The sequence below is a fragment of the Elephas maximus genome, chromosome 8, assembly GCF_024166365.1.
Source record: "Elephas maximus indicus isolate mEleMax1 chromosome 8, mEleMax1 primary haplotype, whole genome shotgun sequence".
Lineage (NCBI taxonomy): Eukaryota > Metazoa > Chordata > Mammalia > Proboscidea > Elephantidae > Elephas > Elephas maximus.
This window is the reverse complement of record NC_064826.1, coordinates 96,773,898-96,845,986: the sequence shown is the minus strand read 5'-3', so window position 1 is coordinate 96,845,986 and position 72,089 is coordinate 96,773,898. Positions and strand designations below refer to the sequence as shown.

The 72,089-nt window shown below is 40.6% G+C and overlaps 1 protein-coding gene across 1 annotated transcript; it reads left to right on the top strand.

Moving 5' to 3' along the window:
* The first annotated feature begins 21,648 nt into the window (after positions 1-21,648).
* TBX20 (T-box transcription factor 20) lies at positions 21,649-71,838 on the top strand. Its single transcript, XM_049893897.1, has 8 exons — positions 21,649-22,088; positions 25,423-25,681; positions 26,738-26,902; positions 30,700-30,808; positions 34,756-34,914; positions 44,684-44,760; positions 69,805-69,917; positions 71,168-71,838. Exons 1-8 carry the CDS (start codon positions 21,962-21,964, stop codon positions 71,506-71,508), a joined length of 1,350 nt encoding a protein of 449 aa, XP_049749854.1. The 5' UTR covers positions 21,649-21,961; the 3' UTR covers positions 71,509-71,838.
* The last annotated feature ends 251 nt before the right edge of the window (positions 71,839-72,089 follow it).

Genomic DNA, 72,089 nt, shown 5'->3' with positions numbered 1-72,089 from the left:
CCCGGAGATCTTGTTAAAAGGTAGATTCTGGTTTGGTATATCTGCAGTGGAAATACAAATTCTCACCAGGGGCTTGAACTGGAACGAACCAGTTCAAAGACCTGTTTTGACATTACATATATAATATTTACCTCAAGAAAAGAGGCTAGAGGGCAGAACCAACATGGCACCCTAGAAAGACACAGCATGCTGACTCTCTGCAGCAAATATCTGAAACCTAAACATCAAATGAAAGGATAAAGACTCAATAACAAAACAAATCTAAATGACTTAAAACAAGGAAATAGAAACATCAATCTGTAAATGAAAACAATGTCAAAAAAACAAAAGGGGAATAAATGATGTAGGTATAGAACTTCAAATGGAGAGGAAGTCAAGGAAGTATCAAGTAATAAAAGTATGGTGCAGTCTTATGAAGATAAAGGTATATTTCAAGGTAACCACAAAGAAAGTTAACAAACCTACTCATCAGAAGAAAAATATACTCAGTAAATACAAAATATATAATAATGAAAGAGAAGAAAAGAAAGTCCACAAACAAAAGGAACTTAGCACAGGAAAGCAAAAGGAACAAAGACAACACCAGCACAACAACAAAACACACACACACACACAAACTATATGATAGCAATAAACTCATCTAAAAAAAAAAAATTTTTTTTTATCAATAATTACACTGAACGTAAATGGCTTAAAAGCACCCATAAGAGACAGAGAGGGATGGAATGGATTAAAAAAAAAAAAAAAAAGACCCATCAATATGCTGTCTACAAAAGGCATACTTGAGACCCAAAGACATAAATATATTAAAAATCAAAGGATGGAAAAAAAATACATTAAGCAAATGGTAACCAAAAAAAAGGCAGGAATGTCAATACTAATCTCAGATGAAATAGGCTTTAAGGCAAAATCAGCCATAAAAGACAAGGAAGGACATTATATAATGATTAAATGGACAATCCACCAAGAAGACATAACCCTAATAAATATCTACACACCCAACAACAGGGCTCCAAAATACATAAAACAAACTCTAACAGCACTGAAAAGAGAAATTGACAGTTCCACAATAATGGTAGGAGACTTCAATGCACCACTCTTGGTAAAGGGCAGAACTTCTAGAAAGGAACTCAACAAAGATACAGAAGATCTAAAGGCCAAAATCAATCAACTTGATCTCACAGACATATTTATAACACTCCACCCAAAAGCAGCAAAATATACTTTCTTTTCCAATGCACATGGAACATTCTCCAGGATAGATCATACTTTAGGCCACAAAACAACCTTCAATAAAATCCAAAACAACAAAATAATACAAAGCATTCTCTCTGATCACTACATCATAAAAGCAGAAATCAATAACAGGAAGATCAAGGAAGAAAATACAAATACATAGAAACTGAGTAGCACTTTGCTTAAAAACAATTGGGTAATAGAAGAAATCAGAGATGGAATAAAAAATTCCTAGAATCAAATGAGAAGGAAACACATTATACCAAAACCCTTGGAACACAGCAAAGGCAGCACTCAGAGGTCAATTTATAGCAATAAACACACACATCAAAAAAGAAGAATGGGTCAAAATCAAAACATTAACTATACAACTCAAACAAAGAAAGAATAGCAAAAGGAGCCCAGAGACACCAGAAGATAGGAAATAATAAAGATTACAGCAAAAAGAAACAAAATAGAGAACAGAAAAACAATAGAAAGAATCAACAAGACCAAAAGTTGGTTCTTTGAAAAGACTGACAAAATCAACAAGCCACTGGACAAATAGACAAAACAAAAACAGGAGAGAAAGCAAAAAACCAACATAAGAAGTGAGATGGGAGACATTACAACAGACCCAACTGAAAATAAAAAGGTTCATAACACAACACTGTGAAAGATTCTACTCCAACAAATTTGAGAACCTAGAGGAAACAGACAAATGTCTAGAAACACACTATCTACCTCAACTAGTACAAACTGAGATAGAAAATTTGAACACACCCATACCCGTGACAAGAGATTGAAGAGGTAATTAAAAAAAAAAAACTAAAAACTCCCAACAAAAAAGAAGGTCTGGCCTGGATGGCTTCACTGGAGAATTCCATCAAACATTCCAAGAAGAGCTTACACTAGTACTACTCATACTATTTCAGAACTTAGAAAAGGAAGGGATATTCCAGAATTCACTCTATGAAGCAAGCATAACCCCGATACCAAAGCCAGGCAAAGACATCACACACACAAAAAAATTATAGGCCTATATATCTCATGAATATAGATTCAGAATCTCTCAGCAAAATTCTAGCCAACAGAATTCAGCAATATATCAAAAAAAAAAAAAAAACAGCACAACTAAGTAGGATTCACAACAGGTTCAACATTAGAAAATCAATCAAGTATTCCACTATATAAATAGAACAGAAGAAAAGAATCACATGATCATCTCAGTTGATGCAAAAAAGACATTTGATAAGTCCAACATCCATTCCTGATAAAAACTCTCAATAAAACAGGAGTAGAAGGGAAATTCTTCAACATAATAAAGGGAATCGATACAAAATTAATACCCAACATTATTCTCTACAGAGAGAGGCTGAAAGCATTCCCCCTGAGAATGGGAACAAGACAAGGATGTCCTTTATCACTGCTCCTATTTAACATTGTGCTGTAAGTCCTAGCTAGAGCAATAAGGCAAGAAAAAGAAATAAAAGGCATCCAAATTGGAAAGGAAGATATGATCCTATACATAGATAACCCCAAAGATTCCACAAGAAAACTACTGGAACTTGAGGAAGAATTCAGCAGTACAACAGGATACAAGATGAACACACAACAATCATTTGGATTCCTATACATCAACAAAAAGAAATTCAAAAAGGAAATTAGGAAAACGATACCATTTATAATAGCCCCTAAAAAGATAAAATACTTAGGAATAAATGTAACCAGCGATGTAAAAGGCCTATACAAAGAAAACTACAAAATACTACTGCAAGAAACCAAAAAAGACCTACATAAACGGAAAAATATACCGTATTCGTAGATAGGAAGACTCAACATAGTGAAAATATCAATTCTACCCAAAACGATCTACAGATATAATGCAACCATGATCCAAATACCAACAGTATTTTTTAATGAGATGGAAAAACTAATCACCAACTTTATATGGAAAGGAAAGGGGCCCTAGATTAGCAAAGCATTATTGAGAAGAAAGAACAAAGTAGGAGACCTCACATTACCTTATCTCAGAACCTACTATACAGCCATGGTAGTCAAAACAGCCTGTTACTGGTACAATGACAGACACACAGACCAATGGAACACTATCAAGAACCCAGAAGTAAATCCATCTACCTATGGTCAGCTGAAATTTGATAAAGTATCAAAGTCCATTAAATGGGGAAAAGACAGTCTTTTTAACAAACAGTACTAGCAAAACTGAATGTCCATCTGTAATAAAATGAAACAGGACCCATACCTCAAACCATACACAAAAACTGACTCAAAATGGATCAAAGACCTAAATACAAAACTTGTAACAATAAAGATCATAGAAGAAAAACTAGGGACAATGCCAGGGGCCCTAATAGATGGCATGAATAGAATACAAACCATAACTAACAAGGCACAAACTCCAGACGATAAACTAGATAACTGGGAGCTCCCCAAAATTAAACACTTGTGCTCATCAAAAGACTTCACCAAAAGAATAAAGAGAGAATCTACAGACTTGGAAAAAAATTTTGGCTAGGACATATCCAACAAGATTCTAAAATTTATAGAATACTTCAATACTTCAACAACAAAAAGACAAATAATCCAATTAAAAATTGGGCAAAGGATATGAACAGACACTTCACCGAAGAAGACATTCAGGCAGCTAACAGACACATAAGGAAATACTTTCAATCATTAGCCATTAGAGAAATGCAAAACAAAATTACAATGAGGTACCATCTCACCCTGACATTACTGACAAGAATTAAAAAACAAAACAAACTTTGGAGAGGTTGCAGGGAGAGTGGAACTCTTATGCACTGCTGGTGGGAATGTAAAATGGTACAACCACTAAGGAAAATGATATGGCGCCTCCTTAAAAATCTAGAAATAGAAATACCATATGATTTAGGAATCCCACTTTTAGGAATATATCCTAGAGAAATAAGAGCCGTCACACAAATAGACATAAGCACACCCATGTTCACTGCAGCATTATTCATAATATCAAAAAGATGGAAACAACCTAAGTGCCCATGAACAGAAAAATGGATAAACAAACTATGCAGTTGTTGTTAGGTGCCATGGAGTCAGTCCTGACTCATAGCAACCCCATGTACGATGGTCCTGCACCATCCTCACAATCGTTGTTATGCTTGACCCCACTGTTGCAGCCATTGTGTCAACATATATGTGTATATGTGGCACATATACACAGTGGAATACTATGTAATGATAAAGAACAATGAGGATAATCTGTGAAACATCTCACAACATTGATGAATCTGGAGGGCATTTTGCTGAATGAAATAAGTCAATCGCAAATGGACAAATATTATATGAGACAAATATTATAAAAACCCAAGGAAAGGTTTACACACAGAAAAAAACAATCTTTGATTGTTGTGAGAGGAGAGGTGAAGAGGGGAAATCGCTAACTAGAGAGTAGAGAAGTATTAACTTTAATGAAGGGAAAGACAATACACAACATAGGAGAAGTCAGTACAGCTTGACCAAAGTAAAGTCATAGAAGATTCCCAGACACATCCAAACACCTTGAATCACTGAGTTACTGGGGCTCAGGGCTGGGGACCATGGTCTAGGGAGACAACTAGGTCAAGTGGCGTGACATAGTTCATAAAAAAAAATTCTACGTCTTACCTTGGTGAGTAGCATCTGGGGTCTTAAAAGCCTAGGGGCAGCCATCTAAGATACATCTATTGGTCCTATACCATCCAGAGCAAAGGAGAACAAAGAAAATCAAAGACACAAGGAATTAGCTCAAATGACCTAACGGAACACTTGAATCACAGTCTCCTGAAGCCTGAGCTCAGAAGAACTAGATGGTGCCCGGCTACCACCACCAAATGTTCTGACAGAGATCACAACAGAGAGTCCTGGACAGAGCAGGAAAAAACTGTTGAACAAAATTCAAATTTACAAAAAAAGGACCAGACTCACTGATCTGACAGAGACTGGAGGAACCCCTGAGACTATGGTCCCCGGACACATGTTAACTCAGAACTGAGGCCACTCCTGAAGTCCACGTCTCAGCCAAAGATTAGACAGGCCTATAAAATAACACATGTGAGGAACTTGCTTCTTAGTTCAATCAAGTATAAGAGAACAAATGGGCAACACCTGTCCAAAGACAAAGAGGAAAGGACAGGGAAGGAACAGGAACCTGGGGTGTAAAGGAAAAGGGAGAGAATGTTGACACATTGTGGGGATCGCAACCAATGTCACAAAACGATTTGAGTATAAATTTTTGAATGAGAAACAAATTTGCACTGTAAACTTTCACCTAAAGCACAATAAAATTTAAAAGAAAGCAAACTCAGGCTAGAAAGAGGAAAAGTAGAACATAATTGGATATTAGTCAGTTGAATGTTCATTCAAGTTTCAATAAGCCTATCTCAAGCCTTAAAAATATCTTTTGTTGCAATCTTCAAAGGGGAATTTCGTATCTATTATTTTATTTGTGCCTAAAAAAATACAATTGGACAGACATATCTCTCTACCTTTCACAAATGAAAAAGGCCAAGGCTTGCTCCCACACTCTCTTGAATACACTTTGCTACTTTATCTTTGAAATGTAAACAGATTCCAAAGTCGTTTGGGTTTTGTTTTAAAACAATACCCTGTGAAGGACCCAAGGTGGTTATTTTTACTGGTGTAAAATAAGACCTCCCTAATTGGCCTCATGGATTCTTTTTCCAAAGCAATAGTTAAAGTGGTTATCTCCCTTTTAAGATGGCCGGTTTGTGTACTTAGCAAATCCACATAATTTATTCTAAGAGGTCTAAGGGGATTTTCATTTTCAGGTTTCTTTTACTCTGCGGCCTTTTAAGCTAGGAGGCTAATCATTCTGCATTATGGTAAGTATCCAGTCAAGAATGGGAGGCACTCTGTACCCACACTCCCCAGCCCCCACAAGCCTGTGGTTTTCTTGAGAAGAGTGTTTCTTTGCCCTATCACCGTGTGACTTGGTTAAATACAAGTTTAGCTATTTGAGGACATTCAAGACACCCCTCCCTTTCAAAACAGAAAACTAATATTATTAACTTTCACCTACATGATTTTCACTTTTCCTAAGAAATTCTGCTAAGTTAAATGAAAATTTTAAAAAATATATCCATCAAGGGTCCAATATGAAACAAGTAGAACCTAGTTTAAGCATTAACAGTTCCTCAAGATGCCCTAGAACTCTACCCAGTCTTTGAATTGAATGTTCTCTTTTACCCATGTCTTTATTCTTCTGTGTTCCATCCCTGACCCAACAAGAAGTCAACAGCAATGACAGTCCTGGTTTATATGAGCGAGTGTATAGATTGAATTAAAAGGCTGGCCTTGAGTCATAATCAAGTACGAAAAAGAAAACAGGCAGTGCTTTTCTACACATGTGATCGTCAGTGTTGTGAACGCTGTTTGAACAATGTGCCCGGCATATCACATTCAATTCCCTACTCAATTAGGGACAAAAGTGTTCTGTTTCCACAGTTGCTAAATTCCCGCCCTGTCAGGGTTCTCAGGTTGTCTGGTTCTTGTTGTGTCTGGACCCAGAGTTTCGATTTACATTCTGTAAGCCTCAAATCCTTTCCTCTTTTCCTTCTTTTGCTCTAATATAAAGGTTGCATCTTGGGAAAGGTTAATTCTTTAGTGTATGCATTGGTGGTTCAGTAGTAGAATTCTCACCTTCCATACGGGAGACCCGGGTTCAATTCCCAGCCAATGCGCCTCATGTACGGCCACCAAACGTCTGTCAGTGGAGGCTTGCATGTTGCTATGATGCTGAACGAGTGCCAGCAAAGCTCCCGGACTAAGGACTAGGGGGAAAAGCCTGGCAATCCACTTTCCAAAACCAGCCAATAAAAATCCTATGGATCACAATGGTCCGAGCCCCACTCGATCATGAGGAACATCCTTCCGCTGTGCATGGAATCACCACGAGTAGGGAGCTGACTCAATGGCAGCTAACAATAATTCTTTAGAAATTTACTAAGGTTGGGAATAAAGACAAAAATTCAAGATGGATGGCCAGCAAGGAAAGGAAGGACTGGAGAGAGGGAGGGATAACGGAAAGAAGAAGAAAAGAACGAAAGGGTTCAATGGGGGATTAGAAAGCGTTGGCTTTGCTACTACATGAAGAAAAGATACAACCCAATTCCAGCTCTTTAAACCAATCTGTACATTAATAGATCTGGCCAGTCATAAACACGTAACTGTTATGGGAAAGATGGATGAGGTACCGGTGTAGAGATCAATATGCCTAGCTCACTGCCTTCATGTGAAATCAAGCTACTATAAGCAGCATTCACTCCCCGGAGATTTACTAACAAATAAATAACCTTCTGCCATAAGGTTAAAGCAACTGACTTCTAACCAAAATGTGTTCATATGAGATTTCTGAATAAGCTATCTTGATGGGTAAAGGCATTCCTTCCTGACTACTCCACCTTCCTGCACATGCTGGTGAACATTTTCCCCATGACTATTGCCCTCTCTCTTGCCAGTACTATCCTATTTCCTCTCAAGGAATTCATCCTTTGCTGGGTTTAGCCACTTGGTTAAGAGGACTTCTTTCATCCCCAAATTCCAGGCGTGGCACCCTGATTTGATTAAACCAATCATTATAACCCAATCTTCTGATCACCGTTCTTAGTTCAAGGTGGTTGTTGTTGTTAGGTGCCATCCAGTCAGTTCCAACTCATAGCAACTGTATGTACAACAGAATGAAACACTGCCCAGGCTTGCGCCATGCTTAGATCATTGCTGTGTTTGAGCCCATTGTTGCAGCCATTATATCAATCCATGTCATTGAGGGCCTTCCTCTTTTTCACTGACCCTCTACTTTACCAAGCATAATGTCCTTCTCCAGGGACTGATCACACCTGATAACATGTCCAAACTTTGGACTTCAAAGTCCGTGAGACTAAGTCCTACCATCCTTGCTTCTATGGAGCATTCTGGCTGTACTTCTTCCAAGATAGATTTGTTCATTGTTCTGGAAGTCCATAGTACATTCAATATTCTTCATCAACACCATAATTCAAAGGCATCAGTTCTTCTTCAGTCTTCCTGATTCATTGTTCAGCTTTTGCATGCATATGAGGAAACTGAAAATATCATGGCTTGGGTCAGGCTCACCTTTGTGCTCAAAGTGACATCTGCTTTTTTTTTTTTTTTAACACTTTAAAGAGGTCTTTTGCAGTTTTGCCCAATGCAATAATACATCATTTGATTTCCAGACTGCTGCTTCCATGGGCATTGATTATGAATCCAAGTAAAATGAAATCCTTGACAACATCAATCTTTTCTCTGTTTATCATGATGTTGCTCATTGGTCCAGTTGTGAGGATTTTTTTTTTATGTTGAGGTGTAATCCATACTGATGGCTATAGTGTTTAATTTTCATCAGTAAGTGCTTCAAGTCCTCTTCACTTTCAACAAGCAAGGTTGTGTCATATGCATATGGAAGGTTGTTAATGAGTCTTCCTCCAATCCTGATGCTGTGTTCTTCATTTAGTTCAGCTTCCTGAACTATTTGCTCAGCATACAGACTTAATAAGTATGGTGAAAGGACACAGCCCTGACACACACCTTTCCTGATTTTAAACCATGCAGAATCCTCTTATTCTGTTCAAATAACTGCCCCTTTGTCTATGTACAGTTTCTGCATGAGCACAATTAAGTGTTCTAGAATTCCCATTCTTCAAAATGTTATCCATAATTTGTTACAATCCACATACCCAAATGCCTTTGCATAGTCAATAAAACACAGGTAAACATATTTCTAGTATTCTCTGCTTTCAGCCAAGATCTGTGATATCAGCAGTGCTATCCCTAGTTCCAAGTCGTCTTCTGAATCCAACTTGAATTTCTGGCAGTTCCTTTTCGATGTACTGCTGCAACTGTGTTTGTATATGACCCCAAATGAGGGGCAATGAGTCGTAAAGAGATACTTTCCAGCCTCCTTTCTCGAAAGGTGCTACTGAAGGAGAGAATCTATTTCCTAAAGGGTGCAAACAAACAAGAATGTGTTCATGAGACCTACTGATACCCATCTTGTGACCACAGGAGAAAGCCTGCCAAAAAACAGCACCAACACAAAGAAGGCAGAGATGAGAAATGGAAAGGGTTTCCTTTGTGCCTTGGATCACCGTTACGGATTTAATTGTGTCCCCCCTTCCTCCCCCTGCCCCCCACATATATGTTAGAATCCTAACCCCTATACCTGTGGAAGTAATCCTGTTTGGAAATAGGATTTTCTGTTATGTTAATTAGATCGTGCCCAGTAGGGTGAGTTCTTAATCTAATCATTTGAGTTATAAAAAAAGCAGATTAGACAAAGGCATACCCACATATGGGGGAAGACAGACGCCATGTAAGGATCAACTCAAGCCAAGGAATTACCTACAAGAAAAAACTACCTACAAGGAAGGTAGAGAACTACCTTGCAGCAACTACCTGTAAGGAAAGAGTCAATGTGACTAAGACCCTGACTTGGACTTTTAGCCTCCAAAACTGTGAGAAAGTGACTTCCTGTCTTTAAAGCCCCCCTGCTTGTGGTATTTGTGTTAACAGCAGCACTAGGAAAGTCAGACTTCATCTGAAGCTATCCCTAAACTATTTAAATGGGGGAGCTAACAAAGTCCCTTGTTTAAACCAGATTGAAAAGACTTCCCCATTATTCACAACATAGAATTCTAATGGTCCCTGACCTCTAGTGATCCAAGCTAGGGGCCCTGATACCAGCAGCACCCCAGATGTCATGTGTGGGGTATTATACTTTTCTTTTCTCCAGTTGCAAGGTCAGCCACATGCTCTTCCGGTATTCACCCTTTATGGGAACCACAGACATACCCAAGTCAGAAGTCACCCTTTGTGTTAAGCGCAATCCTGAGAGTTACAGGTTTCAAGTGTGGGACTTTTCAATTAACCACAGAAGGCTTCTCAGCGGAGGTGGGAAGTTCTTGTTTCCCTCTTTCTCTGGTCAAAAGCAAGCTAGCTGGGGCCAGTAGAGAAGACTGTAGATTGATGGGGAGGGCTATGAGTTAGAGAGCCTCCTGAAACAGTGCTTCTCAAACTCAAATGTGCTTGGGGTGTTTGGTTCAAATGCAGCTCCCCTGGTCCTGCCCCAGGGGCACTGAATCAGCACCTCTGGGCCCTCAGTAGAACCAGGAAATACACAAAATATTTCAGGTGCTTTGAATTCAGGTGGACCTTGAACCATATATTAAAAATCATAGTCCTAAGAAATATTTTTGCAAAAATTTTAAAATTTAAACAAATTTATTTTAATAAAGTATTACTTTTTAAATACTTCCAAACAGTGTGGCTCATTGGATTACCACAAAAATCCTTTGAAGTTGACAATATTATTAAATAAAATGGAATTTATTTTAAAATGAAATGATACGTGTAAAAGCACCTACCACTGACTTGGACATCCATCAGGTCTCACCAAGTGTCAGTCATGCAATATAACCAACATTTATACAATGCAAGGAGTATACAGTCATTTTGCTGAAGAGTAAACTGCTATTCAAACGTGAAATGACTGAAAAGAAGTTATCCTAACTAGTAAAGACCTTCAGGCCCTAAGGGGTATTATAGTCACCACAGTTGTCGTTGATAGTTGTCTTAGAGTCGATTCCGACTTACAACAACCCCATGTGTGTCACAGTAGAACTGTGCTCCATGGAGTTTTTATGTCTATGACCTTTCAGAAGTAGATCGCCAGGTCTGTTCCTGGAGGTGCCTCTGGGTGGATTTGAACTGCCAACCTTTCAGCTAGTGGTTGAGTGTTTAATTATCTGTGCCACCCAGGGACCCTTTGGTGCCTCGTTAGAAGTACAGAAACCTTCTGGGGATTTTTATTTGTTTTTCCTCGTGACTCATTGAGCTGCCATCAATTTCACAGTGTTTTTAAAGCTGCAGAAGAGCAGGTGTTAAACATGCTAGGGACTAGGGGAATAGGAGCCTTGAAGAAAGGCCGTCCTGGGCTCAAATTCATGTACCACCACCTACTAGATGTGCAGTTGATAGCAGGTTACACAGCCTCTCTGTGCTGTAGATTCTGCATCTGCAAAATGGGGAGTATTAAATGAGGTATCATAGGTGGTTCGGATATTCCCGGGCATGGCCCAAGCACTTGAAATATGTTAACCACTGTTATGGCCATTTGCTTTACATGCCGAAGGGAGAGAGTCAGTCCAGAGGCAGGACTACACTCTTGGGGAAGCTGGAGAACTGGGGCCAATTCTGGCTGAAGCTGAGCTCAGAAAGAAAGAATCCCCATGCCGCCCACAAGGGTTGGGCTGTGTGCCCAGCACATCCCACTTAAGGACCATTCACAAATATTCACTACTTAGAAAGCCATCTTAATAATTAGCCCTGCTTCTCTAATTACACTTTAATGACTAGAAACTATGCTGGCAATACCGGGGTTGGTTTCTGTGAGTGGTAGTTTTTTTTAGCAGCATCTGAAAATAGAGATGACTGATTTTAACATCAGACTTTTATCTCCAAATGGAGCCTCAACGGGACATTGTGCTGGGAATCCAAAGGGGAAACTCCGGATGCCAGGAGATACTCTTGGGTGGCTCAAACCCCTTTTCCAGTTGGGTCCAGGCCTGTCAGCCCCAAATCTAAACCCCACCCACATCCCTTAGGATCAGGAGACAGCTGCCTGCTTCTAGGGAGATTAAAAAGTCTAAAACCCGTGGCTGTAAAAACATTTTGCTAACAGCAAATAACCTATGCTTAAGGGGGGCCTGGAAACCCTGGTGGCTTAGTGGTTAAGTGCTACGGCTGCTAACCAAGAGGTCGGCAGTTCAGATCCACCTAGGCGCTCCTTGGAAACTTTATGGGGTAGTTCTACTCTGTCCTGTAGGGTCACTATGAGTCGGAACCGACTCGATGGCTTTGGGTTTTTGGGTTTGGAAGGAGGGCCTACTCTGTGCTCAGCATTCTGAATGCATCATCTCATTTAATGCGCACAACAGTCCAATGTACAGGGCTAGTATTCTATCCATTTCAAAGCCAAGGCAAATGAGGCACAGAGGTGAAGTGAATTCACCAAAGTCACACAGGTCACAAGTGACAGAGGTGAAACTCGAACCCAGGCAGTCCTGAATAAAACCAGCAAGTTTCTGGCTGTTCTCAATCATTGTTTAAACACACACTTCTTTGCAACACTCAATCTCGGTCCTTCTCTTCCCTTTTTAATTAAAAACGGGGGCCTTAAAAAAAAAGTCAAGGAAATTCTAGTGTAATAATAGTAGCAACGCCATTTGCTAGGCACATTGTGCGTCCCAGGTTCTCTGTTTAACACTTAGGATCCACTGTGTTTTTTAATCTTCTCAACAACCTTAAGTATCTATCCAGACCCATTTTTCAGATGAGAAAACTGAGACTCAAGAGTTCAGTGATTTGTCCCAATGCCACAGCACTAATAAGGTATAGGTCAGGAGCTAGGAAATAAAGGTCTAATGAAATGTTGGAAACCCTGGTGGTGTAGTGGTTAAGTGCTACGGCTGCTAACCAAGAGGTCGGCAGTTCAAATCCGCCTAGGCGCTCCTTGGAAACTCTATGGGGCAGTTCTACTCTGTTCTGCAGGGTCGCTATGAGTCGGAATTGACTCGACGGTAGTAGGTTAATGAAATGTCAGCCTAAGAAGGGCTGGGTTGAGATCCGCGAATAGCTACCAGAGTACCCGCATCGGCCTTCCTTTTACCGCCGCGAGAAGCGCTGCAGCTGAGGCGGGGAAAGGCGGCGGGCTCCCTCCCAGCCCCCTCCCCTGCCCTGAGCTAATGGGGGTAAAGCTCCGCCGGCGCCATCCTGCAAACCGAGTCTGATAATAGCCCTGATTAAATGGCGGGGAAGCCAGGGAAGGCCCCCGCCGCCGCCATCGCCACTGTCACCGCGCCGACTAAACAGGGACCGGCAGTGGCTGAGTCTCCAACCCCGGCGTCTGCGTCCCAACCCCAGGGGACTGCGGCGGTCGGATCCCGGGGCACCATCTCCAGTCCCCGGTCCCAAGTGAGATGCCGCGCGGGTCCGAGACTCGTCCCAACGACGCGAGGGTATAAGGGAGTTTGCGTCTGCCTTTCCGTTAGATCGTTCGCCAGTGATCCCGACAGCGAGGGCCTGGAAGGGATCTTTAGCAGTCAGAGTCCACCTTGAGGGACACTGGGTGGCAGACGCTAGTGGAGCATGGAGTGCGGCGCCGTCCTCCGCAGTGCCTGGCGGGTCTCCCTCCGAGCAGCCTCGACTTCTCCAAGATAAGGGACGACTGTCCCTAAGGACGGTGGAGAGGAGAAGGGAGAACCGGCGGGGCCCAGAGAGCGAGAACGTGCCTAGCAAGCGTCCGTGCCTCTCGGTTGTCAAAGGCATGTCTCCCGCCATCGCGTCGTCCTAACTGGGATCGCCCTCACGGAGCGCTCTGCGCCCGGCACTGTGCGAGATACGTCCCGCATTTCACACACTCCGCACAGCCTTTCGGTGAGGCCACTCCCTCCGCCTTCACAGCTAGAGAAAACTAAGGCACAAAGCAGTCCACACCGCCCAGGGGTCACATGGCCAGTAAAGAACGAAACTAACCTAGACCTCTGGAAGCCTGCCTCCAATCTTAAGAGTACGCGGAGACTGCAACAAGAAAGCCTGCACCGCGTGCCGTGTACCCGCACAGATCCGCGTGGCCTGACCCGGCCTCCATGCCCGCGCTCCCTCCTACGCGGCTGAAACCCCCAGTCCGCTAAGCCTGAGTATTTCCTAGTAATTAATCCCCAAAAGAAAAAAGTTGCAAAGGCCTCCTGGGCTCGCGATCCACGTGCCGCAGCAAAAGGCCTTTATTTGGCCCACCTGCGCTGCCGCGCTCGGTTTCTTCGCTTTGCCCGCGGGTTGGGTGGCCAGGAGATTCCCATCTGCCCACGCTTTGCCAAGCAAAGTCCTCAGGCCCTGTGGGCAGACAACAAAGACATGCTCGTGTTTCCGGGCTGTGGAGCTGCTATTTACAAACAGACCAGAAAAATTCAGCCCCTTCCCCCCAGGCACCTCTTTTTCCAGATCAGGAAACAGACCAAGTTAGTGATAGAAATCGACAAGGGGAGATTAAGAGAAAGGAACGAACAGACTTTAGTCACCAAACCAGGGTAGCTTCCTGCTGCACTCGGAAGCTATCCATGTGCCCTTGAGCAAGTGAGTTATTTAGCCTACCGAGATTCATTTTTTAAAACTTTAAAATGCTTGATAATAATGCTACCTGCCTTATATTGTTATCAACGTTAACTGTTTCATGGCAAGCTCCTAGTAGAGCTCCTGGCGCGTATTAAGTGCACCACAGATACTATTTGTAATGCATTTGAAAACCTAGCATCCAGTACTTGCAGAGTACGCAAAGCCCCTCCAAGCACAAAATTTAATGGCAGGAAATGGAGCGGTAAAAGCAGATTGTGGGCCTTCTGCCATTCTAGTGGGCGTTCGCCGCCGAGGCCGCAGGTCTGCGCATCTGCAGCTAGCCTCTCTGTTTCATGTGGCGGCACGCGCGTTTCTACCCCACTAAGGAGCCCCAGAGTGGAACCTAGAGCCTCTGCAGATTCCAGAGGAAAGGCTGTTTTGCAAACTCTTAGAGGGCAGGGTTGAAAGTGGAGCTGTTGAACACACCTTCTATCATCCCTAAATCGAAAAGGAGGGTTTTTCCAAGTTCTAGCGTTAGTCAATAGTTTTGCAACTCACAGTCTAGTGAAGTTTTTTGCCTTTACACAGACATCGCTTTGTTTACTCCTCACAATAACCTCCTTGATGTGGGATTATCATAAATAACTACATTTTATAGATGAGGAAACTAGGCAGCACCGCCAGCCCCAAACCACTGTGTCTGGTGAGAACAACAAGGCCACCCTCTGCAAGGACTTTTTATTAAAGTTGCTTGTTATGTCTTATTTGCATCTCACATTAAGTCAATAAGCCCTACATCCTAAGAGTTCTATTAGCTAAATGTTGGGGGGGTGGGGTGGGGTATAAGGGATGTAAGATGCAGCCAAGTATATGTTTTTCAAATTGATTTTTTTTTTTTTTATGTAATCTCCCCGGCTAGACTTCGAACTCTTGAAGGGCAGGGACCATATCCAAATCCTCCAAGCCACTCCCACCCACAACAAACCAGTGACTGGCTCAGAATGAATGAAGTCCACGTATAAGCTGAACTCTCTATTTCTGCACCTTCTTTCCTAAAATCTTTATCACGATTTCTGTTTCTTGTATTTATGTGTTTATTATTTGTGTCTTTCACCAGACTGTTATTTGTAAGAGGTAGGAATTTTACAGTTCTATTTTTATAATCACTATTCTACTCCCACAGCCTAACACAATACCTAGCCCAGAGTAAGTAATATTTGACGAATGAACAAATGCACTCCATTTTTTGTCTTTTATTACAGTCATACATTCTGTTCTCTTCCATAATACATGCTTCAAGTCGCCTGGAGCACTTACATTTGGGAATAGACATCTAAGCCCTTCGGGGGATGTATTTTCCCATTGCAGAGACTAAGAAGGTCTTCAATCAACAGCTTCTGGGGTGACTTGCAATAGAAGCTAGCGGCAGCGATGTGGATGGCTACTTCCTGCCTGAGTTGTTCCCACCTTGATTCCCCAAACCTCCTGACAGGAACGTGGATAGGTTGTCAACAAGAACAGCTGGCTCTGGGTCCTGAAGAGCGGAAGGCGGGAAGTGGCTGGAGTTATGTGTGGCGAGTCTCCAGCAATCACCAGAGGAGGACTGAGTGCGAAGGTGGTTGGTGGGAGGCTGGATCGTCTTCCAAAATGCCTCAATTGCTATTAGTTTAATTGGGTGGCATTCCCCCAATTTTACTTTGTAAGAGGAAGGGCGCTAGCAAGACAACTGTGGTTGCTCCTCTACAGAAATAGCCTAATTTCCTTTTGTGTCGGTCGGGGGAGGGGGGTGCGCGCACGCGCCTGGGCCACCTGTCTGGCGGCGGCGTGCGTCATTTCCACAGGCACCCACACGTCCACCCCAGCGTGCCTGGGCACACGCCCACAGAACCTTCATCCAGAAGCAAGGAGCATGACCTCTGCCCACTTTCCTCCGCATCCTGGGGGGTTCCCGCTTCGTTAGTCCGGTGATCCCCTCAAGGCCCAGCAGGAGCCACGCTTTTGAAGCCAGAGAGTTGCGTTGGAATCCCGCTTTGCATTTATCATCAGCGTGATTTCGAAGCAAATAGTTAACATTCCTGGCAGGGCCTGGGCTAGCTAGGGTGAGAGCCCAAAGTTTAAGGAACGCCTTAAATTTTTTAATTATGAAAATAATATTTTAATGTAGCAATTTTAAAAAATAAAAATTCATGCAAAAAAAATCCATGATGTGCCAAAATATGTAAATTAGAAATAAAGACAGGATCCTTCTGAGGACGGGCGATTGGGAGAGGGTCGTGGGGAAGCAGCTGTAAAGCAGGGTTGGAGCGGAAAGGCACACACGAAGGAGGAAGGGGAAGAGAAGGAAAAGGAAGCGAGGAAGAAGAGAGAGTACAGGGGTGGGGGAATAGTAGTTTTGGGTTCTGTGCCATTCTTGGGATGAATCTGCGAATTTTGTACTCTACTGTAGTGAGCGGGTTCTTCGCCTGTCACAAGGAGGCCTGACCCGGTCCTGCAGTCTCCAGCTCGTGGAGGATGAACCGGGAAACGAGTGGCCGATGGGAGGAACGGGAGGGTCGCCGACATGAGAGCCGTACTGTGAGAAGTCTCTGAGGCCCCGCGACGCGCCTGACCTCTGCCCTGAGGCGAGAGGAGAAGCGTCTACGAGGACAGGCGGGTGCGGTTCAGTGAGTATGGGAGGAGGAGAAGGCCCGGGGGCCGCACACAGGGCGACCGCAGGGTTCCGCGCGGGCACCCGTAGGCGGGCCACGGAGCGGGAGCGCGCCCCGGCTGCCCGCAGCTAGGGGCCTAAGCCCTGGCTGGTTAAGTGGCGTTCACCGGGGGCTCCTGCCTGAGGGTCCTTTCCCTAAGCCCAGAAGACATTCTTTCCTTGGTCCCACAGCTGGGCGCGGGTGTAAAAGCCCAGGCCGCACGCGCAGACACGCCACCGCGGCACGTCAGATGAAGACCTCCGCCCGCGCCCTCCAGCACCTGGATCTTTGCCCTTAGAGCGGGAACTGGGCGAGGGCGCGTCGAACGGCCCGGACCCGACGCCTCCCGGGGCGGCCCAAGGCCTGGACTCCCAGGACGTTCTTGGGGCTGGCCTGGGAGGGGTCGCTTCTCTGGGATCACCTGGATTGGAAAAAACTTAACCCCGTCAGGATGTACTTCGCAGGGAGGCCTAGACTTCTCGGAGCAAAGACTCGGACCCGCCCTCTAGCCGCTTGGTGATCCGTGGCCGCGCCGCGCGCTCCCCTGCCCGGCGCAGGACCGCGCGCTGCTCTCGATGCGCCCCAGGGACGCGCCGCAGCGGCCTCCCAGGGGCTTTCGCCGCCCTCCCCACAGGGCTTTGGGCGCCTTTCTTGTTCGGTGAACAGAATTTAGGAATCTGAAGACACCGAGGCCCGTTGCTGTTGCTTTTAAAACGTCTACCAAAAAGGGCGAAAGAGAGGATCGGGACGGAATTTTGAGCCGGGATTAGCAAGTACCCCAGGAAGTCTGGGGAGCCGTCCGTTGTGCTGAGAGGCTTGTCTTCTTTTTCCTCTTTGGTTGCCACCTCCTGTCGTCCGCGGACAGTGCGGGGCTGAAGGAAACGGATCCCGAGCCCCTGGTGTCTACAGAGGGGAACAGGTCCGGCTGCCCATAGCTTAAGGGTTCTGCGTTACCGTTCGTTAAGCAAGGGACCATTGACCAAAAGCAGGAAACCAATTGTTTCCCGGACAATTGTCAGGATCGACTAACTTTTAGGGAGACAAGATCTTCCAGTCCTCCGTATAATCAAACTCCGTATAACCAAATTTGGGCGTATAATCAAAATGTACATTTCTAAAGTCCACATTTTAACGGGATGGAAATAATGGTCCAATACCACCATGTGACCCCAATCCTTTGGTACGTTCCCAAATTATCTACGCAGTTAATTTTGCTTGAGCACCTGAGAGATATGTCTTTGCAATCCTGACACTACACTTCCATAATTAAATATAATAAAATTCTGTACTTGTTTGTACCTATGATGGAATAATAACTACTATGTGCCAGGCCTTTAAGAACATCGCCTTAATCCACAGAGCCACCTTTCAGGTAGGAATGAATTATTGGCCCCATTTTAGTAGATGATGAAATTGAGGCTTTGAGAGGTTAGGCGATTTACACAAAATCTCCGGGCTGATGCGTGCTAAAGTCAGGATTCAAAGCCTTCTCCAAGTCCAATGCTCTATCCAGTACCCGAAAGCAGCCCCGCCCGCCGGCCGTGAGCCTGAGAAAGGCCTGGAGGGACGTGATCTCTTTGTTTCAACTACTCTGGTGCCTTTTCTTGCTAACCCGTGCTAACATTAGGGTTTTGAAGGGGCCTCAGAACTTGGCTCTCTCCGCATTGGGAGGCCTCTGGTTCGCGCTTTGACAACACCTCTCCGCGAAAACACCCGTTCCCCGTTTTTATAGTACCATATTGATTTGCAAAGGCAATAAATCTAAGAGGAGGGACAGTGTGCCCCTGATAATGATGTTTTACTGCCGCGGTTTCAACACCAACAAGATGCATAGCTTGTTAGGGATTCCCAAACGGCTCACCTTTTGCGCCCGGCTTTGCTTAAAAGGGCCTTTCAGTTCCCCTGGTTTGCCGCTTGCCTCCGCCCGCGCTCGCTCAGATTTTCTGGCTTCCTATTTCACCCTTATTTCACCCTTAACAGGATGAATAGGTCTCCCTGCCCACAACAGACCCAGAGCTGGGCTAAGGACGCTTGGACACTTGGAAAAGAGGATGGAAACTGATTTGGGGCAATTCAGCCTTTCTCTTGCTTCCTCCAGTCGGCTTCCGCGAAGATTTACGGCCTTGGAAACCCTATGGGGCACTTCTACTCTGTCCTCTAGGGTAGCTCTGAGTCGGAATGGACTCCGAGGCAGTAGGTTTGGTTCTTGCTTTCTCACTTTTTCTGAAGATGTCCCTCTCATGGAATTATTCAAAATTTCAGTCTGAACCATTAAGATAATTAAGACAACATCTTTTACTGTGTGGAAATGTCATGGCAAGGTTTTGTATTTTGTTTCTTAATTAAAGTATAATTCCATGGCAAATGTTAGAAAACTAAATCAGGAGAACAAGACCCGCAATACATTGCTGGACCATCTATCAAGGTGGAGCCTAACCAGGACTCCTGCCCTCCCCATAGCTCCCCGCCCGCCCAAAAACAAACAAAAAAAAAAACCTCTTGACAGAAATCTTGCTTCAGGTCGAACCCTAACCATTTGAGACAGGAAAGAAACCAGTGTGTGCCATGCATTCAAGATAAGGAAATGTCGTAGTTAAATTGACAAGGTGTGTTCCTATGTATGTTAGAGTGGAGGACTTTAAAAACTGAAGGACCTGGGTTGGCCAAAAACAACAGAGGATCAAAGATTCAAGAATAGAAGCTGATCCTGGAAGCATCTCTGTTCTTCCTGAGGTTTAATCTGGATGCCTTCTGCTCGAAGCCAGCATTACCTCTACTATCACTCTCGCATGAACAGTCGGAGCTGCAGGGCCAGGGTGTGACCAAGGACGTGGCCGGGAGTGCTTCTTCCAAGTTCCCTTTTGCCTCTTCCCGGCACTGTGGGTTGGAGGGAGGAGTGCCCCGCTTGGCCGTGAAGGACCCGGTTTTCTCTCTTCATAGCAAACGGAGATGAGTTGGGTGACAGCCTAAACTCCTTTCAGCACCAAAAAGTCTGTTTTACGAATTTTCCAAAACATTTACGCATGTGCACTTCTAGACTACGCACTTTGCACGTCGAGACTGATATCAAAATCTTCTTAGTCACCTCCACGCACCACCTTGTTAAAACTATTGACACACGATGACAAGACAGGCTTAAAGTCATGACTTTCCCAGACGTCAACATTTTGCTTACATAATCATTCTCTGCAGCGATTTTGACTTTTAGTTTTTTCCTATACGTTTATTTCAGGAATTGAGGGGAGAAAAGGGCTGGTGGGATATGGGGACTTTTTTTTTTTTTTTTAAAGACCCACCAAGAGGCTTCTAATCGCCAGACCGACTGGCTGGAAAGGAGGGCAAATATTTACACGTACAGCTTGAGTGTGTGTGTCAGCCTGAGTTTACATGGCTCCAAGTGAAGTGGATTACCCTGCGAATTCAGAGAATTTGAGTTATTCAGGCTCATCCAGGCCAACGGGACGCCCCCCACAAAGTCTTGGGAAGTCCTGGTCCCAGCCGAGTTTGTGAAGGCAGAAGGGTTAAGCATCTGTGCGGGCACTGCGAGGCGCACACTCGCCTACTGCGCGTCGCGCGGTCACCTCCGAGTGCCGCGTCCCGGCACCGCGCCTCCTCCCTCTCCTTCCCTTATGCCACAGTCCCACTTTCCAGAGTCCCTCTCGGGAATAGGGACTTCAGATGAAAGTCTCTCTGGTGCGGAGCAGAAGCCATGGTTCCTGAGAGCAGCACCCTTGCCAAATGCTCGCAGCATTCCCTGTGCGTATCTTTTGCAGGGTGAGCCTTACCAGCCCCATACACAGTCAGATGGCTAGACAAATAGACTTTGGGGCCCAGAGAGCGCGGGGACCCAGTCCTAGGGGCGCCCCGAGTGTGAGACCAATCTGGAAGTTCAGGATCGGGAACGTTAGCGCCGGCTACGCGGCGCGGGATTCTGCTCTACCTAGCGCATCCCAACTTTCTTTTGGAACTTTGAGCAAGGGTAAGAAAAAGAATGGAGGAAGCATGAAATCCCGAGGCTTCCTCTGGCATAGCTTCCCTGACTGGGCCCACGCCCGGGATCCTGGGTCTTGGGCGGTGCCAAAGACGCCCTCTCCCGACAGCGCGCACCGCCCTGCGCCCCGGGACTACGACGCCAGGCAAGCGGCTTCTGCGACAGCTGTGCCCGTCCGGCGTGTGGCACCCCTTTCCCCGAACGGGTTCCAGGATGCCACACAGTCGCGGCGCGAGGCCACGCGGGCGCCTCGCCTCCTGCTCGCCCTCGCGGGCCGGACACGCGGCCCCGCCCCCGGCAGTGGAATCAGGAAGCGGTGACGTGGGACTGCTGTGACTGGCTGCGGTCCGCCGGCATTGCTGCGGCCAGCGAATTAAGGCTCAGGGCTGCGAGCGCCCCGGCACAGTGTCCTGAGCGCCGCGCCCCGCTCAGCACGGCCACTTGGAGGGGCGCTAGGCCGGCAACTACCTCCCTAAAGCTTAGGTGGCTCCGGCTGTCCCCAGCGAGGAAGGGTAGAAACACGCGGGAGGGGTGCTGCGGGATCCCTGGGCTTTGCGCTGCTGATGCTGGTCTCCGGCTTCGAGTGGTTCAGCCTCTCGTCTTGCGGAGCGCCCCAGTATTTGCGCGTCTGGTTGAGTCCCAGTTGTTTCTCTCACTTGTTCTCTGGCTAACTCCGAAGTCTCCGCGGCTCTGGGGCCTTGCGGTCGGGGAAAGGAGAGACCAGTGTGGAGCTTTGGGAGGTTGGAACTGACACGTCCGGAGTCCCTGGCTCCGCTGTGATCGCACTCAGGAACTTTGCGCTGTGTTTCGGGTCTTTGTCTCCCTTGGGAATCTGGAAGGCAACTCGGCAGGCCCAGTCCCTGGCCAGGACCCCACGCTGGGGGCCATGGAATTCACTGCGTCGCCCAAGCCTCAGCTCTCCTCCCGGGCCAACGCCTTCTCCATCGCCGCGCTTATGTCGAGCGGCGGCTCCAAGGAGAAGGAGGTCACGGAGAACACCATCAAACCGCTGGGTAAGTCGGACTGCCTGGCATGGGCGGTGTGTGTGTGTCTGTCGCCTGGCCACGGGAGGCACACGAGGGTGGTGGCTCGGGTGGCCACCTTCCCCCGCGCGGGGCAGCGACGGATCCTCGGGCCATAGGCCACAGGTCCAGGAGTGGGAGATTTTTCTCTTTTTGGCCCAAGTTTTCTTTGGGGTCCACTGTTTTTTCACAGCCTCTTATATATTACCAGTATTGCATCTCCTTTTGGGGGCTTTCCTTATCGATTTGTTCAGAATCCTCATAACAAGTCGGACATATGATATGTATGTATATGGAGCACTATTTACTTAGTCTAGGGATAAATAATAATGAAAACACCTTTTCAAACTCAACGAGATATACGGGACGTGTAACATCAGCATTTGAAACTAAGAAGATTCTAAGAGACTTCACACACACACACACAAAAATCAGTTTAAATTTATTTTCCCCTGGACTTCGATTCAACAGTCAACTCCTTCAAACCACTGTGAAGTGCCGTAGAATAAGCCAGTTTTTTCCCCTCTGAACCGTTTTCCTCGCAGGAGCTCCAGGCTTACCAGTAAGACATCATTTTACAACTGCAATCATTTTCAGTGAAGGTTGGCAAAAACATTAACCAGTAACCATTTTCCAAATTCCTCAACTTTTAGTTACACTGTTTATTTAGCAACTTTTACCATTTATAGAAGAGTAAAAGGAGAATAGAGATTATGTTCCCCTCAGCACTAGTGAATTGTGTGGGAAAGAAACTGCCTAAGTGTCTTTAAAAAAAAAATCCCTTTACAAATGAAAGAGAAAGAAGAATCTTTTAGAAAGAAATGTTTTCATCATTGCCTTTTGGGGCCCCAGGAAATTAGGACTACACATCCTGGTCATCTGGTAAACCTAAACCTCTGAAAAACAGCAACTTATAAACTCGGGGTATTTTTTTTTCTTTTTTAACCCTCACCAATTTTTTTCCTTCCTTCTCTCTATTCTACCCAACACATTAAAGACCTCAATAATAATAAGAAGCAGCAGCAGCAAATAAGGGGTCTGAGCAGAAAGGAAACAGAATTAAAATCTATGTAGCAAATTGAAACCAGGGAAAAGGAATCCGGAACATCTACTGGAAGCCTAATGGCAAAAAGATTCTCCAAGCTTGCCAGGTTTCCATTCCCTTTGCCTGGTTCTTCCCACCTACCCCGTCTAAATCTAAACCTGCCAAAAAATTGAAATAATTAATAAAATTAACCTCAATTGTTTGGAAATAAATGAACTACCAATTTCAGAATTAAATTTGAGAGATTTCTCAACATTATCTATTCCTTCTTAGGAGCCCCTGAATTCTTTATAAACACCCCCATTTCAGTTTGGTACCTAACAGGAAAGGAATATCCTGGGTTAAAATTTGTGACAGAAATACAGACAGCAGACTGGAAAACAGTCCAGCTTCACTGTCATTTCAACATTGTTTCCTTCTCTGTTTATTTTCCTGAGAAACGTCACTTTCTATTAAATTCTAAACCGTAAAGCAGTTGCCAGCTCACAGCAGACTTCCTCTACCCCCCATCATAGTTTGTAAAATGAGGGTCTCAGCCCTGGGCTTTTGGGAGGGGTTCTAGAAGAATAAGCAGGCATTCTTGTCCCTGACACTGTTCAACAGAGCACCATTAGTAACTGGCAACCAGACTCCAGCAAAAGAAGCACCTAAAGATCCCGATAAGAGAGAATGTAGTACCGAAAACGCGAGGGAGATGTTAAAGCGAACTGTAGGGTGAGGTCCACAGTGCCCCAGGAGTGCCCATTTAAGCATACTAATTCTTTTAAAAAAAGAATTGCCTCAGACGCCTAGATCATTTCTAATCATTTTCTTCCTCCTCTGCTTCCCAACCCTGAGACCCTTAGGGAGCTTGCTTTTTCCAACAGCTGGAAAATAAGAAATCTTTTTAACACCACTTGATAATTCCCTATAAAGATATCATGCAAATATCTTTCTGAAACTATTACTAGAAAATAAGATGTTACCATGACCTGTTTCCCTTTTGATCAAAAAAAGAAGAAACTTAATTCAATTTATTTTTAAAACATGTCTGTGAGCTGGATTATCACTGTAAGAGAAGAAAAGGTAAAAATTCAACAGTTTCTCTATTTCTTGCTTGCCTGCCCCATGTCGAGGAGAAGTGTGGGATATAACAAAACATTTTATATGATATATACACGTTAGTTACATGTGTCTGTATACATCATACATATTATACGGACACACATACATGCAGAACTTTGAAGGTACTTAGAATTGTTTGGAGATCAGCTCCTCCTTGCAGATTCAAGTAGTTTCTTTTTTAAGGGATGGAAGATAATTGGGACAATTACAAAAGTTCCCCTGTATTCCATCAAAGTGACTGGTGTAGTCCCAGGTGCTTATCAGCTGTGGAGGAGAATGTGTGGTTCACAGGCAGCAGTGTTCCAGCTTGAGGGTGGAGGGTAAAGCAACCTTCCCATGTTATTAATGCTGTGGTAGCCTGGGGTTGGGGCTGTTTTCCTCACTTACAGGAACTTTTTATGGGGGGAAAAATACACACATCACCCCCGAAGGAATTGTTCCAAGTCTATTCCAAAAAAATGGCCCAGAGAGCTTGTTCCTGTGATTCAGCAAGCTGAATATGCCATGGTCTTTCAGAGGATCTCAGGGTGGGAGGAATATTGTAAAAATAATCTAATCTAACTCTCTCCTCTAAATGCCTTGGAAACTAAGGGCCAGCCAGAGAGGTGATGTGACTGATGTTTTACTGCACCCCAGTTTCTTCCATTTCCCTGCCGCCCCCCTTCATTCTATCTTATGGAGAGAGGGCTTGAGGGAGGAAGGGAAAGTTCTTCTCAAAGTGAGGAAGGTGGTGCTCTATTCATTCCCTTGATCTCCGTGGAGAAAAGTCTCTGCTAGTTGTCAGAAAGGCAGAACTTCCTGTGAGCTGTGGAATCTAGAATCTGGGAGGGATAACAGAAGGGGGATCCTTACTCTTAATCCTTCCCCAATCGCCGTCTTTCTCTTTCTCCACCCCTCACATTTTGATTCCCCAAAGTGGGTTTCAGTACTGGCGGTAACAAGCCCAGGCTCCAGAATGCACTCCCTTGGTTCAGCAAGCATGCCTTGGGCGTGTCACTCCATGGAAATTGCAGGCAAGTTCTGTATAATAATGGATCATCCCTGGTGCCCTTGAGTTTCTGACCTTAACTTTCTAAAGTCAAATCCAGCTGCCTGTTTTAGTTGTGCTGTTCTCCTTCCCAAATATTTCCTTGCTTGACAGTGTCAGCTGTCATTCTCCATTCTTCTTGCCACCAGAGCAATTTGTGGAGAAGTCATCCTGCGCCCAGCCCCTGGGTGAGCTGACCAGCCTGGACGCCCATGGGGAGTTTGGTGTCGGTGGCAGCGGTGGCAGCAGTAGCCCATCCTCCTCTCTGTGTACGGAGCCGCTGATCCCTACCACCCCCATCATGCCCAGCGAGGAAATGGCCAAAATTGCCTGCAGCCTGGAGACCAAGGAGCTTTGGGACAAATTCCACGAGCTGGGCACGGAGATGATCATCACCAAGTCGGGCAGGTAGCTGGGCAGGTCAGGAGTGGGGGACAGGGGTGGCGCCCTGGGTGGCTTAGTGCACCTCCAGAAACTGATGAAACTCAGTGATCCTGGAGCATAGAGAGGAAGTCTCGCCCTACGGACGGCTTCTTTCCTCCTACTTGCCTTTGGAAGGAGCTGCTGAGAGGGATGTCATCAGCATTCTCCGAGTCTGGCCCGGAGAGCCTACCCGGCTTTGAAGAGCAAGGCACTGGGTTAACACTCACAGCTGGGGTGGAGGGTGGGGACAGCCTCCGCTCCCTGTAGTCCGGAGGGTTTGGGGATGCCGGGTCTAAATCCGTAGGGAGGAGGGAACTGGAGCCGGTGGTACAGGGAAGGCCTTGAAGGCTGGGCGGGGTGCATCAAGGGGGTGTAGTTTCTCGTTTTATTTGCCTCAATTTTCAGAAGCCGACAGCTCCTATTGAATAGTAAAATAAAACGCTGGGCAGAAGAATGAAATTTGAAACGAGACTCCCCGTAGGAAGGGGCGCTTTCCCGGTGGGTTCCAGGGCGAGTGGATGGGGTGGGGCTGGCAGGAAGTCCCTGGGGGTGCAGGCGGCTCCCCTGGGCTGGGACAAGGCTCAGGAAGTCCGTGGCCGTAGACCCTTGTCCTCTCCAGCTGGGGACCCTGGGAAATACCCCGAGGGTCTTCTGAAATCCAACTGGTGAGCCTGGCTTCTGGGCCAAGAACTCTAGCTGGGGCGCTGGTGGGTTGCAGGACTCCGTCAACTACGCAGACCAATGGGCCTCAGGAGCCTGACCGGCTTGCTAATGAAAACGCGTAGGATTTTCTCTAAGCACAGACTTTAGGGTGTTTACAAAAACTTTTCACCGAGCAAAGAGGACTGGCACTTAAAATGACCTAGGCTAGGGAGAAAGTCGGCTCTTTCTGTACTCATAGCTTTGTGGCTTTAGAGCAACAAAGGGGGCTGGAAGGCTGGGGAGGGAGGAGAGTGGGACGCTTTTCACTCCCCCCCCCCGCCAGTTCTGCTCACTAGACAGCCTGAGCTTGGGCCAATTCTTTTTGTTTCCCTGTGTTAGGAGGATGTTTCCAACCATCCGGGTGTCGTTTTCGGGAGTGGATCCTGAGGCCAAGTACATAGTCCTGATGGACATCGTCCCCGTGGACAACAAGAGGTACCGCTACGCCTACCACCGGTCCTCCTGGCTGGTGGCCGGCAAGGCCGACCCTCCGCTGCCCGCCAGGTTCGTGCGGTTGGGTCGGGTTTTTGTCCCTAGCCGAAAAGTTAACCCTGTTGGCAGGATGTCTCCGCCCAGGCTGTTTGAGTTTTAAGTAGGTCTGTTTTTAAAGCCGCCGGCTCTGGTAAGAGAGCTTTACAAGCCTGAGCGCCCCAGGACTGACTGTATAAAATAAGCATTTATCTCTGAGAAAGGCAGTTTGCTCCCAGATGAAACACTGCCTTTATTTTTATCTTTTGTCATAATTTGTTTCAAAGTTTTCCTTAAATTGTAATGTAAATATCTGTTAGACATCAGGAGCCAGTTCACATGACTACCATCATTTCCAGTTGGCGACTTAAACCAGATTGAACAAACCCACTTACAGCCTGCTTCCCCCCAAATGGGTGGGTTATAAGTGGTTGCTTATACCAAGTATTTGCTAATAATGTGGGCTATATCTATACATAATAAACATCATTTTGAGTAAAGCTTGGTTGTTTTTGATTAGTAAAGGGTTCAGAGATTTTTAAAGAAAAGTAAACTCTTTTTTTCCCTCCTTAATAATAACTTTAGTGAATAACTGTAATTCAACTTCAGGTTAATATTCTTTTATGTGAAATATTACTTATTAAATGTATTAGGGATCATATATGTTTGTTTTTGTGGTATTCATGCCAGTGTTTTTCCAGGGGCACCCGTTTTAAAAAAACCCCGGCAAACCTTCACTGTTGCCGCTTTCTCCAAGTCAGCATTCTGAGGGGTGGAGTTGGGGAAGACCCTGTCTTTGCCTATCTGAAGGCCCCTATCTAAAGGCTACAGGACTCTAACTTCATACTTGAACACAAAACAAAGAATATTAGCTGACTTTAACTCTGGGTTTCTAAGACCAAGTCTCACAGATTTTAAGTTGTTTTATGACTACCTAATTTTTGCAACTGAAGGAAAGTTTATATCAGAGCTGAAAATTAAATGTGCAGATTTAGGAACTTGGAAGTTATGGCTGGTTCTTTTTAAGAGTCTCCTCTGGGGTCTTTGTCAAGGCACAGAGTCAACACAGACAACTAGACAGTTCAGGTGGGATATTAAGTTTAATTAGTAGTTGATCATATTATTGAGCTTACAGAATGCTAAGTGCTCTAGTGAAGAGATTAAAAGCAGGCGCTCAGCCTTTGCACCCTCACAGGAGACTAAGGTGAACATCTTCCGGTCCCCCCAAGCCAGTATGTTAACTGTCAGGAAAAAAAAATTTTTTTTTTTAAATCGCTGCTTATTAAAAAAAAAAAGAACAAGATTCATCAGTGTACACTAGACATTAAATTGAATAGAATTTAGTGTTCTCTACTTCTTACTTTAAAACAGCCGATTTTTAAATTATTTTTGAGTTTCCTTGGCTGAGTGGATGTTTGCAATATTGTTTTAAACCAGAAAGAGAGAAAGAGAATTTGAGCAGATTCCTAATCATTCTTACAAGCACCTTCCCCTCCCTCCCCGTTTTTTTTCCTTTACCAAGTCTCTCCTCAAAGAAGTTAATCCCTCTTATTTAACATACGTTTTCTTCCTATCTGAAGGTATGGGGAACTGGTGCAGGCCAGCAGGACTTTGGAATATGACATGCCTTGTTTATGTTACTAATCTGTTCTGGTTGGAGAAGTAGACCTTGTACTAATACACTATCTCAACTGAAGCATGTTTAAGCTATTGCTGGAATTTTAAGTCCCGCAGACTTGAGACAGGAGGGGCTTCCCTTATGCTTTTTCATTCATCCTAGGTCAATTTATTTATATTGATATTAGATAGAAATGTTAGTACATTGTGGGATAGAAATAATGTAGATAATTTAAGCAACCACTCTTTTTATTATCATTAAAAGAAATAGTTTGCCATATTTTCTGGCTGCATAAGGGAAAGATGAGGAACTTGGGAGGTGATAATTTTTTGTTCTGATGGTGGAAATTCCTTGGGGTGCTAGGTCTTTGAAGTATTTTTATTTCAGACTAAAGTTCATTGGTCAGTTGGTACTAATCGAAAGAAATAATGCTTGACAACATCTTTTGATTGTAAAAATGGACAAGATATGCCTGATCTAAAATAATGGTGTATTTTCGTATGGGGCATTTGCTTTTAAGTAATAAATAATCTTTCTATTAATGTGACTAAATATGGTAAAGATCATATTTAAAGAGGGAATATTTCATCAACTTCTAGGACTTTTCAATATTTTGGGACCTTTTTGGGGGAAGTGGGGATGCAGTGCCAGTTAATAAAACAATTGCATCTATAAAGTTATAGCCTTGGAGGGATGACACTTGAAAAGCTATTATGATTGTGTTATCAAAGAATAATTGAAAGACGATTGCTCACACTTCTCCTAAAAACAGTCAAACAGACAGCCAAACTCTTAAGCCTGTAAAGTTCTTTCGTGGGTCTGTTAAAAATTTTTAGCGCTGTCAGCCCTTTTTGTTCTTTGCTTCTGGTGGGCTTTGTGAATTCCAGCATATGCGTCCAGTTCTTCTGTTCTTAGGACACTGTGACAAACCACAGCACAGAGTTTTTGTTCTTTACATGAATATTGCAAAGAAAACATTTGAGATTTTTTTTTTCTTGGTTTTTCCGGTTCCTCATAACTCGAACTAAAATATTTTGTCTAATTATCATTATAAGTATCTTATACAAAATTTAGATGTAAATAGCCTGTTACATAAAAAAAAAGACAAAAGAATTTTGTTTTCCCTCTCATTAGTTCCGTAATCGCTCACTGGCTTCGGAAAGGCTTATGTAGAGAGGATACCAGCATTGAACGCATTGTGCTTAGTGCGATGGTGGCCGGTAGAATAAATCTCCTGCATCTAACACTGAGTGAGGAAAAGATTGCCTTACACCTAGCAGCTGCTCAATAAATGATGAATAGATTTTTCCCATCAGAGCTTTTCTCTCTCTCTCTTTTTGCTTCATTTCTTTACAAATAAATAAAATTAACTTGGAGGTTATCCAGCTGGTTTTCACTCTCATTCCATGAACACTTGAATAGATGATGATGAAAGAGGAGCATTTAAGGTACCAGGAGGAGCAACAGGCTCTGAACTTTGATCTGTAGACTATAAGCAGTTCCTATGTCACTGTATGAAAATTATTCTGTCTTGTATTTATAAAGAACACAAACTTTAAACTAGTCACCTTTAAGTTTAAATAAATGGATTCTCTAAAATTGTTTCCTCTTTTATACTCTTTATGTCTTCATTGCTTTTTAGCAACACTCAATAAGAAAAAAACAAAAAGCCAAACCCGTTGCCATCTAGTCGATTCTGACTCAGAGTGACCCTTATAAGACAGAGTAGAACTGCCCCATATGGTTTCTAAGGAGTGACCGGTGGATTTAAACTGCCAGCCTTTTGGTTAGCAGCCATAGCTCTTAACCATTATGCCACCAGGGTTTCCACACTTACTAACAGAAACTTATTAAGTAAGCAGTGTAACATAGTCTACAACAGTAAGCTTTTATATTTGACTAAAGTGGACCAGTAGCTGACTAGATAGATGGAAACAAAAACAAAGCTACTTTAAAAAAATGACAAAATGGCTTGCTCAGCAGATAATTCGAAAATTTATTTTAGACCATTTATTTATAGATCATTGTTACACAAAAAAATGCATTTAGAGTTATTTTAGCATTGCTGTAATTAATAAATTTGAAATATGTGGGGCAAATAAAATTAACCACTTACGGGAGGTTTGTGGGTCCCTCAAGAACCAGAATATTTTACATCCCCAGAGAACGGAGTTTTTACAAATGTCCTGATAAAATTCTCTCATGATTTTCTTAGGCTATATGTGCACCCAGATTCTCCTTTTACGGGTGAGCAGCTACTCAAGCAGATGGTATCTTTTGAAAAAGTGAAGCTCACCAACAATGAACTGGATCAACATGGCCACGTAAGTACAGTATTCTTGGACTACGCAAGTTCCCTTGAGTGGAATGGACAGGTTCCACAAAATCCTCTCCCATGATTCCTTTCTTCCTTTCTCTCTCCATCCCCATGTGTTTGTCATTCTGTGAGAATGTTCATGTGTTTCTCAGGGGATCTTGACTGCTGTTGTCAGGAGGTGAGTTACAGGGATGCCTTGTACCATTGCTATGTGAGAGGTTTCTGGACCTTCAGTACCGTGGATTTCCTCAGAATTCTACCACTACCTTACCATCTACACCAACTAAATAAAGGGAGTTTGTATTTTGGAGGCTACTGCAGTCTGTTCTTGGGTTAAACATCTAATTTCTGTCAGTGGTATATCTGATAATACAACACAAAGGGAATGGGGCTAAGACCTTCTATGGGGGTTTCCCAAAGTTTCTTCTGTAGAATACGTTCATGTGAGACGCCTTTGATTAAAAGAACTTTATGTCCAGAGAATTTTGGGAAAGTGCTGTTTACCCATTATAGATTCCTTTTGTGGAGAAACTCGTGAATTTAAAGCATTGGGAAGTCCTGAAACTCAAAACAAATCAAAACAATTTGATTTTGTGTCAATAAGAAGTTCATCAAGGTGTGGAAAAAGAAATTAGGACCCTGAACTCATACCAGTAGTTAACAGAACCAAAAGCCGTTGACACAGGCTCTCACACATTGATAAGATTCTTTATTAAGGTGTTGTCTGTGATGTTATCCCAGGTTTTTAAACAGATTTGCATACAAATTGTTTTAGATTTTGTGCTACAAAAACTTTAGCCTCTCTGGACAAACTTGCATACTCATTATTATTTTTATTGTGATAAAAATATTTATAATGAAAAAATTTTCCATTTTAACCCTTTTTAAGTATACAATTTGGTGGCATCGATTATATTCGCAGTGTTGTGTAACCATTACCACTATTTTCTGTAAAACTTTTTCCTCGTGTAGTCTTCTTTTTGATGAGGAGAATGCTGCTTCTTTTTTACCCTGATTACTGGGATTGCCAGAAAGCACACGGGCATTTCCTAGCTGCTCTCTTTGGCCTAGGTATTCTGATATAATTATCCTCTCTCTTATTCCCTTTGTTATGACTCCTGTTACTGAAGATTTAGTTTTTATTGGATCTATGCAATCTAGAGGAAGTGTTTCAAAACCTTTCTCAAAGAAGAAGGTAATAAGTAGATAATAGATCAGTGAGTTCTAGATATGATTTCAAATTGTTGAATTGGACCTGGAACCAAATAAATCACTTCAGGCATTGCCACCATCTATTGCTCAAAGGAGACGTTTTTTTTTAGTCCAGGTAATCAGATTAACTCACGACTCTGCTGGTGGCAGTGTTGGGATCTTAGAAGTAGTTTAATAGGCTTCTGTTGTTTTATGTGCTAGAAAGGATAATTGACCTTGTTTTTAAGGATTTTGGCATAATTGTCCTGTTATTCATTTACTTTTAAAGATGTTTCCATTGACAGATTATTTTTTTTCAGGTCAAAATTTATGAAGTATCAGAGTGGTATTTTTTATAGGTCAATGATTATTCTTAATGTCTTTCATATTAAAATTTCTTGTGCTCCAGTGAAATCTTTGCAGGGAGAAAAGGAATTCTTAAATGATCCTGGTGTTTTCTATATGTGAAGTTTTAAAAGGAATTGTTTGGGCCATTCCAGAAAGATTTGAGAGTTTATTTTGAGGTCCGCTGTCCAGAATTGAAATGTTTTTCTTTTAAAATCAGCTTCATGGGTGGGAATAGCCCTAGACTGGATTTCAGGAGCTCTGGATTCCCGTCTGATTGTGCCAAGACTAGACTTTGACAAATTGTTTAGTCTTAGATGGTTGCTACTGTCCATTTTAGCTTCAAACTTTTATGATTTAATATAACCGTTTCCCACTAGAATTAGTGTGTTCAAAAAATTGAAGGAAAATATTTTAAATCCTGTGCTATTTAATTTCTTTTCATCAGTCCTGAAGAAGCCCCTTGTAAAAAAGGTATTTTTAGTTTTGTAACACAAAAGTTTCATGTTTTGAGGAATTAATTTCTTAAATGAAGCAGAACCCACATTTATATCAATGTTCCTTGGCCCCATGAGGGCTTGAGCTAGTCAGGAGCCCTGGGGATCTAAGACTCAGTCTGGGGTCTTAGCCTGTCAGTGCCTGTTTTCTAAGGAAATTTATCTTGGGGGCGGTTGAAGGGGGGACTTATTTAAAGCTTAGTGCCCCACCATTTTGGTGTGTGTGTGCGTGTGTGTGTTTGTGAGAGAGAGAGATTTGAAAATTCTTTCTGCCTCCTCAGTGGACCATATAATGAATATTTAGATTTTTTTTCTCAAATCAGTATTAGGAGGCAAATGTTTGCTTTTGTCACTTCGAGTTTATGATTGAGCATAGATATCTAGTACTCCTTGAAATAAAGGCATTATACAAAGAGATGGGTTTTTTTTTTTAAGTTTATTTTATTCACTTGAAGCTCTTATTTATTTCAGCTACTCCTGTTCGTGTTTGAGATAATAAAAAGGTGCCTTCTTTACAATGCAACTCCAGTTAATGGCCTGTAACTTTAAATTGGCTTGCACCTCAGCACAGAGAGAGGCTGATTATATATCAATTGCTCCACGGTAACTAGCATTTCACTTGCTAAAGTTGATCAGCAGAAGCACTCATCCATCCCACCCATTTAGATGATAAAGCAAAAAAAAAAAAAAAAAGCAAAGGAGGGAACAATTGCAGCATTAGTGGCAGCAACAAACACTCAATGCAGGTGTTTACTGAATGCCTCCCTAGAGGAAGGCTCTCTGCTAGGTTCTTGGGGGTGAGCAGCATAAAATGTGAACCCTGCTATCCCAGGAAAGATTTAGATAGCTGCCTGGATGGCAAAGGAAAAAATATGGAAAGCCTTTTGTATTTGAAAATAAATTTTATTGCTTGGATTTCATAATGGCAAATAATCATATTTCATGTAAATGATACATGAAAACTGCTACCTCATGGTTGCCTTTTTAACCAGGGTATGTTTATGATTTCTAAATATTTGGAAACTTTTATTAGCAACAGAATTGAAGATGGCCATCGCTATTATTCAGATTTAGTTTTGTAACCGGAAATTAGAAATGAATGAAGCTGTCGGAAATAATCATCACGATAACCGTAAAAATAAAATTCCAGCGAATATGCTGGAGCCCCTGGGTAGTACTAATGGTTAAGCACTCAAGTATTAACCAAAAGTTTGGCAGTTCAAACCCACCGAGAGGTGCCTTGGAAGAAAGTCTTGGTGAGCTGCTTCCAAAAGGTCACAGCCATTGAAACTCTGTGGAGCAAAGTTTTATCCTGCGACACATGAGTCAGAATCAACTTGACAGCAACTGGTGTTTTGGTTTTTAACTATTTGCTATGTGCTTCACAAAGATTGACTCTTGAATTGACTTGATGGCAATGGTACCCGGCCCCACCATGAAGGCTGCATCATCTGGTCCTCACCACAGCCCTACCAGGGTAAATAACCGTCCTAAATGAGGTTATTTCTCCCCCTGCAAGCAATAATCTGCCTCCTACAATACATAATTTCCTGTTTTAGAAAATTTAGGCATGCATGCATCCTTCGTGCTAATCATACTAACAAATAAAAAACATTTTTAAAGACGTGATTAAAACAAATAAATAAAACTCTTCCTCCAGACAATTTTTTCCTCTATCATTTTGAAAATGGCACTCGAAGCAGCCTGCATTGTTTGCACTTGTGTTGGTAAATTGTGAGTCACAGGGATGAAACCGTAGTATCTTGTGAAAATGATTGGGCGTAAGAATGGAAAAAGTAGATCCCCATCTTAAAAGTGATTTTGAAACTAGATTTATGGTTCCTCCTTTGTCTCATTTTCGGCCTATTTAGTACTTATGTATAAGTATTTGAAATTCAGTACTTCCCACCTCTTTTTTTAGATAATTTTGAACTCAATGCATAAGTACCAGCCTCGGGTACATATCATTAAGAAGAAAGACCACACGGCCTCATTGCTCAATCTGAAGTCTGAAGAATTTAGAACATTCATCTTTCCAGAGACAGTTTTTACAGCAGTCACTGCCTACCAGAACCAACTGGTGAGTATACAGGAAGGATTTAGGAGGTTCTTGCATTTCCTTAAAGAGAAGGGATAACCCAGTACTCAGAGTGGAAGATCACTTGGGAGAAAGCTATTCAGTAGCAGCTCCAAGACCTCTAAGAGCGTGTTGAGTGAACATGGCTCAAGGTTATGAGGGTCTGTATTATACCATCTTTTCCAGAATCTTTACATTCCTGACCTGGTTGTTCATTGCCCACTCCTCCACCTCACCCCAACCCAACCCAATCTGCCTTCTAGGATTCTCTTCTCCAGAAAATTATCTGCTTTCTTTTCCTCTTCATGGTAGAGCTTCATGACATACATAATGATGCAGTCTTAGCATCATGACATTTAGAAGCTCAGTTTTCCTGCTAAATTAAATCACACATGCATTCTAGCCAACTGCCCAAACTACTGACACTTTAGATATCTTGTGATGCTTACTCAGCTGTAATGACGGGTGAGATAATTCTAGTAAAATGATTTTAAATGTCTCTGAAGGGTGATAAACTGCTGTATGTAAGCAGTGGAAACCCTGGTGGCGTAGTGGTTAAGTGCTACAGCTGGTAACCATAAGGGTCGGCAGTTTGAATCCACCAGGCGCTCCTTGGAAACTCTGTGGGGCAGTTCTACTCTGTCTTATAGGGTCGTTGTGACTCGGAACCGACTCGATGGCACTGGGTTTGGTTTGGTTTTGGTTTATGTAAACAGTTGTGCATTTAATTAACATCAAGATATCCAATTTATATTATTGAGTTACATATTTTCTACTCTTTCCCTATTGTACATCATAGTTAAAATGTATGTATTTCTTCACCCACAACGTTTAGCCCAACTCACTATGTATTTATTTTTAAGGGCCTAACAAGTGCTGGGTGCTGTTAGACACCCGTTCATACATTTTCTTTTTTCCTGATCAGCAATCCCATTGAACCATTGGTGGGTATATATAAATAAACTCAGATGCATGGAACTATTGATACCAACAATCTTATTTATTTGAAGGAACATGGAATGCAGATATCATGAGCTCAGATAAGATTCCTGAAACATGCATTTTATACTAACTGGATTTATAGCTTTTATACTATAAAACATTAGATACTAATATTCAAGAAACTCTGTTGGTAATTGGGAATAAAATAAAATCTTGTCATGTAGAAGCTTTACTGCTTTGATCAGAAGTCTTTGTAAAGAGAACCAAAGCCATGACTAGGTAAATTTTTTTATTATTATTGAAAATTACATAGAACAAAATTAAAGGAAGCATCTAAGTACAATCCCTTAGATTTGGTTTAATAGGTGAAAGAACAATCCTGAACAAATGTTGGCAGGGCCTCTCATATCACGGTACACAGGGATAGAAGGTTGTCATTCTCGTCACAATAGTAGTGCTTACTGTGTACGATGCAGCATTTGAAATATATTACCTTATTTAATCGATAATATTATGAGACTGGATAAACAGCATTATTATTACTATTATTCTGCATTTTGCAGTTGGGAAAATTGAGGCACACAGTCAGATAACACGCCTAGGTTATCATAGATTTGAATCTAAGCAGTTGGGTTTAGAGTGAGTTTCCTTAACACTAAGCTATGGCCGCCAAGAAGGCAGAGCATTACATCCTCTCAGCTTTTGACTCTGGTGTACTCTGCAACATTCTTCATAGAGGATTTCAACTCTTTATATTCATTTATTATCTGATAAATGGTATTGCTTACCTGCTGTGTGCAGATGCTGTTCACACCACACAGCACTAAGTGAGACGCAGCGGTTGATCGTGCTGAGATGGAAGCCGGAATATCTGTGAACGCTACCTGTATCTAATATGAGCCTCATGCTTTAATTACATTGTCATTTACTTCTTTTTTTCCAATTCAACTTTTTATTTAGAAAAAGTTTAGATATACAATAAAGTTAAACAACTGGTAAATAAACTCCCATGTACCCTCCACCCGATTCAACAGTTGTCAACATTTTGCAATATTTGCTTTGCCTCTCTCTCTCTTTTTTCTTTCTCTCCCTTTCTCTTGCTCTTTCTCAGTTTGTATATGTGCTTTTTCCCCCAGATCATTTTCAAATCCTAAAGTATATCCTAACAATAAGGACATTAATTATATAACCATAATACTATAATCACAGCTAAGAAATTAATAATAATTATTCCCAATATCATCTAATAAATTTCCAAGATGGATTAACAATGTCTTTTATAATATTTTCTCTCTTCTGAACTAGGATCCAATTAAAATTCATAGTTTGGATTTATTCGTTTTAATTTTTAGAAATTCCTCCATCTTTCTCTCAGTACCTCATTTATTTCTGACACTAATCATCTGAAGGAGACCCACGGCGTCTTAGTATACAGATGAAGAACTTGAGTTTCAGAATGGTTAAGCCAACCACTCAAGGTCACAGCTGGTAACAGCCCATCATGAAGTTCTGCTCTTCTGGCTCTTTCTCCTACCTTTTTGGTGGTATCACCATAGATGGCAAGGTCAAAGAAATGCCCACTGACAGTCTCAAAAGGTTTGAAAACTAATTTGAAAATGTTGCTAAATTAGAATAGGTTAAGATACTAATAAATATACCATCCAATCCTAATTGCTCCTCTTAAAATGTTTATTTCTGATTAAGAATATAAATAGGCTCAAAATCCAGCCAGCAGTGCCTATTCTTTGCTCCGTCATTAAGTGTAAAGATTAATATGATTAATATGTCATTTTACTGCTCAGTTATTCATAATGGAAGTGACTAAATTCAGAATTAATCTCTTCAATGGATCCTACTGTGTCTGAGTTTATTTATATACACACATTTTTAAAACTAGCACAGTGCCACACACCACACACACATTCATTAATAGCCAAACATTTGATTTGGTATACTAATAGATCAGTTTTGTGAATACTTATAAACCTCTTAAGACCAGTCAAAATTCATATAGCAGGTTCTCAAAATACATAATGAATAACTCAGCTTGGGAGTTAGGATTTACTAGTCCTATACCCTTTATGTGGTGCAGTGGTCAAGTGCTCGGCTGCTGATGGATAGGTCAGCGGTTTGAACCCACCAGCCACTTCACAGGAGAAATATGCGGCAGTTGGCTTCCATAAGATTTATAGCCTTGAAAAGTCTATGAAGCAGTTCTACTCTGTCTTATAAAAAAAAAAAAAAAAAAAAAGTCTTATAGGGCGGCTATAAGTCAGAATCGACCAGACAGCGCCGGGTTTGTTTGTTTTAATACTCTTATGAGTCAAAATCGACTTGACAGCAATGGGTTTGGTTTATTTATTTATTTTTTGGTATCCCCTTTTCTCAGGAGCCCTGGTGGCACAATGGTTAAGCTCTCGGCTGCTTACCAAAAGTTTGGCAGTTTGAACCCACTAGCTGCTCTAGGGGGAAAGTCCTGACAATCTGCTCCCGTAAAGATTACAGCCTAGAAAACCCTATGGGGCTGTTCTGTCTTTAGGGTCGCTCTGAGTTGAAATTGACTTGAGGGCACACAACAACACACCCTTTCTAAGGCTCTCCCCTACTCTTTCTAGGCCTCCCTACATCTACTGCTTCTTTATCATAACACCATGTTTGTACACTACTTTTTTTTTTTTAAACCCATTGCTGTTGAGTCAATTCTGACTCATAGCGACCCTATAGTACAGAGTAGAACTGCCCCATAGAGTTTCCAAGGAACCCCTGGTGGATTCAAACTGCCGACCTTTTGGTTAACAGTCATAACACTTAACCACTACACCACCAAGGTTTCCTTTTTTTTTAAAAGCAAACGAAATAAAACAAATAGTAAATAAGCAAAGTAAATATATAGTAAATAAAGCATTAGAATATTTTCATGCACACAGAACAAAGAGGGAAGAGAAAAGAGGAAGAAGATACAAGGGTTCTCACTTTGGGCCACTTTCATTTCTCTTAAACTTTGAGTAGGATGGTTATTTTTATGTATATTAAAAGCCAAATCAAAGTTTCCAATAGCATTTTTGAAAACGTTTCTCATTTATTGTGGCTGGGAGTTTTATTTATGAGCAATGAACATGGGGCCCTATTTTGCTATTTTTTTTCTCTGCTTTTTGCAAGGGAGTGATTGTATTTCTTTATATTATTAGGTAAAAGCTAAGTACATTACACTTTCAACAAACTCTTTCATAATTTAAGATTTAAAGGTCATACATTGTTTCTGAGCAGGCAAACCATTGCTGTAGAGTTGAAGTGTAGGTCAGGTTTCATTTTTAAATGCCTTTGGACAGACCTTTTCCTGATAATTGGAGAAATGGTCTCTGAGGGCCAATTTCGCCTTGTGGCTGGGAACCTCAGTTAGCTTCTGAGTCCAGTGGTATCACAGTGAGTGATAACCATTGGAAAAGGTTCCCTGCTCTTTGCACAGCTGGCAGTGTCAAAGTGTGCCCTCCAGTTATCCATACATTTATCTAGAGATGATAGCAATGTTGAAAGAGTGAAATTTCTGCTCAGGAGATGTATCAAGTTCTATATTATTGAGATAATTCACACACACACAAAACAAAAACAGGTTGTGTTTTGTCTCGAATTAGTGCTTTAGCTACGTGTAGAGCTGAGCTGCTAACCGAAAGGCTGGAGATTTGAACCTACCCAGCAGTTCGACAAGAGAAAGATCTAGTGATCTGCTCCCGTAAAGATTACAGCCTAAAAAAAACCCCTAAGGGACAGGTATACTCTGTCACACGGGGCCACTATGAGTCAAAATTGATTTGATGATACTTGACAGCCACAGACACACATTAACCAACAGGATTTCTTAAATTCGGGCTACTCTTACCTGTTAAAGCTTTTTCTTAAGAAAGTGAAAAAACATTGCTGGTTTTTAAATTTATTTCTTAGTTACAAAGAAGCCGTACCTCTGGTTTCACATGGGTTTCTCTTCATCTGATGTTTGGTAGTTGGTTACTTTTTGATACTTCTTTTAATATTACCTTGGAAGCTTCAGACATGCTATGTCAGGGAGTTAATGAAATGCTTGACTGAAATCACTGCCTGTAATATGCTACCACTTTCTTTCATCAATTCTCAATTGTGTATTTTTTTTTTCAGTTATCCCAGATTTCATAAAGGGATATAAAACTTTACTCTCAGAAATGAATTTTTCTATATTATCACTGGTTTTTATTTAAATACCTGGAATACGTCTGTCACTGATCTTTTAAAAATATTTGATTTATCTAGAATGTTAAAATTTTGCTATTTAAAAATTATCTTAAAATTAAAGAAAAAAACAAAATGCTTTTTATGTAAACTCAAAGAGTTTCACTTAGTATGTAACTGGTGAAAAGATCAAATCGTATTTCTGACTGTTCTTGAATTAAAACTTAACAAGTGTTTCTGGGGTGTTTACTGTGGATACCCCAATATATTCAGTCTGGTGCTATCACCATTGGCAGTGTGGGTTCACTAAGAAGTTTAACCCACGCTCCCTGTGCTGCTAATTAATACTCCCTAAAACCTGCTCAACCTGCTCAGAATAGCAGTGTCAATCCAGAGCCCCCATATAATTTTAGTAATAATAAATCCATTCAGCTTTTTTTTCTACCCCCCCCCCAAATTCCAAAAACATTTCTTTTCCCTAGAATTAGGTAAAGTGGTCCATGAACCAAACCAAACCAAACAACAAAAAACCAAACCAGTTGCATTTGAGTCCGTTCCAACTCATGGTGACCCCACGTGTGTCAGAGTAGAACTGCGCTCCATAGGGCTTTCACTGGCTGACTTTTTTTGGAAGTAGATTGCAAGGCTTTTCTTCTGAGGTGCCTTTGGGTAGACTCCAACTGCCAGCTTTTTGGTTAGCAGCCAAATGCATTACCATTTGTGCCACCCAGAAGCATAGAGAAAGTAAATATCTGATTATTTTCTTGAGTTCTTTTTCTTATTCATGAATTATAATTAAATTGTTGCTGTAACCAATTGGTGAATCTGGGTATATGAGAAAGCACCTTGTATTATTCTTTTTTATTATGCTTTAGGTGAAAGTTTATAGAGCAAATTCGTTTCTCATTAAACAATTATACACAAATTTTTTGCAACATTGGTTGCCCACACTCTCTCCTTCTCCACCCCAGGCTCACTGTTTCCATTCGTCAAGTTTTCTTGTCCCTTCCTGCCTTCTTGTCTTTGCTTCTGGGCTGGAGGTGTGCCCATTTATTCTCGTATACATGACTGAACTATGAAGCGTGCTCCTCAAGCGTGTTATTGTTTGCCCCATAGACTTGTTTAATCTTTGGCTGAAGGGTGAACCTCAGGAGTAACTTCAGTACTGAGTTAAAATGGTGTCTGGGGACTAAACTCTTGGGGTTTCTCCAGTCTCTGTCAGACCAGCAAATTAGGTCTTTTAACACTTTGTATTATTATTGCAATTTTTCTGTAACTTGAAACTGTATCAAAATGAAAAGAAAAATGTTACCGTTGCCACTCCTGGGGATTATAAAAGATGGACTAAAAAGATATCGGAAGTAGATAATTTTAATAACGAAAGAAAATTCCAAAGAAATCTAAAAACTCATGTTGACCTTAATTCACTTCCTTGTTCTAAGTTATGGCAGTAATATTAGATGTGGTGATACATCGATTCAGTAACACACATGTTTTGAGAGTATATTTTTTCAATGTGGTATCAGAACACTGACAGATTTAAGATAACTCCACCATCATCGTATTCTGAACCAATTCTTTTTATCTTTTTGCAGGGTTTCTTTAACTATCACAACACATAGATAATGATTTCCATCCTTGTTGTCTGTAAAGACATAAAGCTTGATAAGTTTCAGATATTTTAGAGGGATGGCTGTAAAAGAATTTTTTTCAAAACTTTTTTTCCATCAGGTAAATTGTCTGCCATTGTCTCTAGAAAATCTTATTCATTGGCTAATCCGCTCACTTTTCAATTTTATAAATATAAGGAAACCTTACTTTTATTGCTCTATCTGCACAGTCGCAGTTTGAATTTTTCATCTGGATTTGATTACATAACTCTTAATGTCACTAACCCCTTAGTGGATGTGGTGCCACTCTTTTTAGGGGCACCTAAATCCCCTCAAGTTGTGGTCAGCTGTGCATCTCTCTGCCTGGTCATTGGAGTTTGGAGCTTCATTAGGGCAAAGACCATGTGTTCTTTAACTGCACCCTCCAGCATCTAGCATAGTGCCAGATGAGTAATCCATTCTCAGTAAATATTTGTTGAATGACTTATTATATTGTCAAAGTGTCTTCATTAACTATAGAGAGCCCTTTAGAAACAAGTCATTTTAACTTACAATCATTCAGTGGAAAGAGACATAGTTCCTGTCTTTGAGGATTTTAATGTCTTCTTGATATTTTACGGAAACCCTGGTGGCGTAATGGTTAAGTGCTACGGCTGCTAACCAAGAGGTCGGCAGTTCAAATCCACCAGCTGCTCCTTGGAAACTCTATGGGGCAGTTCTACTCTGTCCTATAGGGTCGCTATGAGTCGGAATTGACTTGACAGCAATGTGTTTGGTTTGGTTTGGTTTTAGTACTGATATTTTATAATCTTAGAGCATGCTGATTGCCTGGGCTTCAGAAGATGTTTACAGTTTATTTCAAATACATTTTTTCTTTTTTTTGAAAATTGACCTTCAAAACTAAATCCTGGTCTGAATGAATGACTAAAACAGACTTCATCCTTGGGATATTCATGACTATTAAAGCAGTAGCCATGTGTAAGAGAAGATTCTCCTTGAACTCTGGATGACTTCCTGTTAGAAGCAACCTCAGAGGCTCCTGTGTATTTCTTTACATGCATGCTTAACATAAAATGATGCTATCCATTGAGGGCAGATTTCTTATTTATCTAGCTTATTTCCTTCCCTGTTTACCAGTGTTGATAACTAACCCAAAAAGAAAATTAGGTATTTTCTTTAGCTGCTCTAGAGTGAGTACCCATGGGCTAAAAATGAGCATTTCTGAGGCACTGTCAAGTGCTTTTAAAATTAATGTTATCAGCTAATCTTTTAGCTTGCCAGTGTTATTGACAGAGAAGAGCAGTCAGTTGAGATAGTGTGGGAGGCTCCATTTTAAGTGAGGGAAATAATTTTGTTGCAACTTGTACATTTGTTTAGTTCACTTTTCAGGAGAACATGAAAAGTAAAAAATCATACCTTTATCTTGTAATCCAAAAAGCATTTCATGAGTTTAAAATGAACTATAGATACACTCTGATCAGGGGAAAAGTTGCTTTTTGGCAAAACAGTATTTCAAGCTGTTTTGATTGTTTATTCCTTAATGTGAAGAAACAGTAAATGCCTCAGTCTATAGCTTTTTCCCCTCAGTTCAGAGTATTATGTGTGTGTCCTTCTCTAATTAATATAAGTTCTAATTTTAATACTAAGGAGCTCTGACCCCCTTGAAATGTTGCCTTAGTTCTAATCAAGTTACAAACCAGCTACGTGCTGGCACTGATGCTGCTCTTCCTGCCCCAGTGTGCTCATCTGTCGGACGAGGGCACGCACTCCATGGTCTCCGAGGTGGCTTTTGGCTCTAACATTCAGGGATTTTACATGTCAAGTATCTTTAATCAGTGTTTTGTTTGCTTTTCAGCCTAATGTTTTGTTTTTTAATTTGAAGGAGCAGTGCCTATGATTCAATGGGTTCTTCTACGTTAATACTGTGGAAATTATGAATACCACAGCATAGACACTTAATATTTCATACTGTGATTCTTTTTTTATTAGAATTTTTTTGGTGTGCAAACAAGCATAACCAAAAAATAAAATGAAATAACACAAACCCAGAACCACTGCTGCTGAGTCAGTTCTGACTCCTGTAGGTGATGTTGTATGGAAAGATAATAGAATATGGATTAGTTTGATTCTAATTTAGTTGAATGGAAATAGGAACAGGGATAAATTTGTATTCTGAAAGCTTTATATCATGTGCTTATAGCATGTATGCCAGTATAAAACCAAACCAAACCTGTCGTCATCGAGTCAACTTTGACTCATAGCGACCCTATAGGATTGAAGATTAGGCTACTATTAGCCGTTTTATCTTTTTATCTATTGTGAGATGTATGTGTGCCCATAGTATTAACAAAGATATTGTCAAGTCAGAATGAAACATCATTCTTGATTTTATTCCCCATTGCCCAACGATACCAGCATTCTAGGCAGTTCTCCCATTTAGGCAGGAGTTCCTGGGTTGTGCAAATGGTTAAGCACTCAACTACTGGCTAAAAGGTTGGTGATTCAAACCCACCCAGAGGTGCCTTGGAAGACAGGCCTGGAGATTTGCTCTCAGAAGGTCACAGCCTGAGAGTCCTATGGAGCAGTTCTACTCTGCACACACAGGATCTCCATGAGTGGGAATCAACGCTGGGGCAACTCACAACAACTCCTATTTAGGCAACCCTCCTACTGCCCCACCACCCAGTCTAGCCACAACTTTCACTACTCTTTTAAATACTTCACACCCCAGCTACACGGTTCAGATCTACTCTTGCCTAAAAGGGCCCCATCCCTAATTGTCTCGATCAGTTGGCCTCCAGCCAGTTCGTTAGGGCCATCCTCAAATACCTCCTTCTCTCTGGGGCCTTCCATGACCATTGTCACTGGCACCAATCCGTCCTTCCTGTGAACTTCTTCTCACGGCACTAAGATACTTAAAGATATTCTTGGGGTGCTAAGGAAGATGTACCAACTCTTTATTCCTGATTTAACTTCCTTGCCCTCTGAAATGATACAGCTTTGTCACCCATTCTTTCCAGATCACCAAGCTGAAAATAGATAGCAACCCTTTTGCCAAAGGATTCCGGGACTCCTCCAGGCTCACTGACATTGAGAGGTAATGAGAATTTTCTGTTTACTTTTTTGCCCAGATAAGATAAAGAGAAGAGAGAGTTTGTAAGCACACTCTCCTTTTGGCTCTTAAAGTATCATAACTACTGCACACTGTCTCCAATTCTCTGCCCCCCATCCCTTCCAGATATAAACCCTATAGATATGCAGCTACTTAAGGCCTGACAGCTGCTGCAACTGGATCTATTTGTGCTCAGCTTCTGAGGTGGTTTTGTGAAGTGGTTCCTTTGCTCAGGGCATTTATTCAACTAAAAAAAATATGGATTTGTTGTTATCAAAGACTTAGTCCTCTCAATGATATGAATTAAACATAATCTCTGGAAGCATGGCAAGCTGCAGAAAAATGGACTCTTGGTAGCCTCTTGCCTTCCAAAGTGGTGGTGTTTGCTAACACGAAGAGTATGAGGGTCATTTGGAATTTTGAAAACAAAGGAAATAAGATTTAGTTCAAGGTCACATAATTGTATCTATAGGGTTGTTGTTGTTGTTAGCTGCCTTTGAGTCGGCCCTTGACTCGTGGTGACCCGATGTGTTACAGAGTAGAACCGCCCCATAGAGTTTTCTTGGCTGTAATCTTTATGCAAGCAGTTTGCCAGGCCTTTCTTCTGCAGAGTTGCTGACTGGGTTTGAACCATCAACCCATAGGCTTCTTATATTTAATAAAAGAGGCATCGGGTCTCAGGATCTTTAAGAAGACAGGCAACATGCATGTGCCTGTAACTTACCTTGTGTAGTTACTCAGTTAAAACTGAATCATACAGTGTAAGACTGTGTATGTGATAGGTAATAACTATATTGACACCCACAGTTTGCCCAATATTAATGTAATAAAAAGGTGTTTTTTCAAACAGGATTTTCCAACCAAACTGATTATATTTCTTAAACACCGTATGTAACTTCCTATACTTTTTATGTGTCTGAAAGTCTTTATTGGCATGTGGGGTGCCCTAGCTACCAGGCCTCTGTTTTATCTCCACACTTTTGTATGAATTCCCTACCAACTGCTACACATTTCTTTCACATCTTTGTTACCTACCACTTTGTCACGTCTCCCGACCCCGATACTTCTGTACAACCTGTCTTAGAAACTCAAATTAAGGAATAAAATATTTGTGCAACATCTGTCAGTCAGATCCTTTCCTGGCCCACGTGGCAGTGTGTAGGGTAGTGGTTTTGACTTGGGAAACAGATATAGAGGCTGTGGGGAAGTGGAGAAGCCACCCAGAGAGGCTGAATGTTGGGTAGGAGCTATGGAATTTAAGTAGAAAACAAAGACTGATTTGTTGAAAAGCTTGATAAGTTGTTGGTGTTGTTGTGGTCCAGGAATGAAACTCGAGCTTGTGGTTGAGAATCCAATGCAAAATGCAGAGAGAAGGCAAGTGGATAAGTCTCCAGAGAGTTGGGACAGAGGAGGGCAAACAGCCCGTGAGACCTAAGTCAAGGAGACTGTCAGCAGCGAGTCCATTTATGAAGGTTGCTCTCATTTAGAAGTGCCTTTTTCATTTCCTATTTCCTGTCAGAGGAAATAGGAAATTTGGATTGGGTTCATGCAGCAGGGATTATAGTAAGTAAACTTTTCATTGGTTTTACTTACGTCAAATACAAATGAAGACACTGAGCCAGTGGGGCAATATTGACATGTTTTTATTGTGTGGGTCACATCTTCTGTCTTAGATCAAATGGTTGTTGTTGTTAGCTGCTGCCCGGTTGGCTGTGACTCATAGTGACCTTATGTGTAATTGAACACAATGTTGCCCAGTCCTGCACTGTCTTCATATGTTTGGGCTCATCTTCCAGCACTATATTAGACAGTGTTCTGTTGTGATCCATAAGATTTTTATTGGCTGATTTTCAGAAATAGATTTCTAGGCCTTTTTTTCCTAGTCTATCTTAGTTTGCTAAGCCCTGACGAAACCTTTCCACCATGGGTGACTCCTGCTGGTATCTGAAATACCAGTGGAATAGCTTCCAGCATCACAGCAACATGCAAGCCACCACAGTATGACAAACTGACAGAGTAGTGATGGATATCAGAGGGTAGGTATGGCATACTGGGAGACAAAAGTCATGGGTTAGAGTCCCAGCTCTGCCCTTTACTGGCTGAGTGATTCTGGAGAAGTCACCTAGTCTCTGAGTCTGTTTCCTCGTCTAGAAAATGGAAATAATAACCCTGCTCGCTTCAAGGGTTTTTTATGCAAATCCAGCAAGATACTTAGGAAAGCGCTTTATAAATTCAAAAATGTAAAATAATTATAGTTCCTCATCTTATTAGATGACCATTTGATCTATCAGTTTTTGCCTCATCTAAGTCAACTTTTAGGTCTTAATAAGCCACTCCTAGGGTAAAAATAGCCTTTGAGTTGTTCACGTGCTCCTGAGATACGGGTGCCATTCTGACTGCCCTTTGGAACGACAGATTTGATAATGCATGCAGCCACATTTTCCACTTATTTAATAAGCATCATGATGTGGGGAGCGCCCACATGTACATGATGCTAAGTAGCTTTCAGTGGGCTGAAGGCTAAGAGAATATACTTATGCGACTAGCTGAAAGTTTGCACGATGACCTAAGTAGTGTGAAATTGGCCAAGGTTTCGGATTTCATTTCCAGGTATTTAAGTCTGAATTTTTCCTAAACAGCCTTTGGGGATGGGACAAATCAGATCAATTGATCTTCAGAGACCTAAAGAAATTAAATTAGTCTGGAGTCAGTTACTGCACTAAACCATCTAGTAATTGAATTGCTCCTTGTAACTGATTGAAAACAGCCCCTATCTGTAACAATATGGGGAGCTTTTCTTCATAAGAGATCTGAGAGGAAAACACATCTTTTTATGACATGATGACAGAAATTGCACTTTTCTGACCTAATTGAATATGATGTTATAAATATGTGACCTTAATGATTTCAAGTTTCCTGTTCCAGATTTACAACTTCTATGTGCAACACCCAAACAAAATGCCTTTGGGATTGGATCTGTTTGCCTTATACCTCTAAACTCACAGTGTATTCCTTCTGTAATTACACAAGCTCTTGGGATACTCTGAAAGGCACTACGTTTTTTTTTTCCTAGTCTAATTTTACTATGTTCCATTGAGATACTTGAGTGTCTTACCTATTTCATGTATAGCTTCACTCTTCAGAGATAGCATCTCCCTCATCTGAAAAGGGAAACCCATCTCCTTAGCAAAAGTAGAAAGTATTTTCATTAGATGCTTTGCACATATGTCTACTATGGACAACCATGAAGCAAACCTAAAGTCCAAAGGGATTTTTTTAAGATAATCTATAGTTATTTAGGTCAGGAAAAGAATTATCTGCTGGTTCCATATAACAAATAAGCTACAGACAGTCTGTCAGTTGGCATTTAAAAAAAATTTTTTTTTTTCTTTTGGCACTTCGTACAACCTGACCAGTAGGTGAAGGTACAGTGTTAATTCTGAAAAGGGAAAATAAATAAATAAGTAGGAGGTTTTTTAAAAAATGTTTTCTTCAAAATTAAGTTAAAGATTTTTTTGTTTGTTTTTATAAAAACAGTTCATGCTCATTGCAGGAAAATCAGAAAATACACAAGCAAGAAAAAGAGCATTAAAAAATAATGAAATAATATCCAGTCAGAGATAATCATTGGCAAAACCTTGTTCTCTATTCTTTTAGATAATTTCCTATGTGTGTGTCAACACTTTCTTCCTTTGACCATAGCGTACATACTAAACATTTTTCCCTTAACATCAATAGGTATATGTCTGCAATACACATTTTAATGGCTGCCTCATTTTCCATTATGTACCATAATTTATTTGTTAAATCGTATATGTGAGTTTTTTATGTTTCCTACTTTTTGCTCTTAGAAATAGTATCAGGAGGAAAATCTTAGTAACTGTATCTGTACACATATTCTTAATGATTTCCATAGGATCTCCCACACCCCCCAGAAAGAAACCCACTGCTGCTGAATCGATTCTGACTCATAGTGACCCCACAGGGTTTCCAAGGCTGTACATCTCTACAGAAGCAGACTGCTACGTCTTTCTCCCGAGGAGCAGCTGGTGGTTTCAAACTGCTGACCTTTCAGTTAGTAGTGGATCCTTTTAACCACTGTGCCACCAGGGTTCCTTTTCCATAGGACAAATTGCCACAAATGAAAAGGCTGGATCAAAAAATAAACATGTTTTTAAGGCTTTTTCCTTACTGCCACATTTCCCACAAAAAAAGATTGTCCATGTCATGGCCAAGAGTGTGCATTCCTTTCTCTGCAGCTTTGGCAATATGATTAGCATCTCTTCATCTTTGCTATTTTGATAGGTGAAAATTTGTAACATGTTTTCTTTTGCCAATTAGTCTGTTTATGTCCTTAGCCAGTTTTTTTTTTTTTTTTTTGAATCATTCATCTCTTTCTTTTATTGATCTATGAAAAATGTGTTCGTTTCAGGGGTATTAGTGTTTTATTGTTCATATATGTTGGAATCAGTTTACTAGTTTGAAAATTAGGTTTTTATTTAGGTTGTATCTTAGTTTTTCAGTGCTGCTCGTACAGAAATACCACAAGTGTGTGGCTTTAAAAAAATTTTTTTTTTCTTTTTTTTTAAAGAACAAATTTATTTTTTAGCTGTTCAGGGGCTGGAAGTCTGAATTCAGGGCACAAGGTCTAGGGGAAGCCTCTTTCTCTGTTGGCTCTGGGGGAAGAGCCTTGTCTCTTTCAACTTCTCTAGTCCCTCCTTGGTGATCCTTGGTGATCTACACGTGGCATCTATCTTTCTCTGTTTGTGCTTGCTTGTCTGTGTCTCAGCTGCTCCTGTAACTCCAGAGTTATACACCCTACACTGATATTGCCCCATCAACATAATAAAGAAAACCCTATTCCCAAAATGGGATTACATCCACAGGTGTAGGGGATTAGGATTTCAGCACAGGTGTTAGAGGGACACAATTCAATCCATAACATGTTGTTTTTGATAAATGGTAGTTTTTAATCACCAAATGCATTGTTCTCTCTCTTTATGATTTCTACCTTAGAAAAACTTTTCCCGCTCCAAAATTATGTAAATATTCAACAAGAAATTTTCTATCATGCTACTGCTTTCTAGTTTTTAATTAATTTAAATTTTTAACTCGCATGGTATTTATTTTAGTTGAAGATACAAAATAGACACGTAACTTTATTTTTTAAGTGATCCCAATTCCATATATTTAATAACATATTCTCTTCTCATTTATTTATAATGCTACCTTTATCATCTACTGAACTCTTAAGTATTATAGTACTTAAAACTTACAGTCTCTTTATTGATCTGCCAGGATTGCATTGTCATAATTTTTGTAAATTGATAGCATACAGAAATATCTGATGATACTTAAATATCTGATAAGGCAAACCCTAACCCTTTTTACTTGTCATTTTCCAAATTTCTGGATATTCTTTGGCATTTATGCTTCTAGACTCTGGAATCATTTTGTTAAGGCCTCCAAAAAAAGTCATTGGGATTTCGATTGGGTTTCAGTTGAGTTGACATAAAAATCTGAGGGAGAAAATTGATATCTTACAGTATCAAGACCCCTTCTAGGAATATATTGTATGTTTGTCCTTGTAATAAGATTTCCTTTTATGTTCTTTAGAAGTATTGTGGGGTTTTGAGTTTGTAAGTCCTGCACATACACTATTAGGCAATATCTAGGTCCACTAGAGCTGTGCTGTCCAGTATAGTAGCCCCTGGCCACAGATGGAAACCCTGGTGGCATAGTGGTTAACTGCTAACCAAAAGGTTGGCAGTTTGAATACACCAGACACTCCGTGGAAACGCCATGGGGCAGTTCTACTCTGTCCTATAGGGTCGCTATGAGTAGGAATCAGCTTGACGGCAATGGGAAATGGGACAGGCCACAGATGGCTAGTGAGGACTTGAAATGTGGCTATTCCTAATTGAGATGTACCCTGATTATAAAAATCACTGAATTTTGAAGACTTAGTATAAAAAAAGAATGTAAAAGGTCTCATTAATAATTAAAAAATGTTGATTGGATATTAAAACAATATTTTGGACATACTAAAAAAAAAAAAAAAACCCATAGCCATCTAGCCGATTCCAACTCATAGCATCCCTATAGGACACACTAGAACTGCCCCATAGGGTTTCCAAGGAGCAGCTTGTGGATTCAAACTGCTGACCTTTTTGTTAGCAGCCAAGCTCTTAACCACTGTACCACCAAGGCTCCAATTTTGAAATATTGGGTTAAATAATATATATTAACATTAATTTTACCTTTTTATTTTTATTTTTTAAATGTGGTTTCTAATTTTTATTTTTTAAATGTGGTTTCTAGGGTATTTAAAATTATGTATGTGGGACACATTATATTTCTATGGCACAGTATTTAATAGAGGGATTTTGGGGCGCAGTTGCTTTTGTAAATAGGATTTTAAATTAGAATTCTGCTTAGCATAAAATGATTTCTATATGTTTTTGGCATCCTGACATTTTACTGGATTAGAAAAAAATAGTTCTAATAGTTTTTCCTTTTAGTCTCTTGAACTTTCCAGTTAGACAGCTATATCATTTGCAAAAATAATAATTGCATCTCTTCTTTTATAATAGTTATGCTTTTAAAATGGCCTTTTCTTGTTTTATTGCACAGACTGAAATTTTAAGGACTAAATCTTGAAAAATAATGATGATAGTTGGCATTTTTCTCTTGTTCTGAACTAGGAATGTCTCTAGTGTTTTGTCATTATTGTAGGTTGTTTTTTGGCTGTTGGTTTCAGGTGGATGTTCTTTGTCATATTAAGTTATATCCTTCTGTGCTTACCGTAAGAATTTTTCATCATGAGCAACTATTGAATTTATATTAAATGCTCTTTTAACTTCTACTGAGAAGATTTTAATTGCTTTTCTATTTTAACTAGCAATATCATTGTTGTTAAGTGTCGTTGAGTTGATTTCAACTCATAGCAACCCCACGTGACAGAGTAGAACTGCCCCATAGGCTTCCTAGGCTATAATCTTTTTTTTTTTTTTTTTTAATTGTGCTTTAGGTGAAAGTTTACAGAGCGAATTAGTTCCTCATTAAACAATTAATACACAAATTGTTCTGTAACGTTGATTGGCAACCCCTCGATGTGTGAACACTCTCCCCTTCTCCACCTTGGGCTCCCCATTTCCGTTCATTCAGTTTTCCTGTCCCTTCCTGCCTTCTCGCCTTTGCTTTTAGACTGGTGTGCCTGTTTAGTCTCGTGTACATGATTGGTTTCTAAGACCTCACAGCCTTCTGGTTTTGATTCTACTTCACTGGCCATTCTTTTTCCTCTTCCCTTGTTAGTTCCTCCTCATTTCTTCCAAATATAAACAGTGATGTGTTCCAGGCCTTCCTCCTTGAACATCTTCTCAGTCTGCACTTCCTCCCTGGGTGATCTGACCCAGAGTCATGACTTTGTTGTTAGTTGGAGTAGATTGTGACTCATGGCCTTTAAATACTCTTATATGCTGGCTATTATCAAATTTACTTCTCCAGTCCAGGACTCTCCAGATTCAGATATCCAGTTGGCTATTACCTTTACTTTTTCCTCTTCCCCTAGGGGCATCTCAAATTTAACATATCTGCAACTGAACACCTAACCACCCTCATCTACCCCTGCTCCTCTGTGTTCCCCTCTCAGCTGCTGACAACCGCATCCTTCCCATTGCTCCAGCAAAAAGCCTTAGAACCATCCTCGCTGTGTCTTTTTTTTTCCCACTTCTCACATTCGACAGTCAACTAATCCTTCAAAATATATCCTGGGGGGACCAACCACTTCTTACCATCTCCACGGCTACCATACTGATCTAGGCTATGGTCTCCTTCCTCGGCCATTGCGATAATTTTCTAATTCATCTCCCTACCTCTTGAGATAACTGAAGCTTAGAGAGATTAATACTTTATCTAAATTGACATTATTTGTGAGATACCTGAGCCTCAAACCCAGTTTAGTTTGTCTGAAACCAAAGTCCTTTCTCTAATGTCCATTGCATTTTATTTCTTAATAATTATTGCTTTTCAATTTTAAAAGAACGTAATTGTAAAAATTGATGCATTTGTTTTTCTCTGTTACTGTCAGGAATGGTACTACTTTTTTCTTGACCTGTAAAGAGGAAATTTTTAGTATATGACTCTTCCTTGTGCTATCCCTTGCTCAACCCAGAAGTTTGGTTAAAATAATCTAAGATTTAAAATCTAGATGATTATTCATGTATCTTTATCTTTTTTTTTTCAGAATTGTTTCTTAATATTAGAATAAGGATCACAACCACGTTAACTGCATTCGTTTAAACTGAATTGCAGTTGCACTCACTTCATTGTTCACTGCTCATTTCTTCTGTATTCTCTCAGGGTAGTGGAATTGTTTTCTGACTTTATCCTCAGGGGCTGGGAAACACTGAGTAATTGTTACGTGGGTCATCCTCTTGCTGAGTTCTTCTTAGAGGAGCTGTTGCTATTCTGCATGAACTTGACTGGGATGACAGTCTTCCCCCTCTGAGCTCTTTCAATCTTCCTCTGGTGTGTGGCTTTTAAATACTGTGGAATAAAAGCTTATGCCAAACTTGTCATCTTTCCTTTGTTAAAAACTTACCCTTTTTTTCCCTCTGTATGGATAAAATACTTATATTTTGCTTTATTTTTTGAAATTCAAAATCATACCACTATTTATTCACTTGTAGATTTTTTTTCAGTAGTATTTACAATATAATTGAACCCTTTAAATTGAAAAGTCAAGTCTATATTCAGATTAGGAAGATTTTCTCCTCCTCTTTTTCTTTTTCCTTCTTCCCCTTCTCTTTCTCCCCGCTTGCTCTCTCTCTTTTTTTTGCTTCTAATTCAGACGTAAAACTCCTGCTGTACATATATTGCATTTCTCCAATCTGTTCTCCATATCTCTTATCTATTGTTTAGTAATTTTTTGTCTCTTTACCTTTTAACTCTGAATTTTAGGAAAATTTCTTATTTGAGTCTTCTAATTTATTGATTCTGTGTCCTATAAGGTCAGTATGAGTCGGAATCGACTCAAGAGCAATGCAGTTTTCTTCCCCTGCAACATCTAATATTTTGTTGACTTTCTTTATTGAGTTCTTTTAAAATGTCATTTCCAAGAACACTTTCATAATTTCAGATTGTTTCTTTTTTATGGCTACTAGTCCCTGTTTTATTAATACAAGACCTCCTTAAATATCTTTGAAAAATTGAAAGTACAAATGAGAGACTTAAAATCATTTTTCCTGTTTCTTGCAACAAATCTGGTTCAGAAAGGGACCATTTGTTCTACTTGATTATGTGAATTTTCTTCTTTTGAATTGCTGAATTTTTTCACAATGTTCTGGTATTTTTCTCTAGCTCACCTGTAGAATGGGATGTCTGTCTGCCTAGTGTTAGGAGCTGAGATTAATTCTGAATAAATGTATGTGGATCTTTGTCAAATCTTTCAGGTGCAGATTGAAAAAAAAAAAAAGAGAGGGTCATATTTACATTTACTGTAATTTTGGCAATGTGGAGCTACAGTAATTCTGTTTGGGTTATGAAGTGGTTGCCTCTGGAAATCCAGCTACCTTCTCTGTCTGCTGGGTGGCTAGGCAGCTAGGTATCAGTGAAATCAGCTGCGGAAATGATCCCCCACCCCATAGTAAACCAGCTTCGTGCCTTCTCTGAGGACAGTCATTCACGGCCCCACAGCCTTCAGGGTACCAAAAATACCATGTGCTACCTGAAGTGCTGCTGTGGGGTTTCTTCCTCCTAGCCTCCAACAGAGGCTTCCCATCACCAACTCAAAGATTTGCCTTCATCTTTTTTTTTTTTAGCCTCATAGGTCCAAGATGAGTTCAGGGAAGCTTCATTTTCTCCCTCCTTGGGTAGTTTTCTTGCCTTGTGTGTTGATGGACGGCATGCTGGTTAGTGCTTCCCTCACTTCTTTCCTGCTTCTGGCTGTAATATCTAAGTGCGTAGTTGGCACCCTCCTTAACATCTTGCTTCCCTTGTTTTCTTGGTCATGTCAGGAGGGGGAGAGAATTAAATACATAGGCTTGTATCACCATATTGGTTTGGAATTCATACTGAGTGTCTCTAAGAGTAGTTTAAAACCCCTTGCATTGAATAAAACCTTCAAGCTCACAAAATTTGGATACAAGCCCACTGTCGTTTAGGTATTTTTGCTCAGAGCTCAAGGGTACTCTATTAGCTTAGATGAGGAGGGAGACTTCAGAAAAGCAAGTTGCAAACCTAATATACTGGGAATTTACAGAAGCTTTGTCTACATATCGCAATGAAGCAGCAATCATTTGGCAAATTTGCTGTGAGGTTCCCACTTTATGGATAATTTCTAATAACGACTTATGGTGCTAGAAAGAGGGTAGCGATTGGTTCGAACACAGCTCTCATAGAGTTTCTGAGGCAGAAAAATTTTCATTAGGAGTTGTGTAGGGCCTGTGGGCCCATTTCTAATCAGTGAAATAGCTTAGAGCATGGGTTGGCAAACTACAGCCCACTGTCTACTTTTGTACACCATGCAAGCTAAAAATGGTTTTTATATTTTAAATGGTTGAAAAAAATGTTTTATGGATATTTCTTGACATGACAATTATACAAAATCCAAATTTCAGTGCCCATGAAGTTCTACTGGAACAGTGTCACGTTTTTTAGTCTGTGTATTGCCTGTGGCTGTTTTTGCGCTGTCATTGTTAGTTACCCATAAGTTGATTCCGACTCATGGTGACCCCATGTGTGCACAATAGAACTGTACTCCATAGGGTTTTCAAGGCTGTGACCTTCTGGAAGAGGATCACCAGGCCTATCTTCTGAGGTACCTCTGGGTGGGATCAAACCAGAAAACTTTTGGTGACTCGTGGCTTAGATGTTTTAGAAGTTCTTTTAACACCTACTTTCCCCAAAAAATGGAAACCCTAGTGGCAAAGTGGTTAAGAGCTACGGCTGCTAACCAAAAGGCCAGAGTTCAAATCCACCAGCTGCTCCTTGGAAACCCTATGGGGTAGTTCTACCCTGTCCCTATAGGGTCGCTTTTAGTCAGAATCAACTCGACAGCAAAGGCTTTGGTTTTTTCGTTGTTGTTATGTTGATGCCAAGGAAACCTTCAACCTAGAAATTTTACCTCCTTAGAAGCTTTTTGTTTTTTTTTTCTATTTCTGTGTTAAAATCAAGAAACTTCAGAACTTCATTTTGAGCCTCGTGTGGTGACACTAGCTGTCCAACCTGGTAAGATCTGATCTCTGACAACAACTTATTCTTCCTGTCCTCATAGTGGTAGTTGAGACATGCTGTTAGGGTTATTTAACACTTGCAGCTCAATAAAGTCAGAGCCAGAATATTCAAGCCAAAAGAAAGATGACAGGGTAAGTTGAAAGTAGGTAATAATTTTTTTCTCTTTCAAAGCACTGAAAGTTGCAGTGCTTTTAGGGAACAGTATAAATGGCATTGGGGTGGGGGTGGGGGTGGAATCTGGTTGCCATCAAGTAGATTCCAACTCATAGCAACCCTATAGGACAGAGTAGAACTGTCCCACAGAGTTTCCAAGGAGCGCCTGGTGGATTCAAACTGTCAACCTTTTGGTTAGCAGCCGTAGCTCTTAACCACTTCGCCACTAGAGTTTCCATTTTTTCGGGAAAGTAGGTGTTAAAAGAACTTCTAAAACATCATCCGATTTATTGTTAAGGAATTATAAAATATTTCTAAGTATATATTTTGTAGATTTGCATTTTAAAATTGTAAAAGCATATGATATTTGAAATTTATAAGAATACCCAGCCTTTAACTAAAGTGTGAATCTCCCCCTTATCATTCCCCTCTCCAGAGGCACTCACTGCTCTCAGTACGAGGGGCATGCACCCACGTGTGTGTGTGTGTGTGTGTGTGTGTGTTGTAAAGATAAAATCGAACGTGAGTTCATACTGACGCTTTCCATTTATATTCAGAACTCTAAGATTTCCCTCTTTTCTCTCACGTCGAGACACTGGTTTTCAACAATGTTAGTAATGAAAGAATTCCAACTCATAGCGACCCTATAGGACAGGATAGGTCAGGATAGAACTGCCACATACTGTTTCCAAGGAGCACCTGGTAGATTCGAACTCCCAACCTTTCGGTTAGTACCCATAGCTCTGAACCACTACGCCACCAGGGCTTCCAGTAATGAAAGAATTAGAACATCCCATCATTACTCATCTACTTTATCCCATAGTTATACAAACACACACACACCAGTCTCAGTCTGTTCGTTTCAATATACCTTTCAACAATAGTTAAAAATATTTTTGTGGTTCTTTTTGTCCTTAGTGTATATCTTACCAGGGATATATAGTTAAATAACTGTGTTTTAAAGCCACTTGGAATCTCTTCTCGCTGTGCAGCTATACCACTAACCTGATGATACACATTTAAGTTCATTTGTTTTATTTTCTATTTTTTGGATTTTTTTAAAAAGCTTAATTTTTTAATGTAATTATAAATGATTTACATGGTTTCAAGACAAATCTACAAAAGATGGGATATTTGAAGATGTCAAGATTCTATCCTTTTCTCCTTCACTACCCTGCTTCCCCTATGGGTAACTGTTTTTTATAAAATAAAAGTTTATTTTTCCATTGTGTTTTTTAATATGAGGAGATACATGTGTTTAGATTCTTTTTTCTGTTTTCTGAGATAAATTTTGACATACTCTACACATTTTTTCACCTTGCTTTTTTACACAAGAATGCACATTAACATTGCGTTATTATGTATATGTCCACGTGTGATACATGAATGTATGTGTGTATATATATGTACGTATTTTTTTATGTATATATGTATGTATATATGACATACCTCTACTTCATAGGGACCAGGCTTGTTCTGATCCTAGTTCTTGTATATATATGTGTATATATACATATATTTTGCCTCAGTTCCCTCATATTTTATGTTCAAATAGATACACAAGCATTTTATTTATATAGTCCTTTACTATTTGGTCTATTTTATTGGCATCAATTTTGTTTTCTACTATTACTTTGATAACTAGCCAGGTTTGTTCTTTTGTTTTAATGTTTACATTTATAGTAACATCTTTTGTAAACTCTTACTCCCTCCTTTTAATACTCTATTTGTTCCATACTCTGAGTAATATTTAAATTAACTAGTAACTTCTTTTTTCTTTTCCTTTTTAAATATGTGGTTTGAAATAATGTCCTTTTATTTTCAATTAATAAACACAGATAATCAACAACCTTATTCTACTTATCATTTTCTTTCCCCACTGTCCCCCCATTTTTTGAAAATTATGCTTTATCTGCAATTCTTATATGGATCTTTTCCTAGGAAAGGCTCATAGAAACAATATTCCTTGACTATTGCGTGTTTATGAAAGTTTGCCTATAGCCTTCACTCTTGAAAGTTAGTTTGACTTGGTATATAATATTTGACTCACATTTTCTTGCCTGTCGAACCTTACATGTGTTGTTATCTCATTGTCTCCTGTTACACAGTATTGCCGTCAAAGTCCAGTGACAATTTTTCTTTGCTCTGTTGCCCCTAATCAAAGGACAGATTTTCCAGAGGTGGTTCATCGGGATTTGTTGCCTGCAGTGCACTGGGCTTCTCTTACATACGGCCTTTCTGGCCTTGGGCTTATAATTCTCCAAAAATGATTGGTCGGGCCGCAGCCTGCCCTGTGATTAGTGTGGTTTACACACCTTGCAGGGATTGGTTGATTCACTAAGCAAAGTGGGTGTGTAAAACCACCCAATAGGATGAGTGACCTGCGAGGATTGGTTGGTTTGTGGTCCTGCTGGGAGAGCCATGCCTTGAAACTGATAAGGAGCTTGCTTATCTAAGCAGGCAGCCCAACGGAGGTTTTCAGAGAGGCGTAAAGGGAGAGAAAGGGAACCTCCTAAAAGAGTCATGATATGGGTCAAGAGCTATAACACCGAAGACGGTACGAGCCTGTGAGATGGCATAGATGGTGTGAGACAGTGGCAGCTGTATGAGCAGTGGGCACCATGGGACCAGCAGCTGGATATGGTGGGGTTGCTGGCCCACAGAAGGAGAGAGAGCTGAGTGCCTTCTGAGCACTTGTTGGCGGAACTAAAAGAGCTGTAACACTTGCTCAAGCAGGGCAGAGACCTGGGAAGGTCCAGTGGCAGAGGCAAGGTTCAGTAAGGCCCAGTGAGGCCCAGCAGTAGAGGCAAGGCTTGTTAAGAGAAGGGCCTGCCTACAGGCATGGCCAAGAAGAAGCTAAGAGCTCTCTTGGTTGGAAGTTATCCTGATTGATGAAGCTTATTCTGATCCCTAGCTGTAGCCTGTTAACCAATAATAATATCCATTGCTGTTGAGTCAATTCCAACTCATAGCGACCCTACATGGCAGAGTAGAACTGCCCCATAGGGTTTCCAAGGAGCAGTTGGTGGATTTGAACTGCTGACCTTTTGGTTAGTAGCTAAATACTTAACCACTGTGCAACCAGGGCTCCTAATAAACCTCATAACTGTGAGTATTGTCTGTAAGTTTTGTGTGGCCATTGCAATGAATTATTGAACCCAGCAAAGAAGTAGAGTACTGGGGTGGCGGGGGGGGGGGGCGGGCGGCAAGGAGGCATGGCTAGTGTCAGAAATGGTGAAAAAGTCAGAGAGTAGAGATACATCTGACATACCTCCACTTCATAGGGACCAGGTTTGTTCTGATCCTAGTTCTTCTGACCCCTCTGGAATTTAGACAAATTCAGATGCTGTATTACATTACCCCATGATTTTTCACTCAGAGATGACGTGAAGGACAGAAAGAGGGTGAAATCTGTATTCCAAAGATGACTCTTTCTTCTTCTTGGACCTCATGCTTCCTTATAATGAGTAGTCCTTTGAACATGATCCAAGACTCTCCCTACACTGACTTCTTCAGAGCTTCCCAATGGAATCATTTTTAAATTGTCAAAAGCTCTCCTGACAAATATAGAGGTAGGGAGAAGGAGGTTCATGAACAAAATGTAGTTGGAGGATTATGTAGATTTCACTTCTTCACATTATGAGTCTCATCCAGACAACAGTCATGGGCATCATCCTTGTGGACCCAGTGGGAGAGCTGAATGAATGAGTCCTTGCTCAGTACTCTCTCCAAGTGTCCTACAGTTGAGGCATTTCCTTTAAAAATCTTCCTTTACCTTTGAAATTCGGACATATTAGTCATTTTTTGGGTAGTCATTTTTTCTTTAGGTGTGATCCAGATTGAGACTTTTCAGCGGTGAGTTTTTGTGCACTTAGTTCATCCCTCTCGTGTGTCTTCCCCTTTCCCTGCTTAGATGTCTACTCCTATCTGGGCTTTCTTCCCACATCCTGGCTAGCTTTACAAAGAGAAAACTTGGACATTCAGGGTTCCTTAAGAAGTCACGCATGTTGTGAACTGATGAGTCTACTCTTATAGTTGTTACTCAAACAACCATCAACATAACTTCTCATATCACTCTGATATCTTTAGGAGAAACCAGTAGAATCAATTTGAGTGAAGGACAAGATTCTTTCTGTTATAATTTTTTTTGTGGGGGGGGAACTGTACAGGCTGAGAAAATAAATAGATTAAACTAAAGCCTAGTGAATAGTGAAATTGTTATGGCTCATAACTTAATTTGTTGATTCCCATAATATTTTATAAATTCAACTATATTTGAGTATTATGGAGACTTTTACAAAGTAGAATATGCGGTGACTGCAAAATAAAATTAAAATATAATTAAAAAAACAAACAAATTGGATGTCAACCACTACGTGAGATGCGAGTTCCTTGAAAGTAAAAATACTCAGGATGGCAAATAGCAAAATTTGTCCCTGCCCCTTGGATCTGCCCCCTGCTCACACTGACGCGGTATTCCCCTGGGTCACACATTCTGTAACAGGAGGCAAGGAGCAGACCAGAGCTTCTGAGAGAGGATAGGAAAGAAGATATCTGTATCTCCTCTGCTTGGAGGGCCAGGACCCAGGAGTACCATCTTGCTTGGATATCAGAACAAAGAGACAGAAGTCAAACTTTTATCTCTGGGACTATTGATCAACATATTATAATATTCCAACCTTGTGGAGACAAAAATAACTTATTTTTAATTACTAAGATGTAACTTATTCATTCTCAAATACAGAATAAAAAGAAAAAAACATATATTATGCATACTAAAGCGTGCCCTGGCATTTTACTTTTAAACTCCCAGAAGAAATTTAAACTTTGCCTTCTAGGAGTACTTATTTTGAGATGAGAATGAAATTTTGGAGTTACCTAGTTTATTCCTCTCATTATACTAATGAGGCAGCTAGGGCCCAGAGACCTGAAGTGATTTACCCAGGGTCACACAGTTAGTAGGAGATTTGGGGTTAGACCCCAGGGTTTTTTACAACCAATACTGGATATTTTCAAAATAGCTACTTTTGTTTATAGATTTATAGATTTATAAATAGTCAGGACCATAATAGACTTAGAGAGGATCTAAACCAGCCCAGTAGTTCCCCACCATACCCTCATTTTATAGTAGAAGAAATTGAGGTTCAGATATTGGTAAGAAATGTGATTGCACAGAAAGAAACATTGTTTTTATTTCCAGTGAAGTCCTGCTTAGCATAATACCCGGCAAGTATAAAATGAGTGCAGTTCGGCTGGTGACCAGATTAAAATCTGCCTTTTAATAAAATCTGAGGTAAAAAGTAATCTGACAATGACAATGAAATGGAAAGGATAGCTTTTGACAGAACTACTATTTTTTTTTCAAATTATAGGAGTCACCACAAAATTTCTTTAACTAGCAAACTGTGTTTCTACACTTAAAACGTTATTCATTTATCCACAGCTGCTAAGAGGAAGCACTTATTTCATAAAACAGTATAAACTGGAAGTGTCATAAAAGAAAGTGAGTCTGTTAGATCAGTGGAGTCCTTCACAACTGACTTACAATTGAAAACTAGCCTACTCCTTTCTTCCTTGTGACTGTCTCCCTACCTATAGCATGAAGGATATTTGCTCCCTACCTTTCGATTTACTGAAGTTTATTTAGAAGCTGATAATCCGAACTTTTCATAAGCCTTTCTTTTAGTTGTCACAGCCATAAAACTCAGAAAACTAAACTTAATAGTTTTTGCTTTCTTCCAGTGGTACAGTTTACTTATTTAAGTTGCTAATGATAACATAGAACCAGAAATGTGTATTACTACTGGAAAGAAAAATCAGTAGGATTGAGTCAAATAAATAAAAAATAAACTGAAGCCTGAACGCTTTTAAAAAGATTGATTTAGAGTTATTTTGTTTTTTCCCTAATGGAATGCACAATATATTTCAGTTCTTAAAATTAATGATTTATAATACATCTCAAATTGTGTTATCTAAAGTTTTCATTTATTAAGTATCTGTGAAAGTTGCAAATATTGATTTATTGTCTTCCAGTAATTTATAACATTATCTACATAAATCTTAAGAAAAATATTGTGACAAGGAGTTATTTACAAGACCTAGTAAGACATAATATAAACATGAAAAAACTGATGAGCAAGTACGAGTTTAAATATTTTGTTTCCTATAAATTAGATTTTGTCTTAAGGGATTTGACAACTTCATGAATACAGTTTTTCCCAGGTCTGTATTTAGGAGAGAGAGTTATAATGTAAATTGAAATAATATTTGATCATTGTTTAATTGTCTATCTGACATGTACGGTAAAGCCTGCAAAAGCCGAAACCTGTGTAAGGTGGAAACCTGTCAGAGAAGGAAAACTCAAGTATTTTCCACTAACAGAGAGTGATAGAAAAGTGGTAAAATTGCACCCTGTCAGTGGCGGAAAACTTGTGACACCCAGAAAAACAAGGCAGTTCCATCAAGTGCAGCTCTCACAGGTTTCACTGTATATTATAGGAATGTTTCAATGAAGCATGGCAAATTATAGTGACTGGAAGTCTCAATTTCATCTAAAATGATTATGATTACTTAACCAGCCTTTGTAACACATGATCTTGACAAAAATAAAAATGTAATTTGATTTTGTTAATTATGTAAGTACTTGCTAAGCACTTATTGTGTGCCATCGACTTATATAAGTTCTTTATGTGTATGAATTAATTTAATATCAATACTAACCCTAAGAATTAGATCATATTATTATCCCCACTTTACAGATGAGAAAACAGAGGCCTCGAGGAGCGCAGTAGTTTGCCGAAAAGCATACAAATGGCACTTGGCCAAGCAAGGATTCAAGCTCAAGTGGATAGCTCCTGCTTCCATGCTCCTGACCACTACGCTAGAGCAGTGGTTCTCCAGGTGTGGTCTCCAGACCCACAGCATCAGCATCACCTGGGAACACACTGGAAATCACATTCCCAGGCCACACCCCAGACCTACTGAATCAGAAACTCTGGGGTGGGGCCCCTTAATCTCTGGTTTAACTAGACCTCCTGGTGATTCTGATGCTCACTGAAGTCTGAGAACCACTGCCTGGAGAAAGAAAGCATTGTTCTTTCCCTCACCCAGGAGCTTGCAGTTTAGTAGCAGAGATGGTTGTGTAAACACATAATCACCATCGAGCTCAAAAATTCAGTAAAAGAAGGACATCATTTACAGCATTGTTGCAAAGGACAGTAGGAGAAGAAAATTAAGGTTTCGATTTTTGACTTTGAGAAAATTGTGCTTTTGTTTCAAAGACAGAGGAATGGCGGTGTTATGGATTGAAGTGTATCCCCCCAAAATACGTGTTGTAAATCCTAGCCTCTATGACTGTGGGTATAATCCCATTTGGGAATGAGTTGTGTTATGTTAATGAGGCAGGGTTAGTGTAGGGTATGTCTTGAGTCAGTCTCTTTCAAGATATAAGAGGAGCAGATCAAGCAAGCCAAGAGGGGGGAAGATAGATGCCAAGCCACATGGAGATCTCCAGGGAACCAGGAAACAGAAGTTGAAGAGACAAGCAAAGACTTTCCCCCAGAGCTGACGGAGAGAAAAGTGGATCCCTAGAGCTGGTGCCGTGAATTTGGACTTCTAGCCTCCTAAACTGTAAGAAAATAAATTTCTATTTGTTAAAGCCATCCATTTGTGGTATTTCTCTTATAGCAGCACCGGATAACTAAGACAGGGAGTCGGTTCAAATACCGGTAGAGTATTTTGATTTTGCTTGTCTAGAGCTTGAACAAATATTTCCAAGTGAGTTTCAATGGTTCTGAGCGTTCTGACAGAACAATATAATCATTGTAGTTTTCCTCCATCTTGCCCATCTTCTGGCTGTGATTGTGCCTCTGACATGTATATTATTCCTGGAATTGAGATGGTTATAAATTCAGAAGTGATTTTTTTAAAGATTACTTAAGGCATGGTACTCTTTGTGCCTAGAAAAATGATTTAGTGTTTAAATGTTAGATGTTCAATAATGGTCCATTTCAGTTATCTATTAACTCCAAAGTAAGCCTGCTAAAACTACAGTTCTAGCTTTGGAATATAACAGAAATGAACATTACAAGATACTGTCACGTCTGGTAATATCTAAATCACTGAACCCGTTAGTTGAGTCATCCCTCATTTTTCAGGGTACAATATTTTTTAGAAATGCTCACCAATAGGCTTCCAGCCTAAACAAATTTTTTGCACTTTTCATTTGTCTGGAAGAGGATTAGACTGAAAGTAAACAACATGGGCTGTCTATTCTTTGTAACATCTTCGAGGAGATGGCCCTGATATGCACCACTGTTTTCAATCACTTAAAAGGCAATAATTCGATTATGGCATCCTTTATGTAAGAACTGCCATTGCTTTCAGTTCACTTCCAGGCCTGACACAAGTAAATCACTTCGATAAAATCCCTTTTTTTCCCCTCCTAGAGACTAGCATAAGTAATGATACCAGTGCTATTCCAAGGACAAAGTGAATGTAATGGATGTCTTACAGAAAAGCAAAATGTTTCACAAGGCAATGATTCATTGTGTTATTTAGAAAATGATTTCTCTTGCGTGTATGTGAAAGATGTTTAAATGATCTTCCATCCCTTTTAAAGATGCAGATGCTACACTCTTATGTGAACTTAAATGCTTGAATTTAGCAACTTCTATGCATCTGTATGGGAAGAGGAAGGCCCTTTAGAAATGCACTATCCATAATCTGGGCCCACTGATGCCCATTCCTTTGTAACTATACAAGGAGAAAATATTTTCTATGGTATTAAAGCAGGTTCCTTCCTCATGTGAAAACTACCACGTAATTCTTTTCTTTTCTCAGTTCATTTTAAATAGTAACAATAGAACACTTGGCTTAAACTTAAAGGATATCAGCTTCAATGTGTGTTATAGTTGATATTTTATTAGGAGTTCTTCAGGTCATTGAACTATCTTATTAATGACCCAAATTGCCCCAAAAGGCAAAGTCACTCTCTAGTATTGTACCTAATTAAGTGCTTGATAAGTGACATCAGCAGTTAAGGCTGTTGGAGTTCTACATTACCAGAGTGTGGGTATATAAAGATTAAAATATATGCCAATTGATTAATTAGGATCTATGCCAAGCTCAGTTATCCTTTCACATATGCTTCCCGTTGGAATCACCTGGAGAGATTTAATGGTTACCGAAGCCTGTGTCCCATTCCTGGAGCCATGGTGGTGCAGTGGTTAAGAGCTCAGCTGCTGACCAAAAGGTTGGCAGTTCAAAGCCACCAGCTGCTCCTTGGAAATCCTATGGGGCAATTCTACTCTGTCCTGTAGGGTCCCATTGAGTTGTAATCTACTTGATGGCAATGGGTGCCCCACCCCCAGAGGCTGTGATTTAATTGGTCAGAGTTGTAGTTGGGACTTAGGAATTTTTTGAAGTTTCTCAGGAGGGACTTTGCTTCAGGTAAATGTAAAGCAACAAAACATTGCTGAGAGATATTAAAGAAGACCTAAAGAAGTGGAGGGATATACTGGGTTCATAGTTGAAAGACTCAACATTGTTAAGATGTCCAATCTCCCCAAATTCATCTAGAGGTTCAATATAATCTCAGTCAAAATTACAGTAGACATGTTTTTGTAGAAATTGACAAACTAATTCTAAATTTCATATATAGATGCAAAGGAACTAAAACTAATTCTAAATTTCTTATACAGATGCAAAGGAACTAGACTTCTCAAAAGAATTCTGAAAAAGAAAAAGATGGGGTACTAATACTACTTAATTTCAAGATTTTTTTTTATAGGGGCGGTAATCAAAACAATGTGGTATTGGTGTCAAGATCAACAAATAGATCAGTAAAACAGAAGAGAATGTCTAGAAATAGATCCACATATGGATAACTTATTTTTTTTATAAAGATGCTAAGATAATTCAGTGAAGAAAGGGTAATCGTTCATAATGGTACGTATATTGGGATATCCATAAGCAAAAAAATGACCATCAGTTTGTACCTTGCACCATGTATAAAAAATTAACTCAAGATGAATCATAGATCTAAATGTAAAACCTAAAACTATAAGACTTGTAGGAAAAAAATAGAAGAAAACTTTTGTGGTCTTCTGTTAGGACAAAGATTTTTAGATGTGATGCCAAAGCATGATCCATAAAATTACAAATTGATAAATTGGACTTTATCAGAATTAAAACTTCTGCCTTTTAAAAGAGAATGAAAGGACAAGCCATCAACTGAGAGAAAATATTTGCAAATCATATATCCTACAAGGTCTAGTGTTCAGAATATATAAAGAAATCTCAAAACTGAAGGAAAAAAAAAACCTAATTAAAAAATTAAGCAAAAGATTCAGACAGTTCACCAAAGTAGGTATATGGATAGCAAATAAGAACATAAAAAGATACTCAATATGTTAGTCACTAACAAAACCAAACCAAACCTGTTGCTGTCGAGTTGATTCCGACTCATAGCAATGCTATAGGACAGAGTAGAACTGCCCCATAGAGTTTCCAAGGAGTGCCTGGTGGAGTCGAACTGCCAACCTTTTTGTTAGCAGTTGTAGCTCTTAACCACTGCGCCACCAGGGTTTCCTGTTAGTCATTAAAAAAAAAAAAAAAAATTTTTTTTTTTTTTTTGTAGGGAAGTACAAATTATAACTACAGTTAAAAAAGATTCACCATACCAAGTGGTGATATGAATGTGGAGGAACTGGGGCTCTCATATACTGCGGGTGGGAATGCTAAGTGGTACAACCACTTTGGAAAATAGTTTGGCAGTTTCTGTAAAAAATTAAGCATACACCTACCATACAATCCAGTCGTTCTACTTCTGAGTATTTGCCCAAGAGAAATAAAAGCATATAGCCATTAAAATGAAAAAAAAAAAAGTATACATGAATTTTTGGAGCAGCTTTCTTTATTTGTAACATTCCAAAACTGGAAACAATTCAAAAGCTCATCAACAGGTGAATGGATAAACAAACTATAATAGATCCATAAAATGGAATGCTACTCAGAATAAAAAGGAATAAGCTGTTGATAGATGTTCCAACATGGATGAATCTCAAAATAATCGTGCTGAATGAAGGTATCCAAATGAAAAAAGAATACATAAAGTATGATTCCATTTATATAAAATTGTGGCGAATGTAGACTGACCCACAGGGATGGAAATCATAGGAGTGGTTTCCTAGGGAAGAAGGTCAGTGTGGGGTCCCGGGAGGGATTACAGAGGAAAATGAGGTAACTTTTGGAGATGTTAAACATGTTTATTTTGCTTGTGGTAATGGTTTCACTGGTATATACATATATCAAACTTGCCATATTGTACACTTTAAATATGTGCTGGTTTTAAAATGTTAATTATTCCCCAATACAGTTTTTTATTTGTTTTTAAAAAACCCAGGTGGTTCGAATGTATAGACAAGCTTGAGAACCACTGCTCTGCTCCTTCAGGTCCCTATTTCACTCCACAGAGGCAACCCATTGTATACATTTTCTTGTGCATCATTTTGGAAATATTATTGCTGGGAAAGCAATCTATTATGCCTGCTTCTGACTTCCACTTGGACTGCCTAATCAAAAGCCTTGGGCCCAGGGCATTCCCTGATAATGAAGGCTGGGAACTGAGTTTCTTCTCTTTTCCAATTTCTTCTCTTTGTCAGGAAACCTCCCTCCATGCTCTGGGTACACAGTAAACCTTCTGCTCTGTGGACATGTATGCCATATGGCACCTGGCCAACCCCATTTCTTTATGTGTTCCAGGTGGGGAGGAAACGGGGTCCTTCCCCTGTAGCATGAGAGGGGGGTGTGTGGAATACCAGCCCTGCATCGGCTGTGGGGAGTGACCCCACTGGCCTTAGGGGACCAATGCCACTATTGAAGCTGACCTTACTCTGTCTGTTCTCTATGTGTAAAGCATTGTTCCATCCAATGCCTGTGTGTAAGATGTGCTTTTGCTGGATCCCAGACCTTAGCTCTACAGTCTGATGGAGCGAGCAGGGTCAAAAATTATGCATATACAGGCAAACAGGAACATACATAGTCCCTTTTTTTTTTCAATTCCCGGATGGAAACATACTCTACACACTGTTCTGTAGTTCACTTTTTCTACTTACTGTGTCTTGGAGATAATTCTATGCCAATAAATGTTGAATGGCCTCATTCTTTTTAACAGCAGTACATTAATCCATTGGATCTACATTCTGCCTGATCCCAATCATCTTCACTACATGTGGTGGTACTCTGTGGTTATTTTCAAATCTTTTGGGAGCAAAGATGTAAATTGAAAGATGGTAGAATTAATTTTTCTTTTGGGCATACCCTTAAGCCCTCATACACGTGCTATATAATATGATGAAATGCTTTCATCTATGTGAATGTATAAGCTCTCTACAAGACTAAATTCACCATGATTTAGACAGTATTATTCTACAGATTGTTAGTTTATCTATATGAAATATTGACAGAAGTTGTATTTTGAGAAGTTATGACATTTTATTTGCTTTCCTTATCCCCGCAGTATGAAATTTAGTATTTGATTTTTCCTTCCTCATTCAACAGTTTTTTTGTTTGTTGGTTGGTGTTTTTTGTTTTGTCTTTTGGTGGTTTATTTGGCATTTTTCTTTAAGGCACAGCAATTCAGAAGAAAGGCCTGGTGATCTGCTTCTAAAAGGTCACAGCCTTGAAAACCCTAAGGAATGCAGTTCTACTCCGCAATACATGGAGCCACCAAGAGTCAGAATAGACTGGACAGCAACTTTTTTTTTTTTCTGGAAATACATACAATGCAAGCTAATTGATTATGAACTTGCATTTTTGGCAGATATTATTTGGTTAAAATCTTGCTGGCTTTTTAAAAAAAAAACCTTTTTTTAACAGCAGCAGGTGAAACTGACCAATGCCAAAATAATTTGTTTTTTAAAGTTCACCTCACTTTTTGATTTATAGACTGTGCTGCTAGTGGAAGACCATCTACAAAGACAATGTACCAATTTATTTGGGGACCTAAATTCCTTAATGGCCATTTATGTTTCCTTCACAGGTTTTTATGTGAAATTTCCACTCATAAAGCAGTAAGGGTCTCAAATTCTCCACAATCCAAACTATCCATTTTGTTACAGCCTGTACGTATTTGCTATGTTTGTTAATGAGCTTTAGTTTTTTTTTTAATGACTAATGATATTTTGAACTTTTTGCCAGCATTTCTTCAGATACGGAATTGATGAAGTTTGTATCAGTTGATTATTTTGTATTCATTACCTGATGAAGTCAGCGAGAAAGAAGATTCATTGCAGCTTCTTGTAGCAAATTCATTCACCTACTGTTTTTTCCCCATCATTAAACTCCATATTCTTGTGGCCAGGTTTCATAGTTCTTTGTTCACCCCATTGCTCCCTTGTCTTGTGGGATTTCAGAGGCTTGTCTCTGCCCTTTGCAGTTGTTTGCTTGAGTTTGTCTTCTGAGCTCATGTTTCTGAGTAGCTTACAATAGGATAAATGGACATATTTTGAATGTCTTCTTTCCCTAGTTACCTCGTGTCTGGGAAAATGTTGTTACTGCAGAGTAAATTATCCTTAAGACCCTCTCTCTCTGAGCGCTTAACTTTTTAGTCTACTCATGCTATGTCACTTTCTAACCTAGGGAAAGTGTGGAGAGCCTGATTCAAAAGCATTCCTACGCCCGCTCACCCATTCGTACCTACGGAGGAGAAGAGGATGTCCTGGGAGATGAGAGTCAGACCACACAAAATCGAGGTAAGACAGCTTCGGGGCTATGGGACTGCTGATAGCAAGAGCACCTAAGGAGAATGGAGGCAGGAAGTTGACAAGTATTTCAGAAGCCTCCTTAGGAAGGAATAGTCCTGATGCTGCTTCTCACAAATTTTATTATTTTGCCTTAGAGTGTTAAACGGTTATACTGCCCGAAGGTTACTTGTGGCCTTATTTTTCCAGTAAAAGGACATTGAGCCTTTGAGTTAGGAGTCAGTAGTTCCTTATCCATGATTTACTATCGAAGAGCCATTATATAATCTGAAAATTAGGGGATATATCTTTCTACATACATCAAGAATATCTTATTAGAATCAAACACTTTTAGAAAAAGGATTCTCCTTGTCGTTGTTAGGTGCCATCGAGGCAGTTCTGACTCATAGCGACCCTATGTACAACAGAACGAAACACTGCCTGGTCCTATGCCATCCTCACAATCATTGTTATGCTTGAGCCCACTGCTGCAGCCACTGTGTCAATCCATGTCATTGAGGGTCTTCCTCTTTTCTGCTGACCCTCTACTTTACCAAGCATGATGTCCTTCTCCAGGGACTGATCCCTCCTGATAACATGTTGAAAGTACGTGAGATGAAGTCTTGCCATCCCTGTTTCTGAGGAACATTCTGGCTATACTTCTTCCAAGTCAGTGTTTAGCCACTTTTGGGGAGTATGCAGGTTATCTAATGAGTTATATCTTTTTTCCATTTAGAGACTTTTCTCTTCAGTGTTGTTATTAGCTGGCTGTCCATGCACAACAGAATAAAATGCTGCCCAGTCCTGTGCCATCCCCATGATTGGTTGAGGATTGGACCATTGTGATCAATAGGGTTTTCGTTGACTAATTTTCCAGAAATAGATCAACAGGCTCTTCCTAGTCCATCTGAGTTTGGAAGCTCTGCTGAAACCTGTTCAGCATCATAGCAATGTAAAACCCTCCACTGTCAGATGAGTGGTGGCTGTGCACGGGGTATATTGACAAGGAATTGAACCCAGGCCTCCTGCATGAAAGGCGAGAATTCTACCAACACCAATGCTGCATTTCCATACAGGATGTAAATGGTATCTTCTTATCTGGAAACATAGATTTGCCTCCCGTTTGGCAAGTTTGTTTGTCTTTTTTAATTGAAGATGGGTTCAGTATTTTTTGAAAATTAAGCTATCTTCACAGATAACTTCATTCTTGACTTGTACATCGAAATCAAGTGTCCAAGCTAATGAGTTGTTTTTCCTTCTAGGGTCAGCCTTTACAACCTCCGATAATTTGTCTCTCAGCTCCTGGGTATCATCTTCATCTAGTTTTCCTGGATTTCAGCACCCACAGTCCCTGACTGCTCTTGGCACCAGCACAGCATCCATAGCAACACCCATTCCTCATCCCATTCAGGGTTCTCTACCACCATATAGCCGACTCGGGATGCCTCTGACCCCATCGGCCATTGCCAGCTCCATGCAAGGGAGTGGCCCAACGTTCCCTTCGTTCCACATGCCCCGATACCATCACTACTTTCAGCAGGGGCCCTATGCTGCCATCCAAGGACTGCGCCATTCCTCTGCTGTGATGACACCATTCGTATGACTGTTCTAGAATTAGGGGGATCCAGCCCCAGAATGTGCAAACTGGGTGTGGAAATATGGGACAAGGTTGGGTGGTTGGGATGTGAGGTGTTGCAGCAGGGGCTCTTTAAGGACATGGGACCTATTAAAGAGGAGAGCTGGACTCAGAATAAACCTTCTGCAGAGGGAATGCACCATGAACCAGGGTTCATCTGTAGTTGGGGGGCAGCTGTTGGGTTCAGAAGAGATTCACTGTAAAGTTCTTAGCCAGCCAAGTCCTGCAACCAATAGGATGCCAACTTGCCCAGAAAGTTTCATAATGCAGGTCAGATGAATCTTAAGGTGCAATTATTCCTAGGGGTTAAAAAATGCTGTGTTAATGCAGTAATGTATAAAATCAATGTGTACAGGTTTTCTTTCTGCTTCCACACGTTAAGAGAATTTTCAAAGAGGCAATACTGTATCGCCTATTGACGTAATGATTAACTTAAGTCAATTTCTCCCTGTAGAAAACGGGAGCTAGTAGAGAAATATTTGTAGTGCTGTAGCTTAAGCATGTTTAGTTTTCCTTTGTGTTAGTTTGCTGGGAAAGCAGCTGAGATA

Bases quoted from the DNA above. Each gene is read 5' to 3' on its own strand.
- TBX20 (XM_049893897.1), top strand. From the start codon at position 21,962: ATGGAATTCACTGCGTCGCCCAAGCCTCAGCTCTCCTCCCGGGCCAAC. The intron at 44,761-69,804 runs GTAATGAGAATT...TTTCTAACCTAG, and splicing joins AGGCTCACTGACATTGAGAG to GGAAAGTGTGGAGAGCCTGA. The intron at 69,918-71,167 runs GTAAGACAGCTT...TTTTCCTTCTAG, and splicing joins TCAGACCACACAAAATCGAG to GGTCAGCCTTTACAACCTCC.